General features: G+C 46.4%; 1 protein-coding gene across 1 annotated transcript; it reads left to right on the top strand.

Moving 5' to 3' along the window:
* The first annotated feature begins 23,136 nt into the window (after positions 1–23,136).
* LOC144938453 (olfactomedin-4-like) lies at positions 23,137–50,356 on the top strand. Its single transcript, XM_078866271.1, has 5 exons — positions 23,137–23,316; positions 23,791–23,949; positions 45,782–45,988; positions 47,076–47,268; positions 49,566–50,356. The coding sequence occupies exons 1-5, from the start codon at positions 23,137–23,139 to the stop codon at positions 50,354–50,356; spliced, it is 1,530 nt and encodes a 509-aa protein (XP_078722397.1).
* The last annotated feature ends 21,733 nt before the right edge of the window (positions 50,357–72,089 follow it).

Raw genomic sequence — 72,089 nt, 5'->3', positions numbered from 1 at the left:
GTCATTGTATAGATTGCGGGAAGTTTTCCTCAAAATGCGGACTGCTAAACTAAAATTCAAACCACAGAAATGCCATCTGTTGCAGAGGTCGGTCAGGTACCAGGGCCACATCGTCGGCGAATTCAGGATATCATCAGACCCTGACAAAACTGCGTGCGTGCACACAAGGCCTACCCCCAAGTCGGTGGGTGAAGTGCATAGTTTTGTCGGGTTTGCCTCTTATTCTCGACGTTTCATCCTTGGGTTCGCCATGATCGCAAAGTGTCTCCATGTCCTCACAGCCAAGGGACATACATTTCGGTGGGGGGAGAAGGAGGCTGCATTTGACGTGCTGCGAGATGGCCTGCTCGATGTGCTGCGAGATGGCCTGCTCAACGCGCCTCCCCTTCGGTACCCCGATTTTTCTTTATCCCCTTCATCCTCGACACCAACGCTAACAACATGGGTATTGGTGCCGTTTTATCACAGGTTATGGACGGTGTGGAGCGTGTGGTTGCATACGGGAGTAGGGTTCTGTCTTCGGCATGGCAGCGCTACTGCGCTACGCACTGAGAGTTGCTGGTGATAATCTATTTCGTCCAGCAGTACCCCCGTACCTCTATGGATGGAAGTTTGAGGTACGCTCGGATCATGCAGCTCTGCAGTACACACTGCGTGTCGAACAGCCATCGGGTCAGCTTTCCCGTTGGCTTGAGGTCCATCAGGACTACACGTTAGTAGTTTCCTATAGGAAGGGTGCTCGCCACATAAATGCTGATGCGCTGTAACATTTGGCATTGACTGATCAGTGCACGTGCATTTCGGGTGCGGGATGATGCAAACCTGCTGATGCAGTACCGCCCCGTGTTGTTGTCGCTGCAGCTGACGTTGCATGTACAGACGTGGCTGACAGGCGCTCCACTTCCCCCTTCAAGTCCACATCCGGTCAGCACAACAGGCGACTCCAAGGGCGGCAGGTGCAGGAATCCTGTGACCCACCTCCTGAGGCACAGCACCACAAGCCTGCGCCTCAGCTCGTCGGACACAACCAGCCACCCGGCCCAGGGAAGTGCAGATGATAGTATTCCACCCGGTGGAAGGAAGAAAAGCAAAAATACACAGATTCCGACGCGTTGGATGCACAACTAACACCGGTAATCAAATCAATCACCCAACCACCCCATGGATGGCAGGGTCTCACACCGCTCTGCTACCGTTCCACCCCACAGGCGGCAATAGGGCGATAACTGAAAGTCTAACACACACCACGTAACATTCTGGACGTCTCCCTACGTCCCAGGTCGAGAAGTCGCACTTCAGGGTCGACCCATGTACTGGCTCACGCAAGGCATGCTTCAAGGTCGAGCCAGTATGCCGCACCCAAAGTATAACGTTGGATGTCGTACTACATCCCGGGTTAAGGAAGCCATGCTTCCCGGTTGACCCATGTACTGGGCAAAAAAGTCTCACTTCAGGGTTGCCCCAGTATCTACATATTTTTTTGTGCAATAAACACATCGTTAACAAATGTGGCACATCGCAATCACACGACAACAACAAAATGAAGATTTGACCAACAAAATAAACCGATGTCACACTGCAAGCTAATAACATGGCAATCCACGGGACATTTAAGGGCCTCGGAACACTCGACACAACCAAATTAATCATTAACTGCCCCATCAAGATAACAAGCCTGATGCCTTAACCTTACACACACAAAACAAATTCAATAGCAACACACGAGCACAAACGCCGCGTTCATTCTACACTCACACTGCCAGAAAACCCAGCTCTCCAGCTCCGCAAGCAAAAAAAAGACGCAAAAATAACCCGGCGTGCGTAAGATGGATGAGGTGTGTTGTTAGGGCCGGGTGCATTGTGTCACAACTCGCCTGAGAGACTGTGAGGGATGGAGGATGGCAGGGTGGAACTTGTAGAATCTTAGATGGCGAGCACGGTATCCCCTTGCAACAGGATGCTACCAAGACGGCCGAAAATCTCCCTCCGCAGGAGTTGAGAATGGCGGGAACCGCGTGCCGCGCGTGGCCGCGTGGCCGCCAAGATGGCGAGCACGCGCGCAATATGCGCGCGCGGATTTCCTGCGCGAATTTCCCGCCCAGGCACCCGCAGCAGCGGCGGCGTCCTCTCTCCTCCAGCTCCGGCGCTCTCTCTCTCTCGATGGCAGCGAAACAGCGACGTGATGTGCGTCCTGCTGCCCCGTCTGCAGCTCCATCTCCATCCTTCACTGGAGCTGCAGACCCCAGGGCTGCCCTGAAGACGATTTTCCCGCCGTCTCCGTCGTGTGAAAGCATCAAAGTAACGCTCCCGGCACAGTGTGCACACAGTAATGATACCACAATCATTACACTTGCATAGCCTGATAGTGACAGCAAGGTTTAGGTCATAGTCATAGTGCTCCAGCTTTAACATCAACGCAGGAATTACTTGATTCCAATTTGCCAGACTTTCAGTCGTGAAAAACAGAAGGTTACAATATGGGATCACAAGATCCAGACAGAGTTGTAGAAGTTTTCAGATGTACAGGGCCTCGACCAACAGGGTTGAAACAAGGCGAAGACGTTGCAAGCTCGCAGACCACAAACAGAGGAGTTGAAGAGGCGACAAGCTCACAGCTCTCGGACTACAGGGCTGAGCAGAGTTGCAGACGTTGCATGGTTTCAGGGCTTGATTAAAGGATCAATGCAGATAACTGACAAGGTGGCAAGGTTGTACAGCTTGTGCTCAGGATGAAAATCAGAGCTTACAAGGTTTACAGGATCTCCAGACTTGACTCCCAGCTATATCCAGTCACTGATAATGTATACTCTGCACGGGCAAACTCCAGATATCAACAGACTGTACAAGTGGGGCTTCTCAAGGCATTCGCCATATTCCTGGGCTCAGACATATCACCGGGTGCGCGAAAGAGGTGGCTTGCAGAGTAATTTTACGAGGAAGATCATGCGATGTTTAACGAGGTGTCTTACACGGTGCCAGACAAGGTACTGCCAATGGTTTTCAACGGAACGGTGCACTCATGTGTGGCGCAGAGGGGGAAATCTTTGTTACGGCCCACAGGACATTGTGCTCTGAAAAGATGGCCTTCCTTGGAATATTCTCCGTATGTGGAAGATTGCTTCTTGGGAAGGTCTGCTCTGTCTACAATGGGAAATCAACGTCTTAATGCTAAGGGATCGTTTTATATCTCGACTGACTATACCAGAAGTGCCTTCCACCCATAAAATGTAATCACATCAGCAATGAGGCGGAGGGGTCAAAGGACAAAACAATTAGGATGCTGGAGTAATTTACACTGCGTTGTACTTAGTATACGCATTTTTAAAAAATGACCATTGCTCAAAGTCTGTTATGGCACTGCAACACCCTGTTTTTCTAATCTGTGCAAACATTTCTCCAGAGGTGTTTTCTATCTTTCTACAAAGAGCTTATCGTGCTGAAATATGAAACTACTTGGTGAGAACAACCCTTTCTTTGTCCATAAGCTTTGCAATACTCCACCCATAAGATGTGGTTTCGTGTACCACCCATAGCATTGAAAATAAAACATATCTACGCCCCCACGCTCGCATTTGATAATCCAACAACATATTTACTAAATCAAACGTATTACAAAAAATTAACGCTGACAAAAAAATACATTTTCAAAGTTAACGTCAAAAATTGCATGGGATGTTGCTATGGATTGTTGGACCTGTTGAGTAGGTCTCAGAACACACGTGAGGCCAAGCCCTACCATGTGGTTCTGGTGTCAGTTGTGGTGATGATGATTATTAGTGGTTGTGGTCCTGATGGCGTCGGTGGTCGTTATTGAATGTTGTTCAGATGGTGGTTCTGGTAGAGGTGAGTTTCAAAAAATATTTATACTCTAAACACATTTAAAGTGTGCATCACTGCTGTCAATATTTTTTTCGCCGTAGTTTTGCAATATAAAATTCTCAAATGTGTGCGTGGGGATAGAACAACTGCAATTATATTGGATATAGAAATACAAAAACAACAATAGTCATGTAAAGAGTTTAGCCCTCACTGAGGCGATTGAGATTGACAATAGTAGTTTGTAAAAATATTTAATTGGAAAGCAAAGGTATAAACCTAGAAAACGTATCAACCACGTAAGATTAACTTATGACATTGTCATAATTAACGATGTTTTATGTTGAGACTGATACCTGCCAGAGAAATGTGGAACATTCACCAACAGAGATGAACCACTACCCATTGTTCATTCGAGACTAAGGAGAGTTTTGTTTTGGCACAAATGACAATCTGTTACAAAACAAGGTCGACAAAACTTTGCGACAACATGTAGTAACTAATAAATCTCGGCTGATAATGAAGTCTCAAATTTGAACAAAAATGAAGTGGAAGTTGGCAGTAGCAAGCAAGCACAGATGACAGAAGCTTGACTTCTTCTTGACAAGGAAGGAGTTACTGCATTCACATTCAAGGGACTTCCCAGGCATATGCTGGAATGCAGACCAGGTTTAAAACAAATGTTTTACAATACTGCTCTGCAAGCATTGTGATGTTTTAATACTGTGATTGACATTTCTTTTACATGAGTGTACAAAGTATATGCAAATTTTAAAGCCTTACTCATTCAGCGTCTGGTATGCCACAATGCACCACCCTGTTTTTCATGTTCTGGATTGATATGCCTCCCAGGTGTTTTTTGTCCGATTAAAAATAGTTTATAGTGCTGAATTGTGGAACTACTCGGTGAGAACAATCGTCTTCTTTCTCCTTAAATTTGAACATTCTCCACGCTTAAGTTGAACACGTTAAACACTAAGGTATGCTTATGTCAACAGGTTTTTTTTTACTCCTTGGTCTTACACTTTGGGTTTTAGAGTCCAGCAAGTATAAATATCAACAATAAGTATAACACACAGCTTTTAATGAAATAAAAAGCACACTGACATCTATCTGAATGCAGTCACACCATCACCCCACGCAGAAATCCTCTCTCATTAACGCGCTCATAAATCAGGCTATGAAAGTGTCAGATGGTGACAGTCTGGGGAGTGAGATTAAAAATGTTAAAGAAGCGCTGCAAATGAACAGGTAAAAGTATGCACAAATCAACAGGGTACTGAATTCTAAAACCAAATAGCACACACGTTGAAATTGATCACGCAATTAAAACGATTAAAATACCGTACATTGTCGGAGTAACTTATATACTAGCCATATTTTTGCAAAAACAAAACATCCAAGTGAGATTTGGCACGGTACATAAAAGCTATATTACCGAAACTATCAACAGAAGGTTTGTACCGGATTAATTTCTCCTGTGGCAAATGCTATGTTGGTCAGACAGGACGAATGATCAGCATGAGACTAAAAGAACACCAAAGGAATATAAAACACTCCCAAATACAGCTGTCGGCAGTGGCAGAACGCACGTGCCAAAAAAAACCACTCAAATTATTTTGATGTTAAAGATCTGTGCAAAACGTGTTACTATTGTCCAATACTAGTTAGATAATCTGTCGATATTTAGATGAATTAAAATAAGTTTAACTGTTCTGATAGCTACAGGCTTAGTCCTGCTTGGATGCGAATTACCAAGTAACACACTGTTTAACTGCATGCCTATACAAGTTATCATATACGTCGATGGTGATGAACTGTGAGCAGACAACAGTTACTGCGATTTATTGCATCCAAAAACGTAAGGATGTCCAGGCTTGGTGTGCATGCATAATTATGTATGTTGATTACCTATTAATAACCCAACCGGTAATGTATCCATTGTAATTTATATGCGCTCATTAACCCTCCCCCATCATGTTTGCCCCGGCTCACAAGTGACATCACATTTATCTCCCGAAGCAGAAGGATTTATCCAGAACTCACGTTGTCCGCCTGATGATGCTGGTTGCGATTACTGGCGAAACGTCGTACTCGAATTGTAAATGTTGTGGGTTTACTCTCTAACACACCGGTGTGCTGAACTTTGTAACTAATTGGCATGCTTTGTTTAGGTGACAAACCTTACTAAGTCTCTGTCGGGTGGTGGCAGGTTTAACGACATATTTATGCGCTCCAACCCAAAAACCTCTCTTATGGATCAAAAATAAGTTTTTTGTTTATTGATGATTAGTTAATTGCCTTCACTGTGAGATTTCATGAATACAGATCAATTGTATTTGAACCAAAATATATGTTACGTTTTCTATGTTTATGTAAAGACTGTATTCATGCCCCATGCTATAGTTTCTCCAGCATGTAGCTATTGAAAGAGTTTTAGTATCTGGAGGCTGTGTGACTGTGGGCGAGTAGGGAGCGGTAGTGTAGTGGTTAGCATGCTGCACGACGAACCTGGCAACCAGAGTTCGATTCCCGCTCATGACCAACACCAGTCATGACTACCTAAACTGGTCATGGGCCTCCCCTCGGTCACCTCAGCCTCAAATAAGTACCTGGTGCGGTGCATAAAACATTGCCACTAGGGAGACAAAGGCGGCCACCCACCCCCTCATGTGCCGTGCCAGCCATCATAAGTTGCTTGCTAACAGCACTTGCCCCAACAGTCTGTTCAGGGTATATGGGGGATATTTGTCTTTGAGTGAGTGGTGAGTACTGTATACACGCCCCGTGATGTTATACGACCGAGTTCTAGTTATTGGATCGGACACAACTTCGCCTTTATTTTCGCACGTGTGCATCTCGTTGTAACTCACAATCCTATTCTCGAATCCAACGGAAAATATCTCGCTAAATGTAGTGCGCGCAACAATGTCCTAAGATGCGCGGCGCAACTTGTTGTAGAATAAACTTTGTTAAACCCACGCTCCGGGTCTCGACTCCAATGTCTCTCACGTACGTCGATCGTTTTAACTTTCCAAAAGGGATATTCCCTGAAAGTGCCACCACCACTCGTTCACGGTCGCCGCCTCTCATCGAGATCCTCCTCCACTCCTGGCTCAGCTGCCGTGTTCTTCTGAAGCCTTCTCACTGGGACTCTCTGTCACGAGTTGGTCTAGAAATCCTGGGGCTCACGATTCACTGACCTCTGTTACTCCTCTACCCGGATCAACTGTCATCTTGCATGCCTATATCCATCTGGATGTGCTGGGCCCTTAGATGGTAAAAGACAGCCAACGTGTTAAACAAACTAAAGACGTTTAATTCTGGAAGACTACCTAGAGGACCAAGACTTAAATAAAGGCTCGTAGAAGAATCTAATTGCATCTGTACTGATAATCTAAAAGGATATATATACATTGGTGGCGAATGGTTTTCAGCAGAATGTAGACAAACTAAATGGGTAAAAATAGTGTCGTAAAAAAGGGGGTTTATACTAAGCACGGGTCTTTAGTATATAAAGTGTGTCCTACGTTCATGGAAATAAAACAAACAGCATAGGCTAAACAAAAATCGAATTTTCAAAATATAAGCAAATCACTTTTCAGATTTCGAAGTGAGGGACATCTTAACAGTGGCAGGGAAAAGAGGAGACAGGCAATATTCGTGTTGCAGCTCAGTGCTGGAACTCATACTGGAGCTCAGTGCTGGAACTCAGTGCCGGGGTCCATTGTTGAACTCACTTCTGAAATCCGTGCTGCAGCTCATGACTGGAGGTATCCACGCTGGGGCTCAAAGCTGGAACTCGGTGCTGGAGCTCGGTGCTGGAGAGATCCATGCTGGAATTTCAGTTCTGGAGCTCGATGAAGGAGGGAGTGGGAAGAGAGAGCAAGGCAGGGGCAAATCCATCGAGGATGTTCAAGACTGTGACTGCATTCTTCAAAGTGAATTTCGTCAGAAAAGAGTGCACGAGCACCGTCCGAAAAAGAGCCACCATGAAGAGATGGAGTCTGGTCACAATTTATTTTTATATAGTGACATATCCTGTCCCTATCCTGGATCACCAGCCCCTAATTCGGGAGTGCTGCTGAGTGCCGGGAACTTCCTAGGAGGCTGAGGGACACGTCACCGGGGGCCGGGAGCCCTGGACTTGATACAGCATGGGGCGTGGCCGAGTGCATGGCGAAGCCATGGCCAGGGAAACAAAGAGGGAGACCCGACAGGGATCGGGGCTCGTTTGTGGGGATCGTCCTGGAACTCGTCGCTCCTTGGTTCGCCGTCAGTCGAGTCTTAACTCGGGATCGTGGGTCAGACAGCGTGTGTGCTGACTGGCCCGTTCGCAATAGCTAACTCGCACGCACATAGCGACCAGTGTAGCCACACCTAGGTGTAGAACCCGAAGTGGTTAGGGAGTTGTGTTAATACACGTGTTGCCTCCAAATTAATGTGTGTGCCTCCATTTAGCAGACACTACACTGGTGTCAGAAGTTAGGTCAGAAGTTAGGTCAGAAGTTTTGGTGATTGCTTAGTATAGCGATGTTGATACGCGTGCCGATCGGGTCTCAGCGGACGAGGGATGGCCGCGGCGTCCCGCTCAATTGACGGAACTGGCACGCTGTATTATTGCTTGCGGCGGCGGGATCGTCCACTGTTATTGGGACCGTCGAGGGGGCAAACGTGCGGATTTTTGTCGATACGGGTGCGTCCGCGAAAATCATTTCAGAGATTATTTTTTATTGTTTCCACCAAAATCACACTCAATTTTGCCCATTTTCATCCCCTATTTTGCCGCCAACGGTCAGTCATTAGAGATTATTGGACAGATCTTGACGGGGCCGATTCTTGTTTCCAAATCCCTTGCTGTACCCTGCCTGCTGGGGACGGCAAGATGCTACTTAAGATCCTTATGGATTAGGGCTGCATCGAATTACCATCGGGCTGCCGAATGGCATTTTTATCATCGCCCACTCCGCACGGAAAACGTATCAGATCTAGCGATGGCCAACCGAACTGTCCATAATCCCCCAGACGCGCAGATGCTCATTCCCTTATGGCTGAAGAAACAGCTAGACCGCGATTTGACCATAGATGGGATGTTGTTAGCCCTCTCTACAAAGTCGGTTCGTGGCCAAGATTTTGGACGTCGGTGGGGAGCCATCAACAACCATTCATCCAGGTCTTGAATGTCGGTTCGGAGACTTCCGTAATACAGGAAGTTTCCATGCTGGTTCACGCATCGTCCGCGTGTTGCCAGGGCAGGGTGAGATTTTGGGCCAGAGTGAAGACTGTGAGGTGTGGTTGGACACGCTTTGCGCCGAAAAAAATTACTTTTCGGTGACACAGAGGCTTCAGATACGTGAACTTTTGAAGGAATTTTCCAATGTTTTTAGCAAAACGAAATTCGATATTGGCTGCACATCTCTGCCACAGCACCACGTCGATACGGGAGATTCCACCCCCATTTGTCAAAACCCTTATCGGTTAAGTCCCAAGATGAAAGACTATGTGCGCCACGAGTTTGATTAGATTTTTGTCGCCGACATCATCCCTCCTTCCAACAGCCTGTGGGGGGCACACATTGTGCTTGTTAAAAAGCAGGACGGCATCTTCTTGGTTCTTTCGTTGTGGCTGAAACGTCGTGAGAATTATTTCGGCCACAACGCAAGCAGCCGGCTGCTTGTGTTGTGGCCGAAACGTCGTGAGAATTATTTTATTATGTTTTATTTGTATTATTTAATTACTTCCCTTCTACGTGACTTTACCGAAAGAACCAAGAAGATGAATCCCTGCAGTCACGAAAGCTTGAAATCGAAATTTAAGCAGAACGGCAGTTTGAGGTTTTGCGTGGATTTCCGCAAACTCAACAAAGTCTCCGTGGCTGATGCATACCCGCTCCCACAGATGGACAACTCATTGTATACTTTGTCGGGAGCGCGGTTTTTCTCTGTATGACAGCTCTAGACCAAAAACTGCATTCCACACACACCAAGGGCTCTTTGAGTTTAACCATCTTTCGATGGGACTTCACTCAGCCACGGCCACTTTCCAAAGGCTAATGGAGCTGGTATTGGCAGGCCTACAATGGGACGCGTGCTTAATTTATCTCGACGACGTCATTGTGTTCGGACGTACGTTCCAGGAGCACCTGCAGAGGTTGCGGGCATTTTTCCTCAAAATGCAGGCTGCTAAACTAAAATTGAAACTACCAGAAATGCCATCTGTTCTAGAGGTCAGTCAGGTTCCTAGGCCACATCGTCGGCAAATCCAGGATATCAACAGACCCTGACAAAACTGCGTGTGTGTACACATGGCCAACCCCCAAGTCGGTGGGTGAAGTGTATAGTTTCGTCGGGTTTGCCTCTTATTCTCGACGTTTCATCCCCGGGTTTGCCATGATCGCAATGCGTCTCCATGTCCTCATAGCCAAGGGACATACATTTCGGTGGGGGGAGGAGGAGGCTGCATTTGACATGCTGCGAGATGGCCTGCTCAACGCGCCTCCCCTTCGGTACCCCGATTTTCCTTTATCCCCTTCATCCTCGACACCGACGCTAGCAACATGGGTATTGGTGCCGTTTTTTCACAGGTTATGGACGGTGTGGAGCGTGTGGTTGCATACGGGATTAGGGTGCTGTCTTCGGCAGAGCAGCGCTACTGCGTTACGCACTGAGAGTTGCTGGTGATAATTTATTTCGTCCAGCAGTACCCCCGTACCTCTATGGATGGAAGTTTGAGGTACGCTCGGATCATGTAGCTCTGCAGTACACACTGCGTGTCGAACAGCCGTCGGGTCAGCTTTCCCGTTGGCTTGAGGTCCATCAGGACTACACATTAGTAGTTTCCTATAGGAAGGGTGCTCGCCACATAAATGCTGATGCGCCGTAACAGTTGGCATTGACTGACCAGTGCGCGTGCATTTCGGGTGCGGAATAATGCAAACCTGCTGATGCAATACCGCCCCGTGTTGTTGTCGCTGCAGCTGACGTTGCATGTACAGACGTGGCTGACAGGCGGGACCACACTCTCGGTCTCACAAAGACCGAGTTGGGGTGACTCCAGGTGGAGGATGCTTCATTTTTAAATATTAAGCACTGTGTTAGGGACTCTGCAGATGGCGGGATCCGACGAACCTTGTCCACAGTGATCATTCAAGGGGGCCTCCTGATGAGATGGGACGCGAAATTACGGAAGTATAATGTGTTCGTTCTTACGATCTTGTGGAGTAAATTGATCTGGGTGACACATTAACGCATTATGCATCTGGGTATCCAAAAGACCCTGTCCACTTTCCGCCTCAACTTTTTCTGGTTCGGTATGGCTGCAGATGTTCAGAATGTGTTGCGAGGATGCACTGAATGCACCCGCCGAAAACCTCCGCCAAAAATGGCTTGTCCCCCCTCTCCAATCATTGAATGTATCCCGTGTGAATGACCTAGTCGCGCTCGACATACTCAATCCCTTTCCCACCACACCGCGGGGTAATACATATTTGTTGGTGGGTGTGAAGTATCTTTCATGGTGGCCAATGGCCTGGCCGGTGCCTGACCAGTCGGCTGTGATGATCATGGACGCTTTCCTCCACGGGGACATTTTAGATAAGGGAGCCCCGGAACGCTTTCTTATGGATCAGGGCTAAAAAATGTCATCTAAACTGCTCAAAGAGATATGTGACCTGTTGGGTACCAAGAAGGTCCGCACATCGCCCTATCACCCACAAACTGACGGCATGGTGGAACGCCTCAACAAGACCCTGACATCCATGCTATGTCAGCAGGTAAATGCGGAACAAACGGACTGGGACATGCTTGTCCTGGGTATTCTCGCTGCATACCGATTGGCCCCGCATGCTTCTACTGGCTACTCGCCGTTTTTCCTCATGTACGGGAGCAAGATCCGCCAGTTGAAATTCAATTGAATCCGGGGTTAGCTAGCAAAAATATGCCCAACCCTGTCTACTTTACCCTCCAGCGCTTGGCTGAAGCTAGGGAAGTTTCCAGAGGGAATTCGACCATATGCCAAATGGTCATTAGGGGATATGGCGTGGCTTCATTGCCCCCTGGTCCCGATAGGGACGTCCCCTAAACTATATAAGCCTTGGTGGTGCCCCATGTAAATTGTGGAGGTGAAAAGCCCACAAAGTGTCCGCATCCAGTTCGGTCGCAGATGCTGGTTCATGCATGCGTCGCGTCCTAAACCTTTTTATCTGCCTGACAGCGCCCTTTCATCTCCACTACCTGAGGGCTGTGTGTCGGGTGCACCCGGCATGCTCGGGCGGTGCTCCGGGGATGTGTTTCCTCAGGGGAGTTCTGTCTCTACCCCCTCAGGGGTCCAGCACCTAAGGTCGGTGAAGCGGCCAATTATGCTGCCTGGTTCAGGTCTAAGCGAGAAGGCGTGGCCAACGTCCGCTCCTTCTTCTTCGGCCGACCAGCCTTCGTCTTCTTCTCCTTCTCAGGAGGGGCCGCGGCCCTTGAGCCAGCTTCGTCCTGCCCCACGATCCCCCTAAAAGGCCTCCCTCACCCCGTCTGGGGGCCCGGCGATGAGGACACATTCTAAAACTGGCCAGTTTAAATGACTCTCGCCTGCATGCCAAGATTTTCCACACACCATCCGTGTTGTGGTCTCACTCGCGAGCCGGCGGGACCATTGGCTGAACCGGGCTCTTGGGGGGGTAGACGCGTACGGGTCTGGGATGGTGCTGGCTGCCGGGAGGGCGGGTCAACCCTTGTACATACCTGTCTCCCCTTCCTTCTCTTCCCCATGCGGGGTGTTCATTGTTTATTGTAAATTGCCATCTTCTCAGCCGACAAGCGCAATGCCATGGTCATCATGGACAAAAACATGTACAATAACAAAATTCAGGACCTACTTAATGATGGTAGCTACACACAAATTAAAAGAGATCCCACCAACTTCCTCGTGACAAAAACGAACAGTATCATCACTAATTCAGCTTCATTAATTGAACAGACCAAACGGTTTTCCTTAAAATCTTCTTCTGCTAGACCACCCAGACTATATGACTTACCAAGAATCCAAAAAGAAGGTACACCTCTTCGTCCCATCGTCTCCACCATTGGCTCACCCACCTACAAACTGGCCCGATATCTGTCTGAGTCCTTGCAGCCATTCACTGGTAAGACCACCTCTTCTGTTCTCAACTCAGCTCACCTGGTATTATCAATTAAAGACATATCACTGTCCCCAGGCGATTTGCTCGTTAGTTTAGATGTAGTTTCTTTGTTCACCAAAGATTTGGTCAAACAAGGACTGAATGCTGATATACCAACCCTGGTGAGACACTGCCTCACCAATACATACTTTACTTTAAATGGAACATTCTACAAACAAACTGAAGGCACCCCAATTGGTCCCGCCTTATCTCCGGTTGTGGCCAGCATTTTCATGGAAAATTTTGAGACGGACATCATCCAGGCATCCACTCTACACCCGTCCTTGTGGAAGAGGTACGTGGATGACACATTTGCCATCTGGCCACATGACCGACTGGCTCAGGAACAATTCCTCAACCACATCAATTCCATACACCCAGCAATCAAATTCACCATGTAGATAGAAAAGGATGGCATGCTACCCTTCTTGTAAGTCTTAATCAAAAAGAGACCAGATGGCTCAATGAGCCACTCTGTCTACAGAAAAGTAACCCAAACTAACGCCTACCTAAAACTTGATTCCCACCACCATCCATCCCAGAAGAATTCCCTCATCAAAACACTACACCATAAAACTCAATGTATCTCTGACCATGAACACCTGACCAGTTAACTCAAACACATACACCAGGCTCTCATGGCGAATGGATATTCTGACTACACAATCCGCAAATCCATCACCCCAACCTAGAGGAAGGAGCCATCTGAAGATCCAATCAAAACAATCACCTTACCTTACATAGCAGGGATAACCAAAAAGATTTCCAAAATCTTGAACGAACACAAGATCCAGGTCCGATGTAACACAGTGCATAAAATTCGTGACCTGATCCCATCTGTGAAGGACAAGATTCCTGACATGCAATATCCCGACATCTACAAACTAAGCTGTATCTGCGGCAGCAGTAACATTAGGGAAACCAAACGACATGTCTCGGACAATGTTCGTGAACATAAGGAAGATCTGAAACACGGCAGGACCAATACTTCTGCCATGACTGATAATTACTTTAATGTGGCTGGTTCACATGAAATATATATTTATCTAGGACGTGTGGCCGAGGGCGTAGCGAAGCCACAGCCAGGGAAATAAAGGGGGAGACCCGACAGGGATCGGGGATTATCCTGGAACTCTTCACTCCTCGGTTCCCCGTCAGTCGAGTCTTAATTCGGGATCGTGGGTCAGACAGGGTGTGTGCTGACTGGCCCGTTCGAGATAGCTAACTCGCACGCACATATCGACCGGTGTAGCCACACCTAGCTGTAAAACCCGAAGTGGTTAGGGAGTTGTGTTAATAAACGTGTTGCCTCCAAATTAGTGCATGAGCCTCTCTGTAGCAAACACTACATATCTATGAATTACCAACTTAAACTGCTAAATTATCACCACGGATATAAATACAATTTAGAAACAGTTATACAATTAAAGTATTTTCTGCATTTTTCTCAGGCAACGTACTTGTCAAGATACCCAGATTCTGGGTAAGAGGTTCAACGCAAGGAAAGGTCAGGTAACTGGCGTTCACAAGGAACAACACAGTGACATTTTCCATGGTTTGAGAGGGTCATTAAGTAAGTATAAATGCACAATATAGGTTGATTGTACTCAAAAGAAGGATGTAGAAAAATTTACATGGCACCACGATTAAAAAAAAAAATCCAAGGCACGAAGGGACATATCAAATTTAATCAAAGGAAATATCTAAACAGGGCAAAGGTACTTTGTTAAAATCCCAAAACTGATTACATTGAACCCAAGGCACAAACTAGAGCTTGGGGAAGTGTATTAACATCTAATCATGGGCAAGGGGCATGCTGTTATTGGACCACTGGTTTATGGGACAAAGGGGACTCGTGCATCCAAGGTTCTCACAATACCGCGTGACCAGGAACAGTGAACCATTTCTTCTTGCACTCCCATACAAAGGTAACAGGAGTAGGTAGAGAAAAGGTCGCAGATGCAGAGTGCTGTAAATGGGGGTACCACAACAACTACGTAGTTGAATGTGTGACCCTTGCATAGCCTGATAGTGACAGCAAGGTTTAGGTCATAGTCATAGTGCTCCAATCTTAACATCAACGCAGGAATTTCTTGATTCCAATTGGCTAGACTTTCAGTCGTGAAAAACAGAAGGTTACAATATGGGATTACAAGATCCAGACAGATTTGTAGAAGTTTGCAGATGTACAGGGCCTCGACCAACAGGGTCGAGACAAGGGGGGAGACGTTGCAAGCTTGCAGACCACAAATGGAGGACCAAACCGAGTTGAAGAGGCAGCAAGCTCACAGCTCTCGGACTACAGGGCTGAGCAGAGTTAGGGACGTTGCATGGTTTCAGTGCTTGGTTAAAGGATCAATGCAGATTACTGACAAGGTGGCAAGGTTGTACAGCTTGTGCTCAAGATGGAAATCACAGCTTACAAGGTTTGCAGGGTTTTCAGACTTGACTCCTAGCCATCTCCAGTCACTGATAATAATGTAAACTCTGCACGGGCAAACTCCAGATATCAACAGACTGTACAACTGGGGCTTCTCAAGGCATTCGCCATATTCCTGGGCTCAGACATATCATCACCGGGTGCGCGAAAGAGGTGGCTTGCAAAGTAATTTGACGAGGAAGATCATGCGATGTTTAACGAGCTGTCTTACACGGTGCCAGACAAGGTACTGCCAAATGTTTTCAACGGAACGGTGCACTCATGTGTGGTGCATAGGGGGAAATCTTTTTCACGGCTCCAAGGTCACATTCATCTTTTTTGCAGGCAAAATTCCTTGGTTCTCCAGGCAGCTTTGGGGTTGGATGGCACTGCATGGTCACTGTTGCTTAGGTGAAGCTGGTACCAGCGCAACCCAGCCCCCTTCAAGACTCCTCCATCGTGCTCTGACAAGACAGCTTTCCTTGAAATATTCGCCGTATATGGAATATTGGTTCTCAGGAAGGTATTCTCTGTCTACAATTGGAAAGCAACGTCTGAATGCTAAGGGATCGTTTCATACCTCGACTGACTATACCAGAAGTGCCTTCCACCCATAAAATGTAATCAAAGCAGCGATGTAGGGTCAAAGGACAGAACAAGTAGGATGCTAGAGTAATTTACACTTGTTTTTTATTGTACTTAGTATACACATAAAAAACATTGATCATTGCTCAAAGTCTGTTATGGCACTGCCACACCCTGTTTTTCTAATCTGTGCAATAATGTCTCCAGAGGTGTTTTCTATCTTTCTACAAAGAGCGTATCGTGCTGAAATATGAAACTACTTGGTGAGAACAACCCTTTCCTTGTCCATAAGCTTTGCAATACTCCACCCATAAGACGTGGTTTCGTGTACCACCCATAGTATTGAAAATAAAACATATCTACGCCCCCACGCTCGCATTTGACAATCCAACAACATATTTACAAAATCAAACGTAATACAAAAAAATGAACGGGCGACAAAAAACAAATATTTACAAAGTTAATCTCTAAAAATGCATGTGATGTTGCGATAGATTGTTAGATCTGTTGAAGAGGTCTCAGAATACATGTGAGGCCAAGCCCCACCATGGGGTTCTGGTATGAGTTGTGGTAATGGTAGTTAGTGGATGTTGTTCAGATGGTGGTTCTGGTCGGGGTGATTTGAAAATATATATAAACACATTTAAAGTGTTGATCATTGCTGTCAAGATTTTCTCGCTAAAGTTTTGCTATATTAAAATTCTCAAAGGTATGCGTAGGGATGAAACAGCTGCAATTGGATTGGATGTAGAAATACAAAAATAGAATAGTAGTGTTAAGAGATTAGCCCTCATTGAGGCGATTGAGATTAACAATGGTCGTTGAAAAAAATATTGAATTGGAAAATAAAGGTATAAACCTAGAGAACGTATCAACCACGTAAGATTAACTGATGACATTGTCATAACTAACGATGTTATATGTTGAGACTGATACCTGCCAGAGAAATGTGGAACATTCACCAACAGAGATGAACCACGACCCATTGCTCATTCGAGACTGAGGAGAGTTTTGTTTTAGCACAATTGACAATCCGTTAGAAACAAGGTCGACAAAACTTTGCGACAACATGTAGTAACTTATAAAATCTTGGTTAATAATGAAGTCTCAAATTTGAACAAAAATTAAGTGGCAGTTGGCAGTAGCAAGCAAGAAGATGACAGCAGCTTGACTTCTTCTTGACAAGGAAGGAGTTATTGCGTTCACATTCATGGGACTTCCGCGCATATGCTGGAATGCAGACCAGCAAATATTTTACATTTAAAATTGGTTTACTTTTACAATACTGCCCTGCAAGCATTGTGCTGTTTTAATACTGTGATTGACATTTATTTAATATGAGTGTACAAAGATTTTGCAATTTTTAAAGCATTGGTCATTCAACGTCTGGCATGCCACAATGCACCACCCTGTTTTTCATGTTCTGGATAGATATGCCTCCCAGGTTTTTTTGTCCGATTAAAAATAGTTTCTAGTGCTGAAATGTGGAACTACTCGGTGAGAACAATCGTTTTCATTCTCCTTAAATGTTAACATTCGCCACCCTTAAGTTGAACACGTTAAGCCCTAAGGTATGCTTATGTCAACAGGTTTTTTTTACTCCTTGGTTTTACACTTGGGGTTTTAGAGTCCGGCAAGTTTAAATATCAACAATAAGTATAACACAGCTTTTAATGAAATAAAACGCACACTAACAAATATCTGAATGCAGTCACACCATTTCCCCACGCAGAAATCCTCTCTCATTAACGCACTCATACATCAGGCTAAGAAAGTGTCAGATGGTGACAGTCTGGGGAGTGAGATTAAAAATGTTAAAGAAGTGCTGCAATTGACAATTACAATGATGCACAAATCAACAGGGCACTGAATGCCAAAACCAAATAGCACACGCGTTGAAACTAATCAAGCAATGAAAACGATTAAAACACCATACATTTTCGGAGTAACTGATAAACTAGCCATATTTTTTGAAAAACAAAGCATCCAAGTGAGATTTGGCATGGTACATAAAATGCAAAAACTAATATCTGGTACAAAAGATGTGTAAGGTAAGTCAGTGGAAGGATTCCCACCAAAAGGAGGGGGGGGGGGAGTGGGACGGTAACAGGGGAAGGAGGAGGAGCAAGTGAGAAGATATAAGAGAGAGAACGGGGAAGAAGAGGGGGATCTCGGCGGGAACGAGATTGAGACTGCTGGGGAGAGGTGTGGACTGGAGGAAAGGAATAAAAGACGAACCCCCTGCAACCTTGTGTCGGCTCTCCTTTAGGGGGGCCCACACCCCCGCGTGGGCCCCTTTAGGGGAGGGGAGAATGGATGGACTCATGGGAAGGGCAACCCCCCAATCCCCACCCCCCACTACAATGGGGGGGGGGGGGGGGCCGCCCCACACCACAAGGGGGGCCCATCCTACATGACAAAGGTGGGGCAATTCGCATCACATGAGGAGCCCAGCCTGCACCTCAGGGGGGAGCCCACACCTTGTAACAAGGGCGCATTTACCCTGCTGCGACACACTCCAAAGGGGAGAACCCCATCTTCGGCCCGTTCACATCCATTCCTCGTCATCTCGTCATGCACCGCAGGATAGTGAGCCGCCGCTTGGTCAGTGGACGGACTCAGCCACACAATGGAGGAAGCTGGCAAGGCGGGTGGTAGCGGCCACGTCAGGAACCTCGGTCCTGGTCGGTGAAATCGCAGGAGTTTTCGGCACGTATCTTGGTTGATACGGGGGCATCGGCCACAATCATCTCGAGCACCATGCTCGAGATGCTGCCGGATAAAAACCGGCCTTTAGTCCCCGTCAAGATGACGTTCATTGCAGCAAATGGAGGAAGCATGGGCTTCCTGGGCCAGGTTGAAGCCCCGATAAAGATTGGGCAGCTTTCGATAGTAGGACCCATCCTTGTCTCTGCAACGCTGCCCATACCCTGCCTGTTGGGTACGGACTTTCTGAGGCGAATGTATATGAAAATCGATCTGGCTAATGGGCGGGTGGAAGTCCAGGGAACTCATCTCCATTTCCTAAAGGCGGAGGGGGCCGGTCGGGGGGTACCTTACGTGCAGGCTTTGGTCAGTCAGTCTGTCTCCATTCCCCCGGCAGCCCAGATGCTGATTCTGCTGCGATATCGGCTCTCCCTCGTGATAGCCCGTCCGGACTCACCCATCCTGGTGTCTCTGGCGTCAGCCGCCACGGATCGCCACGCACTGGTGGGGGCCGAAACTATTGTCCAGGGAAACCTCCATCTGTTCATTCAGGTGCTGAACACCTCAAACAGAGCAGCGACGGTGCAGGCGGGAACGGTTCTGGCCCACGTTAGTCCCTTGTCACTAGGAGCCCCAGGGAAGGAGCCAGAGCTTGTGGGAGCCATCAGCCAGTCCGAGGGCAGAGTGGACGACTCGTGGATGGACCAGCTGGCGGGGCCTGAGCCAGATTTGCCACCCAACCAGAAGCACCAGCTGCACTCATTATTGCATTAGTTCTCTGACGTGTTCAGCCAGGGACCGTTCGACCTAGGTCGTACACATCTGTTGCAGCACCGCATCTACACGGGAGATACCGCACCCTTGCGCCTAAACACAAATAGAATGAGCCCAATAGAAAAAGGGCACATTCTGCAAACGGTGCAGGAGATGCTGCGGGCCGACATAATTTCCCCATCTTCGAGTGCCTGGGGGGCACCTGTGGTCCGGCAACGTTCCAACGCTTAATGGAGTTGCCCTTAGCGGGGCCCCAATGGGAAACGTACCTCATCTACCTGGATGACGTCATTATCTTCAGCCGATCATTCGATGAACATATTGGCCGATTACGTCAGGTATCCCTGCGGTTCCAGAACGTGAACTTGAAGCTCAAGCCGTCGAAGTGCCACCTTATGCAGTCGTTAGTACGCTATTTGGGCCACGTCGTCAGTGAGTCTGGAGTGGCTACAGACCCAGAAAGACGGCCTGCGTGAGGGCCTGGGCTATTCCTATGACAGTTCCAGAGATACGCAAGTTTGTGGGCTTCGTGTCTACTACCGCCGGTTCGTACCCAACTTCGCAACCATTGCGAAGCCCTTGCACGTGTTGACGGCGAAGAACCAGAGGTTTTATTGGAGCCCTCTGGAGGAGGAGGCATTCCAACAACTGCGCTCGCGTCTGACAGATGCACCACCATTGGCCTTTCCGGATTTTGGCCTCCTCTTTATCCTGGACATGGACGCCAGCAATGTGGGCATCGGCAGCATCTTGTCACAAATCCAGCAGGGTCGGGAGGTGGTTATCACCTACGGTAGTCGTGTGCTTTCGTCAGCGGAGCAGCGCTACTGCGTCACACGTAGGAAACTCTTGGCGGTCGTCCACTTCATGCAGCAATTTCGACCCTACCTGTACGGTCGCAAATTTACAGTCCGCACTGACCACACGGCCTTGCAGTATTCGCTCCGCATCGACCAGCCTTCGGGCCAGCTGGCCAGGTGGATAGAGCGCCTGCAAGAGTACAGGTACCAAGTGGTGCATCGCAAGGGGACCAGAAAGGGGCCTTGACAAGACATCAGTATGTGGGGATGTCACACATTTTAAACCATTGTTTTTTGACAGCATGATGGGGTGTTTTTACATGCGTATTGTCGGAGGCCCCACTAAAGGCCAACAGGGGCCGCTCGTGGCCGGCAGGCCTTGCAATGAAGAACAGTGGTCGAAACAAATGTTTCTAAATGTGGAGGTAAAACCCTTGAGAAAAATCCACGCTAACATGCAAAGTCTAAATATACAGCAGGTGTCAGGGTCGGGATCGAACCCACAATTGCCTGTATACCAGGTGAGGTAGTTAACATCTCACCACCGTGGCGCCCCACACATGAAGTCCTCATCTCCATATATATAAAAGGCAAAGTTGTGAATATGTGTGTTTGTTCAAAATGTTTAGCATACATCCCGACATTCAACAAACTTGAAATTTGCCATGTGGGTACTTTCCAGACTGCACACCATGCAAAAATTATAAACATACACTGTATTTTTTTTGGGGGGGAGCTCAATAATGCATATATTTTTTGTACGGCAAGTAAGCTGTGACGTCAAATCTGCCATGTGACCCGTGCACGTGGAAGCGTCACGCAGTGTAGTGTAGCGGTTAACGCACTGCGCTACGAACCTGGCGACCCGAGTTCAATTCCCGCTCACGGCCACCACCGGTGATGATTATTTGAACCAGTCCTAGGCCTTCCCTAGGTCGACTCAGCCTCAAACGAGTATCTGGTGTAGTGTGTGAACATCGCCACTGGGGAGACAAAGGCGGCCGGGCGTGGTGAATCCAAGTCCCGGGCGAAGCCAGGTAGAAAAGCTAGTGCATTACTAAAATAAACCAACATACCCCTACTATTTTTCAATTTAAAACTTTCGTGACTGCAGGGATTCATCTTCTTGGTTCTTTCGGTAAAGTCACGTAGAAGGGAAATAATACAATAATAAAAATAAAACATAATAAAATACAATTCTCACGACATTTCGTCCACAACGCAAGCAGCCGTCCTCAGGTGAAGAACAGGTCTGTCGGAAAGACAGCGTCTGAATGAACACCACCAAGCTTGGCAACGTATATTTAAGCTGGGTTCGGGGAGGACGGGCGCCTTGACAAATGCATTTGAATATAAACAGAGGAAGTTAGCATATTTATGGAAAATGCAGATATGGAATTAGTCACTACTTGTGGAATGCGTAGGAGGTGGGGGGGATCAAAGTCATATTATTGTTAAATTCAACCTGTAGTTCAAGAATATGGTTCATTAATGATATTGAGTTGTACCATTGGCATTATGTTATTTAGTTTAAATATTCTCATGATTATAAACATTGTACTATGTGCACTGCCTTGCCTGCATAAAATTGTGATGATGGTTTTATACATGGAAAACTATGGATGACGTTGGTATCTCTGGCACTCCCCTCTCCTGTCTCAAGTCTTACATTTCTTCGAGCACATTCTCAGTCTCCTTCAGTCACTCTATGAGGCACTACAGTGGCGAGATCTGATGTGATGTGCATGTTCTCTGGTTTTTCCCTCCACATTTAGAAACATGCATTTAGAATATTTGTCTGCTATAAATTTCCATGTGATAAGCCACTTTGTTGAGCTATCATTTGTGGCCAGGTGCGCTTCTGAAAAAGAGCAACATAGCTCAGTGGGCCTTACCTAGTATAATAAAATATCTATTTTTTCAAAATAAATACTCCCCTCCCCACAGTGTCAGTGTTCCACAGGGTTCGGTTCTCGGTTCCTAATTCTTGTCTCTATATTTTGCCTCTCGACTCTATTCTCTCCTTTTTCAGCTTTTCTCGCCATTTATTTTGCCGATGACACCCACATCTTCTCATTTCCCTCGCTTACCATCTATCGTGATCGCCCATTCCTCATTCTTTGCACGCCCCTGCTATTTAAAGCAGGCTTTTATTATGATGTGTTTTGTTTTACTATGTTAAGCGCCTTGAGCAAAGGCACTGTATAAATCTTAATTAATATAAGATTGACTTTCAATACGTGCCTGAACACCTGGGTCTTATAAGGGGCATCCAGAACAAATCTTAGAGCAGAATGATGTTGGAATGAGCTTATTAAATGTTGTATTGGAAGCGAATTGTTACACAACATTACAGTAATCAGATAGTGGGAGTAAGGTAGCCCTTACTAATGATAACCGAAACGTCGCTGCTAAGCAATGTTTATGTTTGTAGAGAAACCTAGTTATTTATTTTGCATTCCTTCCAGTGCGTTCAATGTGTTCCCGGAAAGCGAGTTTAGAGTCCATGACTCAAGGTAATTTGTTTTATCAAGTTATTCAATTAGTTTGTTGTCCAGCGTGCATAGCTTACGCAAAATTGCTGGTTGTCTTCTTCCTGGAGAAAAATAAATAACTTGATTTATTGGCATTCAGAACCCACCTTTCCATGACATTGCATACTACCAGCGGACCACGGACTACAAGTCTGGAACCCCTGATGTCGAGACCAGCAAAATGGTAAACAAATGAACGCCGAAAACTTATCAACAACAGTATTTCCATTTTGTATATTTCCAAATTCATCAGTGCTCACGGAAGCATTAATAATAGCAATAATAATAAAAAATGTATACTATTTTCTTAATTTAAATATTGGGAAATACCCTGAGATGTCTGTGACTAAAAAAGTACAAAAGGTGTTTGTGCGATACGGGAGTGGCACTCCTATAAATACAAGACCAGGGCAGCTGGACACTACTACAGCTGATGCTCATCTAGCAGTCACGATGAAGGCACTGCTCAGCATCGTCCTCGGTCTTCTCTTCCAGGAGCTCGCTTGCGCCATTTATGTAAGTTACACTGGCTGTTGCAGGCCAGGCTCAATTTTTTACTGAATATTTACTGGGTCGCTGGCAGACTGGACTACCCATGTGACTAGTAGTCAAAGCCATAACGAGAGGTATACTGGATGTGGTGTACTGTGTTTTATTTTTTTCCCCGTGTTCCTGACTGGACAGATCTGGCTGAAATTAAACCCTGGTTGCAGGGCTGTGCTGTGGATTTCCTAAGACTATGAGAGTAAACAATAGCTAATAGCTTATGATGACATTTTTTTAAATTCTACATGGATAATTCTCATCAGCCGTCTTTAATGCGCATGTGATTCCTCCACAAAGTCTACCAACAAAACGTTGTAAACTCTAAAATAAATACATTTTCGGAAGAATATATTTACAATTATTGTGCTGGATATTCAATTATTATGTTTAAAGTAAGCGAGTGTGAGTGTGATGTGCTTTCACGTTGTGGTCTTCTCTTAAAAGCTGGCTCCTGGCGCCTACACTAACAGCTCCCGGGATGCAGAGGGCCAGTGCGTGTGTAACGTCTATCTGCCGGATCCCATCTTCCCGGCCGACACGGTGGAGCAGTTGCAGCTCAGCACTAAGACGATTGCCACGGCCGTCACGGTGGAATCAAAGAAGGTGAACTCTTGTTATTTCACCAGGAGCTTAAACATTGCCCATAAAGCCAACATGAAACATGACTGTGTAGGTTTTCACGGTGGTGCTTGCATAGCTCTCCGATGTGTTTCGGGGCTGTGCCACGTGTTGTGCCGCATAATGTCTGACGTTTTACTCAACATGTTAGGAGTTTCATCAAGATTTGACTTGTGCTGGGTTTAAGCATGAGTTTTAGAGATAAAGCATGACTTGTACATGAAAAACAAGGTATCTGTAATACAAATTCGAAATTGTACTTTAAATTTAAAACAAATACGAATCAAAATCAAGTATTATTCCAATTCATGAATAAAGTATAAATATACATATAATTGTAGTCACAAATACAAAAACATACAGTAAATGTAAAAATGTAAAAGCAGATGCATCTACAATAATGTATGTATACTGAACTTTTTTCCCACTGTACGTAGCCAACCGTACTAATCGGAGGGGCAGATATTAAATAAATAGTAATTTAAAATCTAAATCATCTTCGCAAATGTAATTGTCACAAGATACAACTGGGCTGCAGTTATTACAAGAGCGATCTAAGTTATTCTTTGGTTCTTTTCGGTTAAGTCACGTCTAAAAATAAAATAATAAATTAAAATAAAATAACATATTACGACGTTTCGATTGCAACACAAGCAATCATCATCAGGCATAAAAGAAATAGCAACAAAAATCTAACTAGAAAAAACTATAGACAGACATACAAGCAGACAGACATCACAACGGCACACAGAGAGAGGAGCAAGCTGACAACGCGGCACGGGCACGCAAGCCTGAAAATTAGGAGGCAGGCACACGAAAATTAAATAACCTAGTAAAATATCGAAATGTAATGTAATACAACACAGAGAGTCGGTTAACTCTGTGTTGTATTACATTACATTTCGATATTTTACTAGGTTATTTAATTTTCGTGTGCCTGCCGCCTAATTTTCAGGCTTGCGTGCCCGTGCCGCGTTGTCAGCTTGCTCCTCTCTCTGTGTGCCGTTGTGATGTCTGTCTGCTTGTATGTCTGTCTATAGTTTTTTCTAGTTAGATTTTTGTTGCTATTTCTTTTATGCCTGATGATGATTGCTTGTGTTGCAATCGAAACGTCGTAATATGTTATTTTATTTTAATTTATTATTTTATTTTTAGACGTGACTTAACCGAAAAGAACCAAAGAATAATTCCTGCAGTCACGAAAGCTCCTAAATTAAGACGATCTAAGTTATTAGAAGCAGGATTCTTAACATCCTGTCATAAACTCTTGGCACAGAACATTATAATTTTGTGAAACATCTTAGACAAGACACAACCATGTGTAAAAAGCCCCATAGCCATCGTGTGTATGCAAAAAAAACATTTTCTGAATTAAGTGCATTTTGTATTCTTTGGTTCTTTCGGTAAAGTCACGTAGATAGAAAATAATACAATTATAAACAATAACAAAATATATATAAATGTAAAAAAAAACTCACGACGTTTCGATCGCAACACAAGCGGTCGTCTTGAGTTTTTGTTTAATAAAAAACATGCATATTTTATTATTTATTTATTTTTTCTATCTACGTGACTTTACCGAAAGAACCAAAGAATATGAATTCCTGCAGTCACGAAAGTTTTAAATCAACATTTAAGTGCATGTTAGTCCCCTTGGCTTATGTGACCAGAAAAATACGCGAGAGCAAACGCGGACAGTAAGCAGCAGTCACAGACAATTTTTGACCAATGTCATCATTATTAGAACTCATCAGCACAGTATACTCACCATTGCTCACTGGTCTGCTTCTGGGAACCACATATGTGGGGTCTCTACATCCACACTTTGGGACCCATTTGCTTGGCTATTGCAAACAAGTCTCATATGCAAATTATGAAAAAAACATTATAACAGAATAATAGTGCAGGCTGGAAAACCATGAGTTTCAAACAAGATACAAAAATGTATTTTTAAACAGCACACAGGCATTGTGGGTGTGCAAACGAGCATCAGCAAGGAGTTCCTTGTGGTGCTGTCAGTTTTTTGCTCATGTTTATTTTGATGGTGATATAAGACAAGTGGCGCACAACGCACTTCAGGAAATGATTATGTTTTTGCATACGCACAATGGCTGCCTTTTATGTACTTTCGTGTCTTATTTGAAACATGTTTTTTTCAACGTTCTCTATGATTCTGTGATGAAAACATATTATTTCGTGATGCTGCATTGGCAGTGGTGCGCGAGTGCGAAAACCAAAGGAACTCAACACATTCGTCAAAAGCACCACTTTAAAACGAGAAATATGTAATAGATAAAATCTTAATTTGAAGCTTTCATGACTGCAGGAATCCATACTCTTTGGTTCTTTCAGTAATGCCACGTAGGTATAAAATAGAATAAATCACGTTTCGGGCGAAACACAAGCGTCCGTCATCAGGTGGGAAAGCTGCGCCCGAAACATAGGTGACAATTTTTTTTAGCAACCGTCCTTTTACAAGCACATGCCAGAGAGATAGAGTGGATCCTAAGAGTTGAATACTTCACTTTATACAATGGAGCTTGATGACAATTAAATAAAGTTTTCTCATGACCAGTTTTCAAATTGGCATACGGTGATAGATTTGCCGAACATCTTTGTCATGCCGACGTGCAGACATGTTCAAACAATGGCTCTTCATTGCCACAGTGGCGGCCACAGGGACCGGTTTCGTGGAAAACTATTTTTTCACGGACCAGGGGGGGGGTCATCATTGGGTCTTTCCCCCTTTTCAAAGAAGCTCTCCAGCGACGTTTGCTTTTTACTCATTTTGGCTCAGGTTAGCTTGTGGGCTTACCAAAACTGTGACTGAGACAAGTGCGCAGTGCGGGAAAGAGGCGAGGATGGAAGTGGTGAATAATAAAACAATGGGGGCGGGTTCCACGCGTGGACTCACCGCTCTCACCTCCTGCTGCTGTGCGGCCCGGTTCCTAACAAGCCACGGACCGGTACCGATCCGGGGCCCGGGGGTTGGGGACCCCTGATATAAAGGATGGAAGTTCACCTTCATATTTAAATTGAATGCAGTTCATCCGGCAGGACTGAATCAATGCTTAACCTTTAGGTAAACATATTTATAATCGAGTACCTGAAAACCCATTTTCCCATTTTAGTTGCATTTAATTCATTCTGGTATCATGTTGGTGTACCTCAAATTCCATTTCTCAGATTTCTCCACCTGAGGCATGTAGAGCAGTGAAATAATTTAATAAAGTTTTTTTTTTAGTTTTTAGTTTTATTTATTAGGTATAGCCCTTGAACCATGCGACTCTTGACTTGGGTGCAACCGCATCAAACAAAAACATGAACAAGGAACATCTAAAAGTGACTACGCGCAACAGAAAATTTCAGGGGGAAAAACAGCAAAGTCTTCCAGAAAAAACACCGTATATCAACGCTGTGTGCAAATAACAACCATAAGAGAATTTAGATTAAAGTTATCAGTCTAACTCTGTACTACAACAAATAAATATGGCTAAACCAAAACGTTTTCGAAATAACCAAAATAAAGCTATAAAAACAATGTAACAGTGATTCTAGATTTGAAGCTTTCGTGACTGCAAGGATTCATATTCTTAGGTTTTTTCGGTGAAGTCACGTAGGTAAAAATTTAAAATTAAAATTAGAAAAAGTAAAATAAAATAAAAATCACAACGTTTCGGAGGCAACACAAGCTTCCGTCTTCAGGTGGAACCGTCACAGCCACGACAGCTGTATCAAGTAAATGAGAGATTAACAAGAGATACCCCTCCGTATATATAATGGTTGAGGGGGGAAGGGCCAGGAACGGCACACTTTTTATTGATATGGTAAGGTGAGGCTTAAGACTATGAATAGACTGCATAACAAAAGACTGAGCCTTTGCTATGGAGAGGTGCGGTTTGTGACTAACGCCTAGCCTACATAACAAAAGTGTGAAAAAAGAAAAAAGAAAGAAAGAAAAAAGAAACAATAAACCTGGTAAAACAAAACAGGCTGTCTATCAGTAACCTGTAATAGTTGTCTGTCAAATAAGATGGTCCAAATAAGTGTAGTTAAATCTTTTTTGCATGGTTAATCACATCTTCTTGGTTCGTTCGGTAAAGTCACGTAGAAGGGAAGTAATAAAATAATAAAAATAAAACATAATAAAACAATTCTCACAACGTTTCGGCCACAACGCAAGCAGCCGTCCTCAGGCGAAGAATGAAGCACCTCCAAGCTTGGAGCGTATATTTAAGCTGGGTTAGAGGGGGGAGGTGGGAAGAAGAGCGCCTAAACAAAATAATTTGCATATCAAGAGGAATTCAGCATATGGAAAATGCGTAGGAGGTGGGCGGGGGGGGTTCCAAATCAATACTATGCCCGTGCATTATGCAGGATTAGCAGCATCAAAGGGGGGGGGGGGGTAGCATTAACAAAGGAAAGGAATGTTAATAGTATGTAGCTGCAGTTACTAAACAACCAAGTAAAAAACTAAAGTAAAAACTGCATAACAAAATAAAGTATAAACTACATAGCATCATCAGTATACTTACTATACTCTACAATAAGCTGAGTTACTAACAGTAAGTAATACATAAAAAATTCTACGTTGTAAAAAATTATATAATATGCTTCCATCTAAACTTTATTCTCTTACATCACACGCGTCTATACCGTACTATATACTGCCATAGGCAAATCCAACATTAAATTACATACTGTATTGCTATAAACCACCTTATACATTGTAATATTACACTATGTATTATTCTACCCACCCTAATGTGTATCGAAATGGTTTATTACGTCCTTCCAGTGATTGCTAAGCCAGAATCCATCTTCTCGGTTAAAATTGTCTCTGTGTTTGTATATGTGGATCGCCTCATGAACGAATCTCTCATGATAGCCAGATGGCTTGCAGAGAACCTCTGTCTTGGAGAAGTCAATGTCATGTGAGCCCACTGAGTTGTAACAGTGATCTGCCACGGCTGAGGTGTTTGTCCTACCGTGTTTCAGGTCAGCTTTATGTTCACGGATGCGGTCTGAGACATGTCGTTTGGTTTCCCCAATGTAACTGCTACCACAGAGGCAACTTAATTTGTAGACACCAGGGTACTGTATGTCTGGAACCACATCTTTTACAGACGGTACCAGATCACGGATTTTATGTACTGTGTTGAATGGTTTATAGCAATACAGTATGTAATTTAATGTTGGATTTGCCTATGGCAGTATATAGTACGGTATAGACGCGTGTGATGTAAGAGAATAAAGTTTAGATGGAAGCAAATTATATAATTTTTTACAACGTAGAATGTTTTATGTATTACTTACTGTTAGTAACTCAGCTTATTGTAGAGTATAGTAAGTACACTGATGATGCTATGTAGTTTATACTTTAGTTTGTTATGCAGTTTTTACTTTAGTTTTTTACTTGGTTGTTTAGTAACTGCAGCTACATACTATTAACATTCCTTTCCTTTGTTAATGCTACCCCCCTCCCCCCCCCCCCTTTGATGCTGCTAATCCTGCATAATGCACGGGCATAGTATTGATTTGGAACCCCCCCCCCCGCCCACCTCCTACGCATTTTCCATATGCTGAATTCCTCTTGATATGCAAATTATTTTGTTTAGGCGCTCTTCTTCCCACCTCCCCCCTCTAACCCAGCTTAAATATACGCTCCAAGCTTGGAGGTGCTTCATTCTTCGCCTGAGGACGGCTGCTTGCGTTGTGGCCGAAACGTCGTGAGAATTGTTTTATTATGTTTTATTTTTATTATTTTATTACTTCCCTTCTACGTGACTTTACCGAAAGAACCAAGAAGATTAATCCCTGCAGTCACGAAAGCTTTAAATCGAAATTTAATCACATCTTTCCAATAATGACTAAGTTTGTAACCATCATCACGGTTGAAATTATGTCTGTGTTTGTATATTTGTGTGGCTTCGTGTACAAACATTTGATGGTAGCCAGGAGGTTTGCAGAGCACCTTGGTCTCGGAAAAGACAATTTCATGAGAGCCCACAGAGTTGTAGAAATGATCGGCAACGGCCGAAGAATCAGCTCTGCCGTGGTTCAGATCTGACTTGTGCTCGCGGACACGATCAGAAACATGACGTTTCGTTTCCCCACTGTAGCAATCACCACAACTGCAACTCAGTTTGTAGACTCCAGGATACTGTAAGTCAGGAACTACATCCTTCACAGATGGAATCAGATCACGGATTTTATGCACTGTACTGAATCGGACTTGGATCTTATGTTTGTTTAGAATTTTGGAGATCTTTTTGGTCACGCCTGCTATGTATGGTAACGTGATAGTTTTGGTCGGAGTTTCATGTGGCTGTTTCTGTATGGTGGAAGAAACAGCATGGCGGATGGTGCGGTCAGAGTATCCGTTCATCCTGAGGGCCCGATGTACATGTCTTAATTCACTGGCCAGGTGGTGTTGGTCAGAAATGTCATGGGCTCTGTGGTATAGCGTTTTGATGAGAGAATTATTTTGAGATGGGTGGTGGTGGGAATCCGGTTTCAAGTAGAAATCTGTGTGGGTGGCTTTCCTGTCGACAGAATGTCCCAAGGATCCGTCAGGTCTCCTCTCAAACAGAATATCCAATAATGGTAGTTTACCATCTTTCTCCACTTCCATGGTGAATCTGATGGATGGGTGTCTGGAATTGATGTGGTCCAAGAAGTGGTTCAATGCTGGGAGGCCATGTGTCAAGATGACGAAAGTGTCATCCATATACCTCTTCCACAGGGAAGGACGCAGGGTGGATGTCTGGATGGCGTCTGATTCAAACTTTTCCATGAACATGTTGGTTATCACTGGTGACAAGGGGGAGCCCATAGGGGTACCCTCATTCTGTTTGTAGAAGGTGCCATTCCAGGTAAAATAGGTGTTGGTGAGGCAATGCCTAACCAGCGCAGGTACATCAGAATTCAATCCATGTTGGACTAAGTCCTCAGTTATTGTTAGGGTGTCCGGTACTGGAACTTTGGTAAACAGAGATACTACATCAAAACTGACGAGGATGTCATCAGGAGATAGTACCATGTCCTTAACCATACAGACTAATTGGGTTGAGTTGAGTACTGCTGAAGAGGTCTTGCCTGTGAAGGGAAGCAGAGTATCTGATAGAAACCGGGCTAGTTTGAATGTAGGAGAGTTTATCGTCGACACGATGGGTCGTAGCGGGGTGCCTTCTTTATGGATCTTGGGAAGACCATAGAGTCTGGGAGGTCTTGCCGCCGATGGTTTTAGAGAGGGACGTTTGCTTGGTTCGATTAGGGAAGTCGAACTCGTGATGATTCTGTTGGTTTTTGTCGTTAGGCTTTTAGTGGGATCGTTTTTAATTTTGGAGTAACTCCCATCATTAAGTAGGTCCAGGATTTTGTTGTTGTATGAATCTTTATCCATGATGACCGTGGCATTGCCCTTGTCTGCCAAGAGGATGACTATATCATCTCTATTCTCAGGTTTTTTCGGTAAAGTCACGTAGGTAAAAACATTAAAATTAATGAAAGTTAAATAAAACAAAACAAAAATAAAATTCACGACGTTTCGGAGGCAACACAAGTCTCCGTCATCAGGTGGGACCGTCACAGCCGAATTAGCTGCATCAAGTGAAGCAATGATTCAAGATGTAATCCCTTATAAGCAAGTTGAAGGGAGGTGGAGAGGGGGGGGGGGGGAGAGCTTATCAGGCTGTGGTAGCCAATGAATGGAAACGTATCGGGAGAGAGGAGGAGCGGTGATCAAAGACTGCACGCAGTGCTCAACACAATGAATGGAGACGCGCCGGGACGGAGGGCGAGCGGTGATCAAAGACATCACGTAGTGCTCAACACGATGAATGGAAACGTGGCGAGCGGTGATCAAAGAACAATGAAGAGATTACTGTTAAACACTGTGGATGTTAACACTTGGTGAAGTAAATTAAAATAGTGCCTGTCAGATAAGATGGTCCAAAAAGTGTAATTAAGTCTTTTTTGCGTGGTTAATAACATCTTTCCAGTGATTACTGAGTTTGTACCCATCATCACGGTTGAAATTATGTCTGTGTTTGTATATTTGTATGGCTTCGTGTACAAACCTTTGATGGTAGCCCGGAGGTTTGCAGAGAACCTTGGTCTCGGAAAAGACAATTTCATGAGAGCCCGCCGAGTTGTAGCAATGATCGGCAACGGCCGAAGAATCAGTTCTGCCGTGTTTCAGATCTGACTTGTGCTCGCGGACACGATCAGCAACATGACGTTTTGTTTCTCCAATGTAGCAATCACCACAAATGCAACTCAATTTGTAGACTCCAGGATACTGTAAGTCAGGAACGACATCCTTCACAGATGGAATCAGATCACGGATTTTATGCACTGTACTGAATCGGACTTGGATCTTATGTTTGTTTAGAATTTTGGAGATCTTTTTGGTCACGCCTGCTATGTATGGTAACGTGATAGTTTTGGTCGGAGTTTCATGTGGTTGTTTCTGTGTGGTGGGAGAGACAGCTTGGCGGATAGTGCGGTCAGAGTATCCGTTCATCCTGAGGGCCCGATGTACATGTCTTAATTCATCAGTCAGGTGGTGTTGGTCAGAAATGCCATGGGCTCTGTGGTATAGCGTTTTGATGAGAGAATTCTTTTGAGATGGGTGGTGGTGGGAATCCGGTTTCAAGTAGGAATTTGTGTGGGTGGCTTTCCTGTAGACAGAATGTCCCAAGGATCCGTCAAGCCTCCTCTTAAACAGAATATCCAAGAATGGTAGTTTACCGTCTTTCTCCACTTCCATGGTGAATCTGATAGATGGGTGTCTAGAATTGATGTGGTCCAAGAAGTGGTTCAATGCTGGGAGGCCATGTGGCCAGATGACGAAAGTGTCATCCACATATCTCTTCCACAGGGAAGGACGCAGGGTGGATGTCTGGATGGCGTCTGATTCAAACTTTTCCATGAACATGTTGGCTATAACTGGTGACAAGGGGGAGCCCATAGGGGTACCCTCATTCTGTTTGTAGAAGGTGCCATTCCAGGTAAAATAGGTGTTGGTGAGGCAATGCCTAACCAGCGCAGGTACATTAGAATTCAATCCATGTTGGACTAATTGAGGACTTAGTCCAACATGGATTGAATTCTGATGTACCTGCGCTGGTTAGGCATTGCCTCACCAACACCTATTTTACCTGGAATGGCACCTTCTACAAACAGAATGAGGGTACCCCTATGGGCTCCCCCTTGTCACCAGTTATAGCCAACATGTTCATGGAAAAGTTTGAATCAGACGCCATCCAGACATCCACCCTGCGTCCTTCCCTGTGGAAGAGATATGTGGATGACACTTTCGTCATCTGGCCACATGGCCTCCCAGCATTGAACCACTTCTTGGACCACATCAATTCTAGACACCCATCTATCAGATTCACCATGGAAGTGGAGAAAGACGGTAAACTACCATTCTTGGATATTCTGTTTAAGAGGAGGCTTGACGGATCCTTGGGACATTCTGTCTACAGGAAAGCCACCCACACAAATTCCTACTTGAAACCGGATTCCCACCACCACCCATCTCAAAAGAATTCTCTCATCAAAACGCTATACCACAGAGCCCATGGCATTTCTGACCAACACCACCTGACTGATGAATTAAGACATGTACATCGGGCCCTCAGGATGAACGGATACTCTGACCGCACTATCCGCCAAGCTGTCTCTCCCACCACACAGAAACAACCACATGAAACTCCGACCAAAACTATCACGTTACCATACATAGCAGGCGTGACCAAAAAGATCTCCAAAATTCTAAACAAACATAAGATCCAAGTCCGATTCAGTACAGTGCATAAAATCCGTGATCTGATTCCATCTGTGAAGGATGTCGTTCCTGACTTACAGTATCCTGGAGTCTACAAATTGAGTTGCATTTGTGGTGATTGCTACATTGGAGAAACAAAACGTCATGTTGCTGATCGTGTCCGCGAGCACAAGTCAGATCTGAAACACGGCAGAACTGATTCTTCGGCCGTTGCCGATCATTGCTACAACTCGGCAGGCTCTCATGAAATTGTCTTTTCCGAGACCAAGGTTCTCTGCAAACCTCCGGGCTACCATCAAAGGTTTGTACACGAAGCCATACAAATATACAAACACAGACATAATTTCAACCGTGATGATGGGTACAAACTCAGTAATCACTGGAAAGATGTTATTAACCACGCAAAAAAGACTTAATTACACTTTTTGGACCATCTTATCTGACAGGCACTATTTTAATTTACTTCACCGAGTGTTAACATCCACAGTGTTTAACAGTAATCTCTTCATTGTTCTTTGATCACCGCTCGCCACGTTTCCATTCATTGTGTTGAGCACTACGTGATGTCTTTGATCACTGCTCGCCCTCCGTCCCGGCGCGTCTCCATTCATTGTGTTGAGCACTGCGTGCAGTCTTTGATCGCCGCTCGCCCTCCGTCCCGACACGTCTCCATTCATTGTGTTGAGCACTGCGTGCAGTCTTTGATCACCGCTCCTCCTCCCTCCCGATACGTTTCCATTCATTGGCTACCACAGCCTAATAAGCTCTCCCCCCCCCCTCTCCACCTCCCTTCAACTTGCTTATAAGGGATTACATCTTGAATCATTGCTTCACTTGATGCAGCTAATTCGGCTGTGACGGTCCCAACTGATGACGGAGACTTGTGTTGCCTCCGAAACGTCGTGAATTTTATTTTTGTTTTGTTTTATTTTACTTTCATTAATTTTAATGTTTTTACCTACGTGACTTTACCGAAAAAACCTGAGAATATGAATCATTGCAGTCACGAAAGCTTCAAATCTAGAATTATATCATCTCTCTTTTTTAGGTCCGCGAGTTCAGAGCGTTCGTTTTGCTGATGTTACTAGTGGGTTTCTTAGCATTCTTAAGAATAGTAGCTATTTCAGCTCTTGCTACATCCGCATGGATGTGTACTATGCCTCTGAGGGCTACATCAATCTCTACTGGTATATATTTAGGGGTGACGGCGAAATTTAGTCCTTTGGCCAATACCGTTTATAGATTGTCAGAAATTGTGATGTTACTCTGATTAATCACGGTCTTGTTAACATCCAGCTAAGTGATGTGTGGCTCTGGTTTCTTCTTAGATAGGAGGTTGAATTTAGAAATCAGGTTAGCTTTGCATTTGGCTGACATTGAGTCAGCAGAAGCAGAAGTCATGTTATCAACGTGGTTCCAATCGGAAGGTGACATTTTTTGTGTTAACATTAAATGTGTTTGTAAGAAAGTCTTATCTAAATTATCGAGTTCAGATCGGAGTAACCTTATTCTCTCCGAGATTAGTGATTGGCTAGCGTTAAATAAGATCTGTTTAGAGTTCGGTGAGGACACAGCACATAATTTCAACCGTGATGATGGTTACAAACTGAATAATCATTGGAAAGATGTGATTAACCATGCAAAAAAGATTTAACTACACTTATTTGGACCATCTTATTTGACAGACAACTATTACAGGTTACTGATAGACAGCCTGTTTTGTTTTACCAGGTTTATTGTTTCTTTTTTCTTTCTATCTTTTCTTTCTTTTTTCACACTTTTGTTATGTAGGCTAGGCGTTAGTCACAAACCGCACCTCTCCATAACAAAGGCTCAATCTTTTGTTATGCAGTCTATTCATAGTCTTAAGCCTCACCTTACCACATCAATAAAAAGTGTGCCGTTCCTGGCCCTTCCCCCCTCAACCATTATATATATGGAGGGGTATCTAACCATGCAAAAAAGATGTAACTACACTTATTTGGACCATCTTATTTGACAGACAACTATTACAGGTTACTGATAGACAGCCTGTTTTGTTTTACCAGGTTTATTGTTTCTATTTTCTTTCTTTCTTTTCTTTCTTTTTTCTTTTTTCACACTTTTGTTATGTAGGCTAGGCGTTAGTCACAAACCGCACCTCTCCATAACAAAGGCTCAGTCTTTTGTTATGGAGTCTATTCATATCTTAAGCCTCACCTTACCATATCAATAAAAAGTGTGCCGTTCCTGGCCCTTCCCCCCTCAACCATTATATATACGGAGGGGTATCTCTTGTTAATCTCTCATTTACTTGATACAGCTGTCGTGGCTGTGACGGTTCCACCTGAAGACGGAAGCTTGTGTTGCCTCCGAAACGTCGTGATTTTAATTTTAATTTTATTTTACTTTAATTAATTTTAATTTTTTTTTTTTACCTAAGTGACTTTACCGAAAAAAACCTAAGAAAATGTAACAGTGATCATAGGAACTGTGATTCAAATTTAACAATAAACGATATACAGTACGTAACATGTGTAATGCGGGCGTAAGCGACCTTCCGGATGTGACGTCACGGGGGGTGGAGTCATGTGACGTGGGTGGAAGGTTCGGGTCCTTAAGCGGGTAAACCGGAAGGGGAAGTCAGTCGGGGTGTGAGCGGAAAAGAGTGAGGCCACGCGGGCGAGTGAGAAGAGGGGGGGCACCGACGGCCATCGGGAGCCAACCCCGAAGACAGGAGGAAGCTGCGGAGTGGTGTGCGGCTGCAGAGGAGACAGCCAGAAGGGCTGCGTGTTAGAGGCAGCGGTGTGGCTGCCAGGTGGAGCTGCGGAGAGAGAGAGAGAGACAGCACGAGGCTGTCAGAGCTGCGGAGGGAGAGAGGGAGACAGCACGAGGCTGTCAGAGCAGGGAGAGAGAGAGGAGTTGCAGAGAGTACAGCCAAGGGGGGCTGTGTGAGAGAAACAGCAGCGGGGCTGCTGTTGTGGATCGGGCCGACATCGGAGTCAGCACCGTGGAGAAGCTACGGAGTAGAGACAGCCGTGTGGGAGTACAGCACGAACCGAATAAAGGACACTGAGCCAGACATCGTGGTCCAGTCGTTTATTACACTGGTGTCAGAAGTGCAACGGCATGTCGAAACAAGTGAGGAAGAAAGTTAATCCGGCGCCTGCATCGGCTTCTTCGTCCGACGACGACGAACTCCCTCCAACCACGGATCCTGTTGGGGTGGTGGAGGAGAGCCCGGCTGAGGCGACCACGGGAACGGGAGTGGAGGATGTTGGCGCGGTGGCGGGTCCGTCGACATCATCAGACGCGGATCAACGATGGCAAGCGATGGCGGTACAACTGGAGGCACTTAAGGACGTCCTGGCGCATCTATGCCATCTCGTCGCGTCAGGGACGATGGAGGACGCAGTTGGTGCTCCGCGGGCCGCCACGTTGCCTGTCCTGCCGCCGCCATTGCCCACGCGGCAAGAGGCCGCCATTTTGCGCGCTCCGCGGCGCCAAACCGCCATCTTGGCCACGCCGCGGGCCGACGCCATTTTGAATTTGCCACCACAACCACCACCATTGGAAGACGGCGGGAAGAGGAGTCGGAGTCGCCACCTTACAACGGTTAAAGAATTTTCCGTCGGTGGGGACTGGAGCGCGTTCGCCTGCCGCTTCTTGGCGGCGGTACGCACAGCAAGATGGACCGATGCGGAGGCTTTGGAGGTGTTGCCGACTCTCCTGGACGACGAATCTGTCCGATTCTTCCATTCCATAACGACCGATAAGAAGGCAACTTTATGTGGTGTTTTTCAAGAAATGGCCGATGCTTATGAGCCACCAGATGATGCGCATCGGCGATTCGCTCAACGACAACGAGCACCAGAGGAGTCGCCCGTGGCGTTCAGGGGTGCGGTGCTGGAGCTGGCCATGGCAGCTTATCCTGAGACGCCACAGGACCTGCTCGAGCCTCTCATATTAGGGAAAATGTTGGAGCTGTCTCGGGATCTAGGGATCCCCATGCCTGTGTGTGGGCATGAGAAGCTAACTTCCCGGACGGCTGCTAAGTGTCTCGATGCGCAATTCAACCTCCGTCGCTGGAAACAAGTGACGGCGTGGACGGGGGAGCCCGTCAAAGAAGGGGATGCGCTGGGGTGGAACCCTGCGCAGGCTGTCTATGTTCCGGATGACCGGGGCCCTCAACAGCTGACGGCCGCCTCCGCTCCATGGACGGGACGCGGCGGGCCGAGACCGCGCGCGGCGCTACCAGAACGGGGCCGTCAGGAGGCAAGGCCTGCGCTTCGGCGCAACGAGGCCGAATGTTTCCGCTGCGGGCGTAGGGGCCACTACGCCAGAGACTGCTGGGCCCGCTTCCCGGCTCCGCCGCAGCAGGAGGCCTCGGCACCGGACAAGTCGGCTAAAGATCCTCCAAAACAGGCATGTCTGCACGCACCAGACACTCGGCAAGGCTTTACACCTCACCCATCACCGTCGTTGCGCCATCCTAACGTTGTGGTTAAAGCATGCCCTTCGACGGGGCCTTGTCGCTCGGTCACGCAGTGGCGCAAGTTGGCACGGAGAGTCGTCGCGGCCGCTACGGGCTCGTCCACTGTACCGGGGTCTATACAAGGGGTGGACGTACGCATTTTGGTCGACTCCGGCGCGTCTGCGACTATTATTTCGGATGTCATTTTCCATCTGTTGGGCATCCCGCCGGGGGCTGTGCGTCTGGTTTATGGGTCGTGCGTCGCTGCGAACGGGGGTAGCATGGGTATCGTGGGTCAGGTGGATGCTAAGATATCTATTGGGGATGTGTCGGCCTCGGGCGTTGTGTTGATATCGAGATCTTTGGCGGTTCCTTGTTTGTTAGGCACCGATTTTTTGGCTAAGATGCCCATTTTGATCAAAATCAATGAGAATTGTATTGAACTGCCGGGGGGCCGTCAAATCTCGTTTCTGCCGTCGCCCTGGGGGCGACCTGCTTCGGCCGTACAAGTGCAGGCGCTGTCCGTCGCATCTGTGGACATCCCACCTGGTACACAGATGCTTATACCCTTGCGGTATCGGAAGCCCCTGCCTGATCGGCTAGGAGCAGTAGGGGTCTTGTTGTCACCGTCCGCCACGATAACAACCGGGTTGGCGTTAGTGGGGACACAGACCATCGTCCGGCCGGATCAATTACCGTTTTTACAGGTGCTTAATGCGGGGGGGGAAAACGTCCGTGTCCCGGCCGGTACGGTTGTGGCACATGCCACTACGGCGTTTGCGACCCATGATTGTCCGCATAGCCGGGGAGTTGTTGCTGGGGTTTCCGAGCCAAGGAGTTCGGATGATCGTTGGGTTGCTGATTTATGTGACGGAAATTCTTCCCTGTCCATCGAGCAACGTGGTGCACTGCGTAAATTGTTGTTGACATATTCCGATGTGTTCAGCTCCGATGATTTGGATTTGGGCCGCACATCGTTGCTTTACCATCACATTGAGACGGGCGATGCTGCCCCTATTCGATTAAATTCGCATCGGATGAGTCCTGCGGAGCGAGAACACGTACGGGGGGCAGTGGAAGACATGTTGGCTGCGGACATTATATCGCCATCTAACAGCCCATGGGGCGCTCCGGTCGTCTTGGTTAAGAAGAAGGATGGCAAATTGCGATTTTGTGTTGATTTCCGCAAATTGAATAAGATATCGGTGGCAGATGCATACCCCCTGCCGCGTATGGATGACTCCCTCGACGCATTGTCGGGGGCTAAGTTCTTTTCCACACTGGACCTTTCTTCGGGATTTTGGCAGCTTCCCCTTGACGAGTCCTCACGGGAGAAAACCGCATTCCGTACGCCGCAGGGGTTATTTCAATTCAACTGTCTCCCGATGGGATTGAATGCGGCCCCTGCTACATTTCAAAGATTGATGGAGCTCGTTTTGTCGGGGTTGCAGTGGGAGACGTGTCTTATATATTTGGATGATATTATTGTCTTCAGCCGCACATTTGATGAACATTTGACGCGGCTGGAGACAGTGTTCACGAGGATGCGTTCTGCCAAATTGAAATTCAAACCAAAGAAATGTCACCTACTGCAACGGTCCGTCTGCTATTTGGGGCACATTGTGAGTGCTGAGGGGGTGTCCACGGATCCGGAAAAGACGGCGTGCGTCCGGGATTGGCCGACTCCGGCCACCGTGGGGGATGTTCGGCGGTTTTTGGGATTTGCCTCGTATTACCGAAGATTTGTGCCGGGTTTTGCTACGATTGCGAGGCCCTTGCATCTCCTTACGGGTAAAGGACGGAAGTTTGTTTGGGGACAGCCGGAGGAGGCGGCCTTTCGGAGTCTGCGTGATCTATTGGCCACGGCCCCAACATTGGATTATCCCGATTTCGATCACCCATTCATTCTTGATACGGACGCGAGTGACACGGGTATTGGGGCGGTATTATCACAGTCTAAAGGGGGTGTAGAGCGTGTCGTGGCGTATGGTAGCCGAGTCTTGTCTCCTGCGGAAACCCGCTACTGTGTCACTCGCAGAGAACTATTGGCGGTTGTTTTTTTCCTACGGCAATTTCGACCATACCTCTACGGTCGTTCTTTTATTGTGCGTACAGATCATGCGGCCTTGCAATATGCCCTTAAAATTGACCAGCCATCCGGACAGTTGGCACGTTGGTTGGACACGCTACAGGAATTTTTCTTCCAAATTCAACATCGGAAGGGAGTGCGCCATGCGAACGCTGACGCACTTTCCAGATTACCGCGGCGCGCCCCTTGTAAATGTGAGACGGGGACGCATAGATGTTCGCCGATTCCAAACCCCCCTCAGCCGCTTACGTTGGCCGTCGAGAAGTCGGACACTCCGATGGAACCGGGACCGGCTGACGGGGTTTTGAATCTGCCGCGGTCTGTCTGGATCCGGGAACAGATGATGGATGAGTCGTTGGTGTCCTTGCGGAAGCGGTCTGCTAGGGACAATGGGAGTCCGAGTACGGCTATGGGGCCGCAAACCGCTCTCCGAGATGGTCTGCTTATGTGGCGGGAGGGGTTCCAGGAACGTTGGCGCCTGGTGGTACCAACGTCCTTGCGATTCGAGTTGATTAGAACCCTCCATTGTGACACTCTCTTACATTTAGGGGTGCAGAAGACCTTGTTGACGTTGCAACGTCATTATTTTTGGCACGGCATGGCGACAGATGTCGTAGGGCACGTGCGCGCGTGCCCTGCGTGTGCACGACGTAAGCCGCCGAAACATCCTTACGTGCCGCCTCTCCAGTCGATTCAGGTGTCTCGAGTCAATGAATTGGTGGCACTGGACATATTGGGACCTTTTCCACCATCGGCGAGGGGTAATAAATATTTGCTGGTAGGGGTTGAGTACCTCTCCCGTTGGCCGATGGCCTGGCCGTTGCCCGATCAGTCGGCCGCGGCCATTACCGACGCCTTTTTGTTTGGGTATATTATGGATAAGGGGGCGCCTGAGAGACTCCTCACGGACCAGGGCAGGAATTTCTCTTCTAAATTATTGGCGGAAGTGTGCGCGGGCCTTGGGACTAAGAAAGTACGGACATCCCCATACCATCCGCAGACGGATGGTATGGTTGAACGGCTGAACAGGACATTGTCTGCCATGCTTTGCCATACCGTGAGCGAACAACAATCAGATTGGGATCTGCACATCCCCGGAGTGCTTTCGGCGTACAGGATGACGCCTCATGCGGCTACAGGGTATTCGCCGTTTTACCTTATGTATGGTCGGGAAAACGTGCCGCCGGTGGATGTGCAATTGGGAACTGGGGTGAAGGGACCTCGTAAACCACTTCCTGAATACATTCAAGACACGGTTCGCCGAGTCACGGAGGCGCGGGAGAATGCCCGCGTGGCTACGGCCAAAGCCCAGGCCCGGAACGAGCGATATGCGCGACGGTCCGAGGGGGAGTGCCCCTGGAAGGTTGGGGACCTAGCCTGGCTTCATTGTCCACAGGTACGTCCGGGAACCTCTCCGAAATTGCACAAACCCTGGCATGGTCCCGTACGCCTCATTGCGGTTCCCAACCCACAGTCAGCACGCGTCCAAATTGGGTCTCGTCGCTGGGTTGTGCATACGTCGCGCTTGAAACCATATGTTGCTCCCTTACATGATGCGTCATCCCCCAATGTTGCCTTGCCGGGGTCTGTTGCTGCTGACTCTCCCCTGCCTGCGTCCATTGATCTTGCTAGAGCGCCTGTTGTACCTGTTCCAGACAGGCCGGCCGTGACATTGCGGGGGACGAGGGGCCCTGCTCGGAGGACGCCTGCCAGGTCTGCGGGACCTTCGAGCCCTGCAGCCCTTCCGACCCAGCTGCGGGCACGGTCACAGGACAAGCCCAAGACTAACTCTTTAGGGACACGGGACGTTGGTGGACTTCCAGCTGCGACAGGGGGATTACCCCCTGTCATTCCTCGACTTTCATCGCGTTCCCGTTCTGCGAGTGGGCCGCCGACCGTCCGGGACGGGCCGGCGACCCGCACACGTTCCAAATCGCTTACGTTTCGTTGATTGTTGCTGTGTTGTTATTTTTTTTTTACAGTTGTATTTATTGCATGCTTTTTGTACGTTCGTTGATGTTAATTGCGTTGTTGTTGTTGTTCTTGCTGTTACATTGTATGCTTAGTGTCCTTTAGGGGGGGAAGCTCGGTTCGCCGCATTACGATTTGCTATTGGTCAGCCGAGGTCGGCTGGGATTTTTCTACGGGGGAGGGTGGTGTAATGCGGGCGTAAGCGACCTTCCGGATGTGACGTCACGGGGGGTGGAGTCATGTGACGTGGGTGGAAGGTTCGGGTCCTTAAGCGGGTAAACCGGAAGGGGAAGTCAGTCGGGGTGTGAGCGGAAAAGAGTGAGGCCACGCGGGCGCGTGAGAAGAGGGGGGGCACCGACGGCCATCGGGAGCCAACCCCGAAGACAGGAGGAAGCTGCGGAGTGGTGTGCGGCTGCAGAGGAGACAGCCAGAAGGGCTGCGTGTTAGAGGCAGCGGTGTGGCTGCCAGGTGGAGCTGCGGAGAGAGAGAGAGAGACAGCACGAGGCTGTCAGAGCTGCGGAGGGAGAGAGGGAGACAGCACGAGGCTGTCAGAGCAGGGAGAGAGAGAGGAGTTGCAGAGAGTACAGCCAAGGGGGGCTGTGTGAGAGAAACAGCAGCGGGGCTGCTGTTGTGGATCGGGCCGACATCGGAGTCAGCACCGTGGAGAAGCTACGGAGTAGAGACAGCCGTGTGGGAGTACAGCACGAACCGAATAAAGGACACTGAGCCAGACATCGTGGTCCAGTCGTTTATTACACATGTATGACCATAACAGCAGGAGTATCAGTAGGAGTATTACAAATCCTACGGAGGGCTGCGGGTGCAAACCCGAACGTAACCCCCGATCTGTGTTCTTTCACTCCATCTCCTGCTCAGGTCTTTATTTCACTCCGTTGTTTGTGTCTATTGCTTTTTTCTTTACTCCATTGTTGTGTATATTACGTTGTTTTACTCCGGTTTCGTGTTCATTGCGTTATTTTACTCTGGGTTTGTGTTGCTTTGGTTCGCTCCATTGTTGTGAAGGATACATTACTTTTTCACTTTGTTTATGAGTATAATGTTTTACTCTTTGGTTCTTTCGGTAAAGTCACGTAGAAATAAAAATAAATTAAATAATAGCATACGACGTTTCGATTGCAACACAAGCAATCATCATCAGGTACGAATGAATGAGAACACAAACCTAGTAAACTTAGAAATAGAATGCAATACAACACAGAGAGTCGGCTAACATAACAATCAACACCCTACCTGGTTGATTACGTTCTTCCAAAGATTGCTAAATTTGAGAGAGAGCTAAAACACACACACGGAGACACATAGACAGACACATAAGCAGAAAGAGATAACACAGACACACAGAGAGAGACACACAAATAGGCACACCGAGAAACAACGCCTCTGTGTCGAGGCCTTAAATAGACAGAGAGGGGGGCAGAGAGAGAGAGGGGGGGTAGAGAAATAAGCATGCTAATGAGAGATTTGGAGCTTTCGTGACTGCAGGAAATACTAGAGCTACAACACGAGCACACAGAGATAGAGAGAGAAAACACATTTAGCAATGCAACACAGAGAGTTGGTCAACACACAATTAACGCATAGCCTGGTTGATTACGTTGTTCCAAAGATTGCTAAATGAGAAGTTAAGTGAAATTTTAGAGAGAAACAAGACAATGTGTAGATTAATTTCTGCTTCATTTTTGTGTTTATTGCATTCTGGGAGTTCACTGCATGGTACCTGCTGAATTGGCACACCCTCCTTCAATAAGCCTCAACCACTTTTAAATTGGTACGCCCACTTCAATCACTATCCCCACCTACACAGCCTCCTCCGCAAACCCCACCCACTGGTCAGGGAATCCCACTATTTGCAAGTATCATGAATAAAGCATAAGGCCTGGAAATTTTAATTGAGAAAATGTTCTGCTCTTTACAAATGTTTCTGAACACCGTGACAGACTTTTTATGCAACCATGAGTGATTCCTCATGCACAACAATGCTAACATAATGTACTATTGAATTGAGTCGTGATATCCAATAATGACAGTTCCTGGAATCCTCGCAGGAGATCATCATTGCAGGTCTAAAAATACCGTACACCCATGTGTCTCCTCACTTGTTGGAAATTATCTGTCAGCCATTTCACGCAGCAGAGGGCACTGCAGTACAGCAGTCCCTCGCCAACCACGTTACTGCCAACTCATGGGGGTCTTCAGAAACCTAACCCCCGTGGTTGGCGAGGGATTACTATGTTTCCAAAAACAGGGCCAGTTTTTTTCATGATGGGGGCGCTGGGGCCGTTTTAGTTTTGGGGTTCCTCCTTTCATTGACTATTGTATCACCTTCCATATTTGAAGCTTTCGTGACTGCAAGGATTCATAGTCTTAGTTCTTTCGGTAAAGTCACGTAGGTAAAAAAATGAAATTAAAATTAATAAAAATACAAATCACGACGTTTCGGAGGCAACACAAGCTTCTGTCTTCAGGTGAAACCGTCACAGCAAAATAGCTGTACCTTATATAGAGCGGCTTAATCGTATTCAATTAATTTACCACTTCACAACTCCTCCTCCCCCGCTGCCCTTCCTGGCTCCTCCCCCCTTAACCACTATATATATTTTGCTGTGACGGTTTCACCTGAAGACGGAAGCTTGTGTTGCCTCCGAAACGTCGTGATTTTTATTTTTATTAATTTTAATTTCATTTTTTTACCTACGTGACTTTACCGAAAGAACTAAGAGTATTGTATCACCACCCATATCTAAAGGGTTGCCAACCGTTCCAAATTGACCATGAGTCTCATCCGGAATTGACATCGATCTCCTGGTGACTGTTGAAAGCAATTCGGGATATTTGAAGAAAATAAATGAATAAATACGATATAATGTAAGAGGTTCCGTCAGAGTGGGCAACCTTACCCATGCTCAATGCCCAATACGCTATTGTTATTTACCATGGTTATTTCCGTTTTTAAATATATACAAACTGATAAGATAAATACAAATTAAAGTGAACACTTTTTTCAATTTGGCACTTAACTGGTAATAATCTACATAGTGATTATATGGTTTTTATTACTAATTTATAAGATGCATCATATTGCGTTTCAACCAATATATAGAATTCTATATTGTTAGAGCCTCCGCTAAATCAGCCAGTGCTCCTGACCTCAATGTGGGTTTGAGGATCCAACCTTCCAACAACTCTGGTATAGATCGTACTACTTTATGTATCACTACATCCCTGATAACAATACAGTTCATTACATGTCCCATTATATGTTATATAAAAGGTTTATATTATTGGTTCTTTCGGTAAAGTCACGTGACTTCATATTCTTGGTTCTTTCGGTAAAGTCATGTGACTTTACCGAGAGAACCAAGAATATGAATCCCTGTAGTCACGAAAGCTTTAAATCGAAATATAAACGGTTGTTTATTAACACAAGATGTGAAAATGTTCAAGTGAATTTCATTTCAAGGAGATAATATTGAAATTATGCCTGCAGGTGGCAGAGAACTACGCTACGCTGGTGCGCTATACTGGGCTGCTGCAGAACCTGACGGTGCGCGTGGAGCGAATGGAGCAGGGCCATGACCGCTACACAGAGCTGGACTTTGAGCTGCTGCGGGTGGAGATCAGGGAGATGGAGCAGCTGGTGCAGCAGCTGAAGCTGGAGGTCTCCAGCGCCACGCTCGATCATCTCCACCTCTCGGTCAGTCACGATTGTTGCAAAGACACGCAATTGTTTGCGTTAGAGGTGCTGCATTGGCCACAGTTTTCTATTGGGAGGATATACAAACTTTCAGGTTTTCCTCTTTCAGATGACATTTTAAATCGAGTACCTTGAGTAACTGGTATGTGAAGGCAGCATTTGTTTTACATGCAGGGCTGCCTTTTATATCTTCTCATAGTAAACTGCATTCATCTTGCAGATGGCTTAATACAAACTGGAATGACATTATAGTTGGGTGCGTCTTCCAAAAAATATGTAATGGCATACACAGATATACATTGCTGTTGTTATTACTTTGTGTGGGTTTTCTCTTGGCACTCCAGTTAATTCTCATGACGACTCAGTGTGTGGTGAGGCTAGTGAATGTGTGGACATGGATATGTAAAAGTAGGCAGGACAGATGGAGGGACTACCAGCTCACCATATCCTAGTTGAACCTCCCATGCAAGAATAGAAAAGCAGATTGCCTCAACATCCCAAACAGTTTCAACAAAAACACGCTTACCACTTCAATATTGCCTGGGTAAATAATAAATATCACATCTATTTGAAACACAAATAATACCATTGTTGTGACTCCTAAATGGGAGGGTTGAAAATGGCGACTTGGGAGGATGTGAGGTGAAGCAAAATAAGAGTGAATCAGGGACTGACAAGGGGGGGGGGGGGGGGTGCAAGGAGGCCGAAGGGTCGGTAGAATGGTGAGAGTGGAGGTGGCCATGATGGTGAAGCACGAGGGGAGGAGGAAGAGTCCCAGGGGACGAGATTGGAAGCAGAGTGGAGGAGCGGCAAGTTTTGGCGACAAAATATCACGGGAGCAGTTAGGCGATCGTCGCAGAAAGAACAGAGGCAATATGAGGGGTTGAGTTGTATTTATAAGAAGTTTGTAATTAGTTTGTTGATGGAAGTGCACACACACTGTAAATATTAATATCACTGATATGTTATTCAATAGATAATTGCAGAAAATAACCTGGTGTTTGCCATGAAAACTGTGACTGCCCGGGCCTGGTTAATCGACTCAAGTGGATTACCGCACCGTGTTCATAACTCTCCTGGCCAACAGATCCAGAACATCAGTGTGGTGGTGAACACGCTGGACAGCTACGACAGGAACAACGTGCTGCTCATCCGGCACCAGGTGGACACTCTGCGCAAGCAGCTGCAGGACTGCCAAAATGAGGCCTCCAATGCTGGCCAGCCCCCCAGCAACAATGCTGACCAGCCCCCCAGCAACAATGCTTACCAGCCCCCAATTGGTAAGCTACTTATATCAGAAGTTATTTCCGTAGGGTCCATCCATTACATTACCATGGGTTAGTATTACAATTACAAGCGCAGCTTAAAATTCAATCTAATGTATGCATGTATGTATGTATGCGACAAATGCCTCTAAATTAATTATAAAGACAAGGTCTCTGATGATTTCCTGATATTCCCCTCAAATAGGGGGCCTTTTGTAATTCATACAGTATTATATTATATATGAAAAATGTGTTCAAAACAGTTGACAGGTTATCAAAATCATAAGTTATGAGCTCATACATTCAAATTGGCGCCAGAATGGAGATAACTCAACCATCAATCTTCGGGGCCTTGGTAAAACGAGTATCACCAGTTGAAAGATACAGGCATTTTAGTAATGGCTGTTGGAGACACTTGTCCATGCAACATTACCATGGAATTTCAGGAAATTACTCAGGACTATGATTTTGCATGAGCCCTGCCCAATGCTCATTTCAGTGTAGGGCACTTGACTTTTTTATGTTATTGTAAAGACCGAAGCAACACACGACTTGCCTGACGGGGTACATGTGCAGACAGACAGTGAGGAAGTGTGTTAGGGGCCTCTGATTCATGCAGGGAGGCCTCAAAGAGGATTGGTTACTCTCAGAGAATTAAACTGATTGGAAGATAAATTCAAAGGTAAAAGGTGGGAAAACGAGAATGGACTGTCGATTAACGGTTGACAACCGTTAGGTAAGGAGGACCAGGATTGGCGGAGGGAAATGAGAGTGAGTGAACCTTTGATAAAGGGGGCTCGAGGAATATACATTATCTACATTATCTTATCCTATTCTTCATAAAACCTGTTATTTACTGAATCCACCTGATCAGAAGTTCCTCATGTTATCTATTAAGATCTAATTATCAATATGTCAGCATTGTCAATGCTTTCGTTACCATCGTCACATCTCACTAAATGCTTTGTAGCCTCTGAAAGGTGCCACAGCTGTTACACGTTAGACACCTCCAAGATCTGCCCTGATATCTCTTCTTTTAGTTAGATTTTTCATTCAGTAGTTATAATGCCACCTAACTCTGATTCCGCAGTTGGTTAGCACATTAGAAAATTAAGGATAATAAAGTAAATTACAGAAGTTATTCAGGAACAAAATTCAATTGTGTCATCCTCATGGTATTATACAGGGTGATCCACATATCAATATCCCACTTATTTATTATTAGCCACATGTCATGCTTTACATAGCACCAACAGGTTTTTTCTTGTGGGGTCACATAAAAGACTGTGTTAAAATTAAGTTTATTGGGATTGGTGGGATATATGTAAAGGCTTTCAAATGCAGTGGTCCCTCGGTTAACGATATGAATTGGTTCCACGAAAAACATGATTAATTGAAGTTATCGTTAATCAAATAAAGAAAACACATTTTAAAGGATTCATTTGTTCCAGAACGATCCGAATGTCACCTTTCACCCTAATTATTTAGTTTATTATATTTAAACATGCAATTTTTATCAACGTTAAAAGGGCATATTCAAAATTTTATATGAATAAAAAAGATGTATAAATAATAAATAAATGGAGAATAAAAAGAAGCAATAAGTAGAGCTAAAATAAAAATTATTACCTTCGGCTAAGAAGATGGATGGTTTTTCAATATTTTCCTGCTTAATTTGCACACTAATTATTTGCTGACTTTGTCATCTTTTTTATAGTCATTTTAGGGGACATTGTTATTGATTTTATTTAACTTTTAAGTAAAAAAAACACGAATTATTTAAGAGAGCTGTTTCCATAAGCAACGCACATCAAACATTGTAAAGCTATCAGCCAGTTGCTCTCAAATCGCTCATACAATGGCGTCGCTGATTGAATGAGGTCTGCTGCTGAGTCCTCTTAGGAGCACTCTGATTGACCGAAATTAGCAGCTGCGTGATATTGTAAACATTGTTAATCGAAAATGTATCGTTAATAGAAACAATTTAACCCTATGGGAGATGGATTGTTAATCTAAAGATCGTAAATCGATGGACCACTGGACTATGTTGTCTTCTCTATAGAGGATATCTTATAGATTAGAAGATTGTCTATTTGTACATTGCTCTGCATATTAACAAGTCAAATTATAAAGTTGGGTTGTGTTCATTCTGAAAGGAGTATTCCTATGGTGGTGGCTAACATTTAAGTTTTGTTTATGTACATTAATACGAGAAACACTTTTCAGGTGTTGGATCATTTCATAAATGAACGTTTTTCTACGAATTAAAATATCAAGAACATTTTCTAAAGTGCTGTATTGTCTCTTTGCAGGCTCATGTGCGCACGGTGGCTTGCAGAACGTCAGCGCACCATATATTCACATTCTGAACATGCAAGGTTCAGGGTACATATATGGCGCGTTTGGGAAAGACCCACTCCCACTGAAGGGACGTGAGGATGCGTACTGGGTGATAACCAGCAATCAGGTTTACTTTACTGCGTTTCAGATATTTGCCAACCACCGGGCACTGCAGACCTCTAAGCTGTTGGAACAAAAGACCATCTATTCCGACTACGATTTAGGTTATGGAATGGATGCAGTGATGTACAAAAATCACATGTTTTACAGATGCTATACTGGTGTCGCTGTTTGCAAATTTAACCTGACAGCCTCCAGTATTACCAAAGTAAATCTCCCCCAAGCGTCAGGAAGCAATACGTATCCTTACCTGGGCAATACATATTCTGATATGGATTTCTCTGTGGATGAACAAGGTCTATGGGTCATTTACTCTGCCAATGGGAAGGTGTCCCTTGCTTTACTTAATGATACTTCCCTTGCTGTTATCAACAGCTGGACTACCACGCAGTACAAACCCGCAGTCAGCAATGGCTTCATGGTGTGTGGTGTCCTGTACCTCACGCGCACCTATAGCCTTAAAACTGAAGAGATCTACTTTGCATTTGACACCAACACTAACCAGGAGAGGTCTTTGAGCATCATGATGGACAAGCCCATGGAAAAGATGAGCAGCCTCAGCTATAACGCAGTTGACCGCAATCTGTGCATGTATAATCAGGGATATATGGTCACCTATAATGTGATATTAAAGGGCATGTGATTTTTCTATGATTTTGACCTTTTATGCATATTATAATCACTCACACAATACTTTGTCATCCAAATCTTCTGCCAATCTGTAAGGGCTGTAATTGTTATCTCCTTTTTTCAAGTGCTAAGTATCACAATTAACACACCTCCCATGCACAGTCAGAATTAACACCCTGGCCAGTACGGTTGGTGAAATCAGGACCAAGGCATTTTCAGATACCAATCACCGCTGATTGTGAGACATTGCTGGAAGCGAAGTCCGAATGCTGGTATCATAGCGCATTCCGGCGTAACAGGCCGTAGTATACCACCGGGGTTAAAACGGCCTAGGCGAGATTATACCCAGGTATATTATACTCTGGGGTATATTATGGCCTAGGCCAAATTATACCCCTCTAGGCCAAATCATACCCCCATGATAGTAATATTGTTGAGCGATATCCACATGAATTACACATTTTTTCCAACATTTTATTTGAAAACTGTAAACACATAGACTTTGATTGCTTCAACCAGAAAAAAAAACTTTAATAACCCTAACCCTATCCATAACCCTAACCTTATCCCTAACCCTAAAAATGCTTCAATTGATCAAATTGAGATTCTTATTTCCATTTATACGTTTTTTAGATATCGATTGAAGTGCGTTTGAACTTTCACATGGGGCATATTCTGGCCTGAAGGGGTATGGTCTGTCCCAGTCTAGTTTAAACCCCCGGGTATAGTTTGGCCTAGGACACTTTGTCCCCTCTGGCCCAAACAATACTCGGGTTTAATCGGGGCAGGGGTTATTTTAGCCTGTTACAGCGGGAACCACCACATACCGCTGCACCTCCAGTTCTAATAAAATTGCTCAAAAATAACATTTGGTCACGTGTCGCATCTGCACAGAGTTTCTGATATAAGCATTGTACATTTTTTTACAATTGAAGACTAAATATCATTCATTTGTTTTCTAATAGAATATTAATTTTAAAAAGTTATAGTTGATGCACGGCAATTCCAGTGCCAAAACAGATGCTGGATATAAGCACAACCTAATCGTGGTGGGCTTATAACCAAAGTATGCCTTCTGCCCAACAAAAGTAATGTAAAAATGTGTTTCTTGTATCAGAACTGTGCTTTTATAAGCTTCGACTGCACCTTGAATTAGTAGGAGTCAAGTCATGCTGAACCTCCGCTTATGACCAATGGTGGAAATATGATAATCCAGTGATTGGATCTAAAGTCTCCTGCATATCAAACACGTACAATATAGCTATTGTACCACAACATTGGTTTGCAGTTATTGATGACAGCGCTTTGTGTAACAACAATTACATTCCAAGTTCCATTTAAAACTCTCGCTGTCAGAGAGCAGCCCGAGATGTCATGGCACTACTTCACCTCAATAAGCCTCTTGTACCCACGAATTGAAAACCATTGATTTTCCCACAAAGGTCAATTCAGCTTTTTTGCAGAGCTGGTATATTCCAAATGTAATCTCACGAAGTTTCATTGTGCAGTTATTGGAGGCCAGGCTAAGACCATTAACACGCTACACTCAACCGGGTTAAGTCGTGGGAGGCTGCTTGGATTTTGAACCCAGAATCTCAGCATTACTGCTGGCTCGGTGCTCTGGTATTGTTCTCACCTCCTGAGCCACCCGACCACCTCAATAACGAGCTAAATGAATTTTATTTGCACAGGTTAAGTACTGATCACGTGGTCAAAACAACCTATTTTAGATGCAAGTGGACATGTCCAAAGGTATAGCCAGTTTGCCTGGTTGTCCTTTATTGGACCAAGCTTAAGGGATAAATAAACTGAATTGAATTCTGTCGTCAATTTTCCCAAATGACATTGGACAGGACTTCTTAAGAAAAAAATTCCACTTGGTTATCTTTTCGTTAATGTAAACAATATATGGTTATTGCTGACCACATGAGTTCACGCCTTGTCAAACCTAATGTGTGAGTGTAAATGTAGCCGAGGTGGTAAATTTTACACAGATGGCCCTCATAAACTAAGCTAGTCTTATGCATCAGCACATACTATCATTCTTTAACAGACCATTTTACATAACAGATCTGCCATTTGGCGTTAATATTACAATAGAATTGTTTGCATGTTCCAATACTGATTTGCTTATTATTTCGAGAATTATACACACTTTTACGTGGAATGGGAATTTTCCAGGTGTCATAATTTAGCATATCATACTTGTTGGTATGTATGTGGTTTTGAAATAAAGGAATTTCTTGGACTTCACTTGCATTACCTTTATTTTAATTGACCTAAAAAAATATATGAGACGTGTATTCATAAAATATATTTTAGTTAGATTCCTGTGAAAATGTATTGTGCAAATATCTTCGTACAATCAAGACAAAAACCAACGTGTGTGCCCTCGACTGGTCACCTCTCCGACACAATATGCATTTGTAATGACGTGTAATTTGAGTTTAAGCATGCAGGATAGAGTGTAGAAAATGGTTTGATATCGTAAATATATTTTGGGTTAAATTCACAAGTGCGGTAAAAACTAACACAATTTAATGGAAATAATCGTACAGTCAACCCGTCTCAATCTGTGGGGTTTATGTTCTTGAAAATGCTCGCTAATGGAGAATTCGCGAATGCAGAAACTTTGTTTCAATGAGAAATGTAGGGTTATGTTCCTTGTACGAGTAAACATAGGGGGGAAATGGTAAATATTTATTAATGACTACAATAAATAATGATGAAGAACAATGTGTTTTATTACCTTTGATTATCATGATTTGACAACGATGGAGGTGGTCGTGGTGGTGAGGAATTCAGGAGGATAATTCCTCGGGAGATGCAGGTGTTGATAGCAACACACAGTTATTCTAGCACTCTGGCGAGTATGAGCCGTAACACTTTCCCTGATTGCATTTGCGTGCTTTTTAATGATCCCACAGTCGACTCGTTTGGTATAAACGAGTACATATAAAGTAAACGTGTAATGAGCGACTTCCGCGACACGTCGTGTAGAGGGTACTTCTTTATTTCTGACACTGGGCACAACAGGCCAACACTTGTTCTTCCTCACACTGAGTATAACTCTAGGTATTAACACATCTACTGGCTACACACACAGCCGATCACTTGGCGTCGTCCCATTGCCCTCACTCGGCCATGCCGCTCACTGGCGGCGTGAAGATGACCGCGATGGAAACCACGCAGGAGATCTTCCACATGACCGGACGACGAAGAGAGATGCCAACGAGACGCAGCCAGGACCCAGGACCCCACACACGAGCCCCGAGCCCTGGGTCCACTCCCCCTTATATCCCCCCAGGCGTGGCTAGGCCCCGCCTCTGGCCATGCCCTCTCGTGGAACTCTTGGAGCAGGTTCCCGGAGTATCTTGGCTAACCCCACCTGTTACCTTTGCCCCAGATACACCTCCTTTTCTGATTGGTTGGTACGTAACCGTGCCCATACCCGTGATTCCCTTTCTGGCCAGCAGGTGACACCCTGTCATTACACATCCACAATAGCGAGTTCAGAGCAGGATTACTGTGAGACTGAGTACGAAGTGGGTAGCCAAGGTTGCGTGTCTCATCTTCTGAGACAGTTTAAAATGTAACAACATTCTGCGCGCACCTCCCCTGTATTGGTGGTCTGACACTACATACACCCATGTACACTGGAGTCTGGCAGGTCGTGAATTGCGAATTAATACACATTTAGGAACTCGTGAATATTAGAATCTGGCAAATCCAAAACTCATGCTGTAATGATACAGAGCGTATTATACTGTTGAGAATATATTAAAAGCACGTGGTTATTTCGTTAAAGAGAAACAATATATGTAAAGATAACATACATGAGCAATGCTTCCTTCACATTTCCGTCTCTACATAATACAAATAAAAGTGTTTATTGAGCAACCCATCAGCTGCACGGCTTTCTGGGAGTGCATAATTTCAGCAGTATTAATCCAAGACAAACTTTGGGATCGGTTTTGACATGCAGCGTCTCATTAGCAGGGTCAGCAGACAAGGACCCTCTCTTTATACTTTGAGGTCCCAGTTCGACGCAAACTGATATAACTCTTAACTCCAGATAGTAATTAGCATCGTTGTGAAACACAATGTCTTGATTATTTATGTTGTTGTTCACATTATCCACAACCACTGGATTGATTATTCGTGTCGTGATGTGAATGAGGGAGATCTTCCCTGTGTAGAGATGATAGCTACTCACTATGCGGTAACCTGTAGTGCCACTGTGTGTCAAAGGGGCGCTGCTACGTTACCTCTCTGGGGAAAACGGCCGGGGTTAAGGAGAGGTAAGAGCGGATCAAAAACGCAGATTCCCGCCAGACAAACGGCCGGGGTCAGACGCGGTAAAAGAGGATCAAAACGACAGATTGGGAAGAACCAATCAGGGCTCCACGAGGGAGCGTGGGATTGGACAGAGCCAGCCATGAACTGGTATAAAAGGGCAAGCGCTGAGAACGCGAGGCAGTTCTCCCTACATGAAGACCGAAACCCGGGCTGAATATAGCAAGGACCCTGGACCAGGCCTTGCAGCCCTTCTAAGGGCTGAGGCTCAGAGTTACCAGTGGTCAGAGGAGAATAGGTCCTGGATAGGCAGGACCCTGGAACCCAGCCTTGCAGCCCTTCTAAGGGCTGGGGCTCAGCGTGACCAGTGGTCAGGGACCCACCGAGCCAGCGGTGGGTCAGTTAGCCTCCCTTAGGTTCCAGCCGGAGGACGCTAGGTTAGCGGGTAGACTTGTGTGTAGTTCCCGCCAAGTCCAGAGGCTGTACCTCCTTAGGTTAGCGGGTATACTTGTGCGTAATTCTAGATTTGAAGCTTTCGTGACTGCAAGGAATCATCTTCTTAGGTTTTTTCGGTAAAGTCACGTAGGTAAAACATCAAAATGAATGAAAATAAAATAAAATAAAAACAAAAATCACGACGTTTCGGAGGCAACACAAGTCTCCGTCATCAGGTGGGACCGTCACAGCCAGATTAGCTGCATCAAGTGAGGCAATGATTCAAGATATAATCCCTTAAAATATACAAACACAGACATAATTTCAACCGTGATGATGGGTACAAACTTAGTAATCATTGGAAAGATGTTATCAACCACGCAAAAAAGACTTAATTACAATTTTTTGGACCATCTTATCTGACAGGCACTATTTTACTTTACTTTACCGAGTGTTAACATCCCCAGTTATTTTTTAACAGTACTCTCTTCATTGTTCAGCCAGCATTGGTATAAACATGGGCATTTTCGTTCTTTTGTCTATCATGTGTATTAGAGCTTCCCTCCCCCTCTCTGTCCATTGTGTTGGCGTGTGCGGCAGTTGGCCGCTTGCGCACAATCGCTCCATTGTGTTGACGTGTGCAGTAATTAGCCGCTTGCGCACAATCGCTTCCACGCCGTCGCCCACCCTTTTGGCCTCGCCCCCCTCCCTCCCGATACGTTCCATTCATTGGCTAACATAGTCTGATGAGCTCCCCCCTCCCTCTCCTCCCACCTCAACTCGCTTTTAAGGGATTATATCTTGAATCATTGCCTCACTTGATGCAGCTAATCTGGCTGTGACGGTCCCACCTGATGACGGAGACTTGTGTTGCCTCCGAAACGTCGTGATTTTTGTTTTTATTTTATTTTATTTTCATTCATTTTGATGTTTTACCTACGTGACTTTACCGAAAAAACCTAAGAAGATACTTGTGCGTAGTTCCCACCAAGCCCGGAGGCTGTACCTCCTTAGGTTAAAAATGATGCTCAGACTACAGCGACAACGGGGATCATTGCGACGGTGGAGAACCTTAGTGACGGTCTGGGCTCTTTCCACCAGAAAATGCCACCAGAGAATGGGGCTACAGGGTTCCTGCTTCGTGTTAAGATGGACACTTTGCTCGGAACTGTGTTCTGTCTCTGATGAACCGACGTTAAACATCGGTCACCCTCAGTGAGTGTGTCATTCAAGGGGAGGAAGGTGTTTGGCCCACACAGAGGGTGGAGAGCTGGAGGACAAGGATGCCAGAAGATGGGGACCAGCAGGTGTCAGCTGTTGATGGAAGTGCAGCAGGTGTCAGCTGTTGATGGAAGCTGGTGGCTGCAGTATCAGGGGTGACATCGCTGGTCCGGGGCCAGCTGGAGGGGCAAGAGACAAAGATCTTGCTGGAGTCATTGGTGGAGGCCATGCATTGTCAATGACTGGGTATCTTCACCGAGCAACTGCTGCCTCCCAACCTAGAGCTGCACACCACTACAGGTTTACCAAAAGATATTCCGAAACCAGCTGATCATTGTTTAAATAACACTTACTTCTTATGGAGAGGTGATTTCTTTAAACAAAGAAAAGGAACCGCAATGGGCTCCTTTATCTCCTGCTATAGCAAATCTGTACATGGAGAACTTTGAAACAAGAGTACTTGCCCCGAATACATTAAAACAATCCTTTTGGCTTAGATATGTTGATTACACTTTGGTTGTCTGGCCACATGGTAAAGATGTACTTAATAATTTTCTAAATCATCTCAATGCATAAAACCTGGCTATCCAGTTCACCATTGAAATGGAGGTGAATAACAGACTCCCGTTCCTAGATATTTTGCTGGGACATGGTCTTAATGGCAAAATAACACACAGCATTTACCGAAAGCAAACGCACAATGATGCCTATCTGAATGCAGATTCACATCATCACCCAGCTCAGAAATCCTCTCTTATCAAAACACTCTTACATCGGGCAAAAACAGTATCAGATGGTGAGAGTCTCGTGAGAGAGATTAAACATGTTAAAGAAGCACTAAGACCGAATGGCTACAATAATACTCAAATTAACAAATCACTGAAGGCCAAATCACGAACGCAAAGCAACACTGCTGAAAGCGATAACATTGTTCAAACATTTAAAATACCATACATCTCAGGAGTAACTGACAAATTAGCCCGGGTTTTGCAAAAGCAAAACATTAAAGTAATATTTGGTACAGTACACAACATTCAAAAACTGGTATCTGGCACTAAAGACGAATTGCCTAAATTATCAACAGAAGGTGCATTTCGGATTAATTGTTCATGTGGCAGATGCTATATTGGACAGACGGGACGCAACATCAGCGTAAGACGTAAAGAACACCAATGAAACATTAAATTATCTCAAACACAACTGTCGGCAGTGGCAGAGCATGCTTGTCAACAATGACACTGAATTGATTTTGATAACGTTGAAGTATTGTTTAAAACTAATTATTACTGGCCGAATAATTAGATAATCCATTGAAATTGAAACAGAAATAACTTCAATTGCTCTGACAGCTACAGGCTAAGTGTGGCCTGGAAGCGTATTATTAAACAATACAATTACAATCTTATATATAAAAGTCTCCGTGCGCTCGCGCTTGCGGGGGATTTGGCTCTCGGACGGTGGGGTTTAAGACCGAAATAATTTGCCAGGCGGCACGCTCTAAGCCCCGCGGTGGGAATAGGCTATTCCGTTTTCCCGTCCGTAGACGTTAAAGTAGTTCAATTAACACATTTGTGCCGTTAATATTATTCATTATTTACTTATTGCACGACATCGACCGTACCAAGTGACGCCAATTGCGTGGGGGGGGGGCAGACCCTGCCAAGTCATGTGCGTACGCTCCAGCTCACGGGAGACATTTTATTTTACGCGTTTTACAGCCAACACATACACACATCACGCTGCGGATATTTATTCACAGTGTCATGTCCTTTTCGCCCCCCCCTCCCCCCCACACGATGCATTCAGTTTATACTACAGACTCCGTAGATAATATTTTACTGCTTACATAGCATTATTCTTGCACGGGCGGCGGATTTTGGGGCGGGAGGGTAGCGGCCCAGCCCCTAGCCTGGCAACGTGCCAACTCCGCCGCCTCGCCAATATAGGCCAGGACGGGGGCTATGCATCGCACAAGGCCTCAACACGCCTATGGTAAGTACAAATTTCATTGCTTCTTACGCTAACAACTCAAGTCCATTGTTTATTATTGTTAAACACATTAGTTGACAAATATTACTATAATAATGTTTGTGTGCAGATAAGAACTCACGTTGATTGCTTACTATTATCAAACATACGTTGGGAGAAATTACAATAATGCTTGTGTGCACAAAACTCTTCATTTTTAGGTTGCTAAATGTTGCCTTTTTTGCTGCGCTTTTATGACGCTGCGACGGTTTGCCAGTCTGTGATCTGGCCATGAACGTACATGTGTATGTGTGTGTGAGTCCATATGTGTATGTGTTAGTCCACATGTGTTTGTAAGTCTATACATGTGTGTGTCACTCGATGTGTGTAAGTCAATGTGTTTGTGTGAGTCCATATGTGTGTGTTCATCCATGTCTGTGTATCTCAAGTAGATGTCTGTGTCTCACATGTGTATGTGTGTGTGTCTTAGTCCATATGTGTGTGAGTAAGTACATATGTGCGTTTACGTCAATGTGTTTGTGAGTCCACGTATGTCTGTGTGTGAGTCGCTGTATGTGTGTACGTCCATATGTGTGTGTAACTCCATGTATGTGTATCTCAAGTGGATGTCTACGTGTGTGTCAGTCCATATGTGTGTGTATCTAAGTCGATGTGTTTGTGTGTGTGTGTTAGTTGCTGTGTGTGCATGCCTCCATGTTAGTCAGTGTAAGTCCAATTTTTTTGCATGTCTGTAGGCCCATGTGTACGTCTTAGTCCATGTGTGTGATTTATTTACCTGCTCAAGGCCTATGATGCCATCAGTAGGCCTGGCCCCTGGGTTGTTCTTCGTGCTTTCCGAGTCCCTTAAACTTTGCTCACGATCCTTAAGGACCTTAATGATGGTGAGCGGCCCGCGTCAAACTACATGGCCGTCAGTCAGAGCTATTCCCTCTACACCTTGGGGTGTGACAGGGATGTCCTCTGGCTCCACATTATTTAACATATCTTTTGACCACGTAGTTCGTGAAGCCTTCAGTAGCTGTACCCGAGGAATTACCATATGGTGTAGATACAATGGGAGGCTGATGGATGCCTGGGTGCAGTCAACGGATGCCTCCCTATTGCTCAACCATGTTATGTATGCCGATGCTCTGGTGATTGCTGCTCACTGCTGCTGAACCTGGAGCTTGCCACTAAGAGGTGGGGCCTTACCATCAGCCCCACCGAAACTAAGCACCTGCCTGGGTATTTTGTACCATCGAACAATCCACCCCCACAGCTCACAATTCGTGATGCGGCAGTTGTGGAGAGATTGCCGAGATTCCCATACCTGGCCAGTGTGCTCATGACCGGCTCCGGTTTAACAGTAGAGGTCTCACTCCAAATCAGTTGAGCGCCATTATCTTTTCATTATCTGCGTTACGCTGTGTGGAAGCTACCTGGTCTCTCACTCCGCATGAAGCTCCAGGTCTTCTCGGCCACGGTAATTCCCTCCCTTCTATACGCTTGCGAAACGTGCGTCCCCCTAATGGAACATCTTCGCCGGTTAGAAACATTTAGGGTGGCCTGCTAACGATCCATCCTGGGTTTAACCATATATGTGTGTGTGCGTCTAAGTCGATGTGTTTCTATGTGTGTGGGTCAATGTCTGTGTGTAAGTCCATGTGTGTGTCTGCCTTTTTCAACCGAGCAACGCCGGGTACTTACCGCTAGTTTAACATATATTTGGAGCACGTAGTTTGTGAAGCCTTCAATGGGAATTCTTCCGGTACCATCTCGTACAGATACAATGGGAGGCTGATCGATCCCCGGGTGCGGTCATTCCCTCCCTTATCTACGCTTCTAAAACCTGGACCCCCCTAATGGAACATCTTCGCCGGTGAGAAACATTTACGATCCATCCTGGGTTGAACCATGCTGCATTGTGTGAGGAGCTTATAAATCCTTGAAAGATGTAGACAAAGTCCCATCGGTGAGCTCCTCCGGCAGGCGCGGCTGCATTGCCTGAGTCATGTAGCCCGCATGCCCAGCCACCGCATGCCTAAACAGTTTTTGTTCGGCCGCATCGAGCGGGCTAAATGGCCGTGGCACGGGCTGGAGAAGAGATGGAGTGATGTGGTACAGGAGGACGAGGAGCTAAGTGGACTTGCCGATGACTGGTACCAGCCGTGTCAAGATCGGCCTCTGTGGAGGAGGCTCCTGAAGGGGGCTAGTGGGCAGTTGGAGGCAATCGCCCTCCAACAACAAGGGAGGGCGGAGGAGCGATGCTCACAACAATGAGCGGAGTGCCGGGTGACTAAAGCACAGCAAGTTGCCACAATAGGGGCCACAGGTGGTGCATCAGCCAGTCGTCTCAGTCAGTTGACCTGTGCCATCTGGGTTTGCCCCGTGACCTCCTGCCAGCGGGCGTTCGACACTTCACGTGGCCTCAAGGTGCGCATAGCCTGGCACAAGCATTGTCGTGACGTCACCGCCACTTAGTGGTGAATGGCGGTTGTTGTTGTTCAGTCTATGTATGTGTCAGTGCATTTGTGTGTGTAACTCTATGTGTGTGTCAGTCCATTTATGTGTGTAACTACATGTGTGTGTCTGCCTTTTTCGCCCGGGCGACGCTGGGTACTTACCGCTAGTACCCTATATAATCGCTTGTCACAAATAGCTCTCTCTACTCACTACAGTAATTTTGCTGTGGCTGTTCCACCAGATGACGGAAGCTTGTGTTGCCTCCGAAACGTCATGATTTAATTTAGTTATTTTTTTTCATCTACGTGACTTTACCGAAAGAACCAAAGAGTACTTGGATACAATTCTCAAAAAAGTGATCCTCAAACACTTTATAATCTATCTACATTTCCGCTTCTCCATTCAGCCTCCAAACCCCCTCGCCCTATTTTTGCTCTGCCGGGGATAGCACGTGGCTGCCGTATGCAACGACTCTTTCCACTCCATCAATTTTCTGCGACAAAACAGCACCTATGCCCGTATCACTGGTATCGGTGTCCAGAATAAACATCTCTCCAAAATTCGGATATCCGAGCGTCGGTACGTCTGCTAAAGCGTCCCGCAGCGTTTCAAATGAACGCTGTTTCTCGTCACCCCATAGGAACGTTTTACCCTTTGCGGTCAGTGTATGCAGTGGCCTCGCAATTGTGGCAAAATCCTTGACAAATCGACGGCAGCATGACGCAAATCCCACGAAGCTACGCACCTCCGACACCGTTTTTCGGCACTGGCCACGTGCGTACACAACTCGTTTTCTCCGGGTCAGTGGCGACTCCCGCCGCGCTGACAACATGACCCAAATACTTGACAGACGTTCTCAACAAATTGCATTTTTGGGGTTTAAATTTCAAAGTGGCGTCCCGTACCCAGCCAAACACAGCTCGCAACCGTTGCAAATGCCCCTCAAAATCAATCTTAATTTTAGTGTGTCCTTCTCCTGATTTTCAGGCTTGCTTGCCGTGCCATCGCATTCGCAGCACCACGTCTGTTGACCACTCATTGATATGCTAATTTTTTCTCTAACCCTCCTCCCTCTCTCTGCCTCCGCCCCCCCCTCTGTCTATTTAAGGCCACCACACAGAGACGATCACCCCTCTCTGTTACCTGTGTTGCTCTCGCTATGTATGTTGGTGATATCTGTCTGCTAATATGTCTGTCTATAGTTTTCTGGTTAGATTTTATGTCGCTATTTCATTATACCTTATGATGATTGCTTGTGTTGCAATCGAAACGTCGTATTCTATTATTTAATTTAATTTATTATTTTATCTTTAGACGTAACTTAACCGAAAGAAACAAATAATAACCCCTCAAAATCCTTACTGAACACAATGACGTCGTCAATATCAAACATGACTCCCACTGCAATCCGGACAATACGAGTTCCATTAATCGTTGAAAGGTGGCTGGCGCGGAGTTCAGCCCCATTGGAAGCACGTTAAAATGAAGAATCCCTGCGGCGTTCGAAAGGCCATCTTTGGCTTAGATTCTTCGTCCAGAGGCAATTGCCAAAAGCCAGACAAGAGATCAAGAGTAGAAAAAAATTTCGCGCTGGACAAGGCGTCCAATAAGTCATCAATGCACGGGAGCGGGTACACATCCGCCACCGAAATCTTATTTAGTTTACGATAATCAACACAAAATCGCAGCAAATCATCACGTTTTTCAACCAGTACAATTGGAGCCTCCGACGGGGTGGAAGACAATATTCTGTTGCAAAATTTAGTCCTCCGTTTTCCGAATACAATCCTTCTCCAGCGGGCTCACACGGTGAGAATTTAAGCAAATCAGAGATGCATCTCTAGTATCAATGTGATGTCTCAATAGAGACATGCGACCGACATCATATTTCCCCGAGCTAAATACCTTCTTAAATTCCAAAAGCAGATTACGAAGACGCGACCGCTCAGATGTCAAATCATCATTACATTCATGCAAATCCCGGAACCAGCCCGGTTCCTCACCACTCTGTGGCAGCGCATTTCCTTCCCCCGCTGCCAAGCACGCACCCCCATCCGAGTTCTGTGCAGCCGACGCGTGCGCTAACATAGTCCCTTCCTGAATAACAACCGACTCGTGCCCTGTATTAACAATCTGAATAAACGGTTCGCAATTTGCCGGCACCATCGTTAAAGCATCGACCAAGGGCGTCCGTGTCATGGCGTTTGACGGCGTCAACAATATACCTTCCCCCAGGTTTTCCAATGGCAGGCCCTTTTTCAAGCGCAACGGCACGAGCATCTGCGTTGCAGGCGGAACACGCACTGTGCGACTAACCACCGCCTGCACCACGGCATTTACATGAGCAAATTTAGATGGAGTTCACAAAAATTTAAGGCATTTCCCCGATGGCGATTCCAAACGTCCCTTCTCTATTGAGATCTTAATCGGCATCCTTTGCAAAAAATCTGTGCCCAACAAACATGGCACGGCCAGAACAGTCGAAACTAAAATATATCCCGTTACACACACCTTCCCAACTTGAATTGTTGCAAGCACACGACCCAAAATTCCCAAACTGCCCCCATTTGCCACTATACACGGGCCATCCACTGGTTCCAAAGCCTGGGGCGAGGTCGGCAATGAACGAAAAGTTTGCAAAGAAATTAGGGTCGCTGAAGCCCCCGTATCGACAATTACTCTAATCTGTACCCCTTGAACAAGCACCATCACATCCGACGAACCCGGCGTGGCACCCAAAACACGATGAGCCAACGCACCCCATACAGCATTACCGTGTGAATCGTACAAAGGGGAATTTACAGTGTGTGGTGTCGCGGATGGGTGATGTGAAGGATACGGCCGTGTATTAAATGTGTCGCCTATTGGTCCCGGAATGGGGAGAATCCGCAGTTGTCGTCTCCCGACATCCTCGGAAAGATGCCTCTCCGTCTCCAGCAGTCCCGTGCGAAGTGTCCTCGACGCCCGCACTCATAGCTCGTCTGCGGGGTGTCATCCCCGTACGTCTCGGGGCGGCGAGGCAGGCTCGCGAGCGGCCGTGCGGCCGCTGCTGCCAGCGACCCCGTTTCCTCCAACTCCGACGGGCCCCCGGCCGCTCCGGCGCACACCACCAGAGACTGTGCCATCACCGCCGCTGGTTCGTCGCGAAGATCCAGGTTGGCCTGGATGTTCCTGGCGATCTGCAAAGACGACCCGTCGTCGTTGTTGTTGCTGAGAAGTGAAAGGACGACCCGTACTCCGCCATCAGCAACATCTTCTCCTGGGCCATGGAGTCAAGGGTGGCATGGTCCATCGCCGGGTAAGCCACTTGGCCGAGGGTCAACAGTGCCCTGCGGTACGCGAGGGGAGATTCCGTCTCCGCCCGCTTCCTCAACTGAAACTTGCTCTTGGCTCGTAAATGTCTTGTATTGCCGTAATGCCTCCGTCAATGATTAGCGAACTTCCACAGAGAAGCCGTAGAACGCCGCCAGTGCATCGTCATCCAGGGCCGTCAGTAGGGCCCGTAACCCATCACCTTCTGTCCACCCGAGCGACTCATACGCTGCACGAAACCGTCGTGTAAATGCCGTCTAGTCGCCAACTTTCGCCTCAAAACATCCCACGTGCAGCCGGCGTCGTGAGCCTGGAGTAGGCGACCCCGGTTCCTCATTAGTGTCCGGCTCCGCTCCTGGCATAGCGGGAGACATAGCTGCGCCATCGGCCACCGCTGGTGTCGCGAGCTCGTGCGGCGGCTGATCCGATCCCGTCGGCGCCTCCCGTATCGTTAGCATGAATCGTTCGAACTCCTTTGCAAGCGCCGTCATCCTGGCCTCCCACTCAGCCATCGCAGCCCTCCATACGTGAGGCGGGCTTGGTTCGTCATCGTCGTCCGGGTCGTCCTCCTCCCGCGGAGGCGCCCAACCATCCAGGTCCATCGGGGGAGCGACAGCCTCCAGCCCCAACGGGGGTATCATGTCTGCATGCCGACAAGCCCGCCGGTACATTCTTCTTCTTAGCGACTTTCTTTGACATGTCGGCACGGTTTTTTAATCACTTCTGACGCCAGTTGTAGTGCTCGACTTGACACGACAGCTTCTTGCTTTTCTCTCTCACTTTATTTCGCTTATACCGATGAACATTCCTCCAGCTAGCACCAATCAACATTCCTCCAGCTAACATCTATCAACATTCCTCGTCCGCGCTCTCCGCTCGCTCGCCGCGTTCCGCCAGCCTCGCTCGCTCCGCGTCTCTCCGTCGACTCTCCTCTCCACTCTCCTGTCACAGTTGAGCCGCTTTTTATCGGCTCCACCGTCACACTCAGCCGTATCTCTATCAGCTTCTCCGCCACACCCCAGCCGCTTTCTGCTGGCTTCGCCATCACACTCCAGCCGCTTCTGCTGGCATCTCAGTTGCTACCTTACCTTATATCTTACCACTGCTACCCGATACTTCTCCACTGCTACCCTACACTTCTCCACTGCTACCCTACACTTCTCCACTGCTACCCTACACTTCTCCACTGCTACTAGCTCTGCTGCTTCAACTCCGCTTCTTCAACTCCAACATCCTCCGTCTCTTCCCAGGCGCGAACTCCCGTCTGCTCCAAAACCCCCTCTCTTCATCCCCGAGCCAATTAATCTTCAATTAATCTGAGGCATCCCCTGCGATGCCACTCGTCCCCAGCCCCCACTGGCACCTGCCATGTTTTTCCAGGCAATGCGGCGCCACTTAGCGACAACAACAACTTCTCAGCGCCCTGCGTCCTTAATCACCCCTTACCACCTGCTACTGTCCTCAGACAGCACGGCACCACCTTTGGATAACAACTCCCAGCCAATCAGTGCCCTGTGTCCTTAGTTGCCCCCTACTCGTCTCTGACCTTCTCCCTATGCCTAACGACAACAACACCCTCAACCTCGTTTGCGCCGACTGTACTCCGCGTGCGCGTACACCCACTCTCGCGTGTGGCGCATATTTTCCGGCACTACACACGTATCAACGTCAAGCTCTAAACATCTTTAAACGCCACCTTCACGTTACAATGAGTAAACTTTTTGTCACCACCTCGCCCATCGTGCGAGGAGTCGCCGTGGAGGACTCAGCGTCGCCAAGGGGACCGAGTGGGCGGCTGTCGACTCCGCGTCGCCATGGGGACCGAGCGGGGGACTGTTGAATCTGCTCGTCGCCATGGGCACCGAGCAAGCGGCTGCTGACTCTGCGCATCGCCATGGGGACCGAGCGAGTGGCTGTCGACTCCGCGTCGCCATGGGGACCGAGCGGGAGGCTGTCAACTCCGCGTCGCCGTGGGAGACTTCACACCTACGTGGCGGCGGTGCACATTTTGTAGAGAAGCTGGAAGGAAATAAAAATTGATTTGTGTTTTTGTGTGTGCATGGCAAAAGATGCGGGGGCTGATGCCCCCCTCCTCCTCTCCCCCCTCCTCCTCCGCCCCTTCTCGTCGGGCTGCCGCCGATCAAGTGATCGGCCTCCCCTCACCAGCATCTTCTCTGAGGGACATGGCTAGTGGCTGGCTCCCCATCGCCTGGAGTTATCCCACACACTCCCCACGTACACCACCACTATTGCGGAGGCGGCTGCATGCGCGCGTGTGCCCATACTGGTGCACGCTGCTCACCATGGCTCGCGCTAAAACCAGCCGTATGAATAAGCACGTGCCCCTCCCGTGGGATCGGCTTTAATCCGCTGTCCAAGCACGCAGGCGCAGGCACGGGCACACAGGCAAAACGACAGCTGGGTTGACGATAATGTACGCATGCCCCCACCGTTAATGCGATCGTCGCTACGTAAACACACTGCGTAAAATGCGCTATGTAAACACGCACGGGAGTATCAGCGATTGTTTATGATGGAATACACGCGCGCTTCACATGCCCGCACGCATTTGCATGACACCTATGCTCTCCCCACACACACTGAAATCACGCGGCTCCCCGGACATGGGAGTCGTTAATGAATTGCTACCCACGCTGGCTCACACACACACACACACACGCTCGAATTACACGCTACACCGACATTTTCCTCACACCCACAGAAATCACATCACACGGATCCTCTGTGCTAAAGTTTATTGATGGCGCCAATACACATTACCCGGACGAGGAATATTTCGCGAGGAGAGCCTAGCCTAACTCTGCCTAGGACCCCAGTTACACAAACGTTCTACCACGTATCTCGTAGCTGTACTCACAGCGTTGCACGGACGCTTTGAGAGTCGGAGGAAGAAGGACGAGCGAAACCCTCGCTTATCACTGCCTCGTAGCAGCACTCACTGGCATCACACGGATGCTGCGAGTGGCTCAAGGAGGCAGGATGGCAGGGAGGGGTCTGGATTACCCGGAGGTTGAAGACAACTGACTTTACCGTCCCGGGGCACCTATCTTTATTCTCTAAACTTCAAAGGCCCAGGGTGACATCATACCGCACAGCCAATAGGATGCTTACCCGTGCTCCTCGTCATCGTCCCTCTCCACCATCTCTACCGTGGCCTAATCCCCTCACTTCAAAGGCTCATGGTGGCATTGTACTGCGTAGCCAATCGCGTGCTCACCTGCGCTGTCTACATGGAGGGCCACGGGGTCTGCTGCTGCTTTTCTGGCCTAATATTCCACCCTCCGCCTCTCCCAGTGTCATGAGTAACTCATTGTGGTTGGCCCAGTGAACCTTTTCGTTCTGCGCCCATACAATCTTCGTGAGAATTATTTGATTATGTTTTATTTTTATTATTTTATTATTTCCATTCTACGTGACTTTACCGAAAAAACCAAGAAGATTAATCTTAAGCCAATTTAGGGGCACCGCAATGTAACCTGTCCTGTGAGGGTCGGCCAATCTCCTGGCACCGGGAAACCGTGGAACTCTACATCTAGGGGCCCTTCGGATTAAAACCCAATGTGCCAGGCAACCCTCTTTCAGGACACTACGTGGGTGCACTGTGTATGGGAGTGTGTTTAGTGTATGGGCCATTTGCAGAGTTGCTTCGTGGTCGTTGCACCACAAAGACGTGGTAAAGGCGTTTTAAAAAAAAAAGTCAAGTGAACAAAAGTGTTGCTAAAAACATATAAACAAGTATTGATTTAATATGCCGACATGTGTTTGTGCATTAAATAATCCTCCGCTGCATCGAAAAAAAGCAGTAAGATCGCGTTTATCTTAAACCTATGGGGACCAGTGCTAGATGAAGCTAGTGTGGGGACTGTAGCTGTTATAAAGGGGCCCTAAATAAAAAACACACAAATATTAAAACACTATTTCTTTACTTGTACAGTAAAGTTATTGGATGTTTTCATTTACTATTCGGCCAGATAATATGACAAATCGCTAAGCTTAAACACCCGTCGTTCATACAAGTTGAAGGCAGGATAGTACTATAGTAATAGAGCGAGTGCAGAATCACTGAACCGGAATTGATAGCTCGAAGGCATTTAGCGTGGGGCCCGTGAAAGTGCAGGCCTGTAGCATTTCTAGATACATTTGTAGCTACTTTTGCTACGAGGATGATCACTACAAGACTACAAATCAGCTAGTGTGTTGTGTCTCAGATGGGTTAAGTACGTCGCAGGATCGTGAGCAAAAGGAGTTGTGTCTTGGGGGAGGCCTTCATCCAGCAGTGGATCGATCATGGCTCGTGACGATCAGGACATGTGGCGATGCTGCGTTGGCAGTGGTGCACAATTGACAAACGCAACACTATTGTCTACAGTCAGATGATATTTTGTGCAATGACCCTTCGTAGCGCATAGAGAGGCCACAGAAATGGAGTTAATAACCAGGGTCGGAGACTGCACTTCGCACCATGGGGCCTAACCAGAATTATATTTAAAACAAGTTTTAAGATCACCAGGTTTTCTGATGGGCATACGAACGAAGTTAGCTCATCGCGGTGACAAGTCATGTTGTACCATGAGGGAAAGTGTTGTCGAATACAAGAAGTAAACTAGATTGGATAGGCTCGGTGTTAGCGAGCAATGGTCTAGCGAGCGTCCTTGCTTGGCCCAGCGAGACAGCGGTGTTGTTGTTGTGTTGTCGTGGTGTTGTTGTTGTGTTGTTGTGTTGAGCAGCTCACTGCCTGCTGCTCCTTGGCAGTGAAATGAGATGAGATGCAACTTGGGATACGACAGAAAACACTGAGTGGGATTCGTGGTGAAGGTGATGGCTGAGCGAGCCGTGCGGTTGATGGGGGTTGTGTCATACATAGTTTTTGTTTTTAATTATGTGGCGAGACGGCTACGTGAAGGAGACAATCTGCTTATTTGTGTTACAATGCGCACAGAGGTGAGTTTATTGCAGTTTTCAGTGCATCTTAATACTAAGTAAGTCCATTGCACCGTTTTGTGTATGAGGAGTTTTGTTAATGATTTATAATCTTGCATTTGAAGACAGGTGTTCACATTTATGCGTGACTAGCAGTGAGTACCCGGCGTTGCCCGGGCGAAAAAGGCAGACGCACACATGTGAGTTACACACACAAATCGAGTGACACACACACAAAGGGTTACACACACATATCGAATCACACATACATACATAGACTGAACAACAACAACCCCCATTCGCCAGTAAGTGACGGTGACATCACCACAACGCTTGTGCCAGGCTATGTGCACCTTGAGGCCACGTAAAGTGTCGAACGCCCGCTGGCAAGAGGTCAAGGGGCAGACCCAGATGGCACAGGTCGACTGACTGAGACGACTGGCTGATGCACCACCTGTGCCCCCTACTGTGGCAACTTGCTGTGCTTTAGCCACCCGGCGCTCCGCTCGTTGTTGTGAGCATCACTCCTCCGCCCTCCGTTGTTGTTGGAGAGCGACTGCCTCCAACTGCCCAGTAGCGTCCTTCAGGAGGCTCCTCCACAGAGGCCGATCTTGACTCGGCTGGTACCCGTCATCGGCAAGTCGACTCAGCTCCTCGTCTTCCTGTACCACATCAATCCATGTCTTCTCTAGCCCATGCCAGGCGGTTTAGCCCTCTAGATCCGGACGAACAAAAGATGTTTAGGCATGCGGTGTCTGGCCATGCGGGCTACATGACTCAGGCAACACAGCCTTACCTGGCGGAGGATCTCACCGATGGGACTTTGTCCACATCTTTCAAGGATTTGTGAGCTCCTTACACAATGCAGCCTGGTTAAATCCAGGATGGATCGTAGGTAGGACATCCTAAATGTTTATAACCGGTGAAGATGTTCCATTAGGGGGGCGCAAGCGTAGAGAAGGGAGGGAATGACCGTGGCCGAGAAGACCTGAAGCTTCGTGCGGAGTGATAGACCAAGTAGCTTCCACACAGTTTTACGCAACCAATGAAAAGATAATGTGGCTCGACTGATTCGGAGTGAGACCTCTGCTGTTAAACCGGAGCCGGTCATTAGCACACTGGCAAGGTATGGGAAACTCTCCACTGTCTCCACAACTGCCCCATCACCAATTGGGAGTTGTCGGGGTGGAGTGTCCGATGGTAGAAAATACCCAGGCAGGTGCTTAGTTTTGGTGGGGCTGATGCTAAAGCCTCACCTCTTGGTGGCAAGCTCCAGGTTCAGCAGCAGCACCTCGAACTCCTCCTCTGAGTGAGCAGCAATTAGCAGATCATCGGTATACATAACGTGGTTGAGCAATAGGGAGCCATCCCTTAACCGCACCCGGGCATCGTTCAGCCTCCCATTGTATCTGTACCAGATGGAAATTCTAGCGGTACAGCCATTGAAGGCTTCACGAACTACGTGGTCCAAATATATGTAAAATAATGTGGGAGCCAGAGGACATCCCTGTTGCACCCCAAGGTGTACAGGGAATGGCTCTGGCTCACGGCCACGTAGTTTGACGCGGGGCCGCTCACCATCATGAAGGTCCTTAAGGATGGTGAGCAGTGGGTGAGGGACTCGGAAAGCACGAAGAACAACCCAGAGGCCAAACCTACTGATGGTATCATAGGCCTTGAGCAGGTAAATAAAGCACGCACATGGACTAAGACGTACCCATGGGCCTACAGACACGCAAAGAAATGGACTTACACTGACTAACATGGATGCATGCACACACAGCAACTAACACACACGCACATGGACTCAGACACACACACACATATGGACTCACACACACAAACACATCGACTTAGACACACACACATATGGACTGGCACACACGTAGACATCCACTGAGATACACACACATGGAGTTACACACACATATGGACGTACACACATACAGCGACTCACACATACATATATAGAGTGACACACACATTGCCGTACACACACATACAGCGACTCACACACAGACATACGTGGACTCACACACACATTGACGTAAACGCACATATGTACTTACTCACACACATATGGACTAAGACACACACACATGGATTTAGACACACATAGACTGACACACACACAGCCCTACACACATACACATGTGACACACAGACATCTACTTGAGATACACAGACATGGATGAACACACACATATGGACTCACACAAACGCATTGACTTACACACACGCATTGACTTACACACACACATCGAGTGACACACACATGTATAGACTTACAAACACATGTGGTCTAACACATACACATATGGACTCACACACACATACACATGGACGTACATGGCCAGATCACAGACTGACAGACCGTCGCAGCGTCATAAAAACGCAGCAAAAAAAGGGAACATTTAGCAACCTAAAAATAAAGAGTTTTGTGCACACAAGCACTATTGTAATTTCTCCCAACGTATTTGTTTGATAATAGTAAGCAATCAACGTGAGTTCTTATCTGCACACAAACATTATTATAGTAATGTTTGTCAACAAATGTGTTTAACAATAATAAACAATGGACTTGAGTTGTTAGCGTAAGAAGCAAGGAAATTTGTACTTACCATAGGCGTGTTGAGGCCTTGTGCGATGCGTAGCCCCTGTCCTGGCCTACATTGGCGAGGCGGCGGAGTTGGCACGTTACCAGGCTAGGGGCTGGGCCGCTACCCTCCCCCAACATCCGCCGCCCGTGCAAGAATAATGCTATGTAAGCAGTAAAATATTATCTACGGAGTCTGTAGTATAAACTGAATGCATCGTGTGTGGGGGGGGGGCGAAGAGGACATGACACTGTGAATAAATATCCGCAGCGTGATGTGTGTATGTGTTGGCTGTAAAACGTGTAAAATAAAATGTCTCCCGTGAGCTGGAGCGAACGCGCATGACTTGGCAGGGTCCGCCCCCCACGCAATTGGCGTCATTTGGTACGGCCGATGTCGTGCAATAAGTAAATAATGAATAATAGAAACGGCACAAATGTGTTGATTAAACTACTTTAAAGTTTACGGACGGGAAAACGGAATAGCTTATTCCCACCGCGGGGCTTAGGGCGT

This window comes from Lampetra fluviatilis, chromosome 22, assembly GCF_964198595.1.
Source record: "Lampetra fluviatilis chromosome 22, kcLamFluv1.1, whole genome shotgun sequence".
NCBI classification, from domain to species: Eukaryota; Metazoa; Chordata; class Hyperoartia; order Petromyzontiformes; family Petromyzontidae; genus Lampetra; species Lampetra fluviatilis.
This window is presented reverse-complemented; position numbering and strand designations above follow the sequence as displayed.

Coding starts and splice junctions, on each gene's coding strand:
- LOC144938453 (XM_078866271.1), top strand. CDS start 23,137: ATGTCTGTGACTAAAAAAGTACAAAAGGTGTTTGTGCGATACGGGAGT. Junction 23,317..23,790: donor AGCTCGCTTGCGCCATTTAT/GTAAGTTACACT, acceptor TTCTCTTAAAAG/CTGGCTCCTGGCGCCTACAC. Junction 45,989..47,075: donor TCGATCATCTCCACCTCTCG/GTCAGTCACGAT, acceptor CCTGGCCAACAG/ATCCAGAACATCAGTGTGGT.